Source organism: Nannospalax galili, unplaced genomic scaffold (genome assembly GCF_000622305.1).
Source record: "Nannospalax galili isolate Female #2095 unplaced genomic scaffold, S.galili_v1.0 scaffold543, whole genome shotgun sequence".
In the NCBI taxonomy this organism is placed as follows: Eukaryota; Metazoa; Chordata; class Mammalia; order Rodentia; family Spalacidae; genus Nannospalax; species Nannospalax galili.
The window spans coordinates 2582498-2651803 of NW_008352270.1; the positions used below are offsets into that span (position 1 = coordinate 2582498).

Genomic DNA, 69306 nt, shown 5'->3' on the forward strand with positions numbered 1-69306 from the left:
TGAGCCTGGACTACACATTGAGTTCTAGACTAGCCTGGGCTACAGTTTGAGATCTTGTTTCCAAAAAACAAAACAGAGAGAGAGAGAGAGAGAGAGAGAGAGAGAGAGAGAGAGAGAGAGAGAAAGAGAATGAAACTAAAGTTATCCTTTTAAAAGCATAGCACTGTGGCTGCTTCTCCTCCTCTTCTTCCTCCTCCTCCTCCTTCCCCTCCTCCTCCTCCCCCTCTTTTTTCTTTTGGTTTTTGGAGGCAGAACTGGCCTGGAACTCACTATGGAGACCAGGCTGACCTCAATCTCATAGTGATCTGCCTGCCTCTGCCTCTGGAGTACTGTGATGAAAGGTGTCCTCCCCCCTCCCCCCCCTTCTTCCTCCTCTTTCTACTACTAATTTACTTTTTTGAGACAGAACCTCACTATGTAACCCAGGCTGGCCTGGAACTTTCCACCACCTTGCCTCTGCCTTTGCAGTGGTGGGATTACAGGCATGAGCCCCCTACACCCAACTACCTTCATCTTTTAGTGTTCCTTTGTCTAGTATTTCTGTCCCAGCCCAGCCCATCTGCCCAGCAGAATTGTCTAAATTTACATCTTCTGTCAATGTCTTTCAGTTATCCCTGCCGCTGAGCCCATGGTCTTTCCCTCCCACTTTCAGACTCTAAAGGGAGCCTGAGGGGAAAAAGGAAAAATCAGAATATTAATTGTGTGTTTCTTTAACATTGTGACATCTAGTTCATTATTAATTTTGTTTGTCATTTGAAAAATTCAGCATTCAAATATTATTTTTCTTGACTCCTGAGTTTTTAGGCTTCCTGTTGAAATTTCCCCCAGAGACCCAGTGGTTCCCTGCCTCCCCTTCTCCTCTCTGTGGTTTCTTCCCCAAAAGGGCCTGCTGGAGACTCCATGCCGAGCGTGCCCTTAACCTCCACTTTCAGCACTGACCTTATGCCCATCTGTTGTCATGAGTCCTGTGGGGTCGATACTGCCACAGGAAAGCTCCGGTCTCTGCAGGTTTGTGGCCTTTCGTCCAGAACCAAGTCTTCCAGACTGTGCTCCTCAGGAGGACTGCTCTGTCCTCCAGCGAGTGGGTGCTCTGTAAAGATTTGAGATCATCCCAGAATGCAAGAACTGGACAAACCTAAACCTAAAAGAAAGTGGTAAGATCCAATAATAGGGTGCCAATATTAGAGACACAGAGAAACAAACAAAATATCCTCACACCATTGCACTCTTATAATTTGCTTTGGGTATAGTTGAAACTGTACTGGAGCTCAGTGGTAGAGTACTTACCAATCACAGGGAGGTCTCAAATTCCATCCTCAATACCACAAAATAAAGGGAAAAGTGAAAGAAGAGAAAGAAAATAATCTCTGAAAAGATTAGGCTTAGCTCCTCAAGGATCTAGGAAGTGCATTAATAGGAAAGTTCAAAGGGTACTGGACTGGGTAAGGTGGCTCAGAGGCAAGTCTGAGCAGCACCTGGGTTGTGCTGGACTGCTACCTTACAGCTGCTGTTCACAGCTGTGGAGGACCCTCTGGGTTCATACAGTCCGCTCTTTCACAACTCCTCCCTTAGACTGGAAACACACAGCTACAAGATAACAAGATTCAGGATTCCTGAAGCATGTGGCAGAATAAATTAGTTTCATCTCAGTAGAGGAAGGAAACAAGCTCCATTGGAAGAGGAGCAGATGTGAACCCTAAGGTGAGCCTTCAGGGTCTGAACAGGACCTGCTGATACCATCTGGAGAATGAGTGGGTCGAACATTTGGACCCTTGGACTTGAGGCTTCTGGAAGTTCCAGTCTTTGCTCCTCCTTGGCACTGGGCAGAGTTCTGATGTTCAGAGAGTGAGCATCTGGGAATCTGGGTCAAATCTGCTTCCTTTCTCCTCTCTGTGTCCTTATCTCTCTCCCTTCTCATGTACATCCCTTCCAACCTTTTCCTTTTCCTTTTCCACCCAAATCCCCTTCTTCATCTGAAAGTGAAACAGCCCCAAGAGCCCGGGAATAAACACCGAGGAATTTTGTAGCAATAAATTATCCTTCCGCGTGTTCATGTATCCCTTTTATGAAATACAAACACTTGTGCTTGGACCTCCTCTAATATGTGCTCCCACTACAATGTACTGTGTTGCTACAGGCCCAAAGCAACAGGGCCAAGAAACCAGGGACTGAAACTTGTGAAACCAGGATCCAAATTAAACCTTTCCTCCTTGTAAGTTGATTTTGTTAGGTTTTTTTGTTTTGTTTTATTTTGTTTGTTTGCCATAGGGATGGAAAGCTGACACACAGTTTCAAGAGGACAAGGATAGAAGTAATCATGTCTTTGTTGTTACTGGGACTGACACAACTACCCTCTTCTGATAGGGTTATTCAAAAGAGGTTTCAAGGGAATGGAGAATTGGCTCTGTGGCAGGAGGATCTCTGTGAGTTCGAGGCTAGCCTGGTCTCCATGGTGAATCCAGGACAGCTGGGGCTACAGGGAGACCCTGTCTCAAAAAAGACCAAAAAAAAAGTGCCTACTGTGCTTGCAGAGGATCTGAGTTTGGTCTCCAGCACCCACATCTGGGAGCTCACGACACCTGTAGCTTCAGTTCCACTGGATCCAATACCTCTGGCCTCTACAGGCACTAGCACTTATGCATGTATCCACACACAGACACATAGACACAGAGACATGCATACACATACACATAATTAAAAATCAGCATTTTTAAAGAAGTATCAAATCTATCTACATAAAATGCAGATGTAGGTGGGCTCTCTTAGGGCCACCCAGGGTGTTGGGTATAATGGAGGCTTCTCTGGACCACTGGTTGGCTCCATCTTCTCTCCAGAAGGTCTTTCCCTGAGCCATTAGCTTATTAAATCTATTGTCATCGATAGAGCTTCTAGCACAAACATTTGAATTTGCTGAACAAAAGCTCTCTTATGTTTAAAAAAATGTAAGAGGTAAGCATTTTTACACCATCAATATTTGAAAAACACAGAAGAAAGGGCATTATCTATTTGTCCAAACAATGTCTTGTATTTTTTGGCCTCTAAATGATAATGTTTAAAGAAATCAGAGTGAAACAGAGATAGCAGCTTGGGGAGCTCAGTTAATAGAAGAAGACATATGGAAATGTATTTTTTAGAAACACAAATAACATGTATGTAAGAGGGAAAAAAATGAAGAGTGAATGTCCACCCCCAAAATATTACAAAGTATTCTCAGAAATATGAAGAAAATGCCAGGGGACACATTAGTTACCTGTGGTTGTTGTAACAAATTGCCACAGATTTAATGGCTTAAAGCTGCAGAAAAGTATCTGCTCACAGGTCTGAGGCAGTAAATGAGACTCAGGATCCCCAGGATGAAACCAATGTGTGGGCAGCTGTCCACTTCCTCCACAGGTTCAAGAGCATCTCTCCCTTCTCTATCACTCACTAGTAGCCAGATCACTCCAGCCTGCCTCCGGAGTCACGCAGCCTCACCCTCTTCCGTCTGTGTCAGATCTCCCTCTACCTCCTTACAAGGACATGTTGATTACATTTGGAACCATACCAGGATAACCTTGACAACTCAATATCCTTAATCCCATTTTCAAATCCCCCTTTCTCATTTTTGTCAGTTGTGTGGTATGCACAGTTTCCAGGGATTAAGACTCAATACTTCCATGAACCTTATTCAGCCACTATAGGAGTTGAGACTCAGCATAAGCTTGTGACCACACAGAGGATGACAGCCTTGGTTACTGGACCACATTTAGAGACAACCACAATGAAGAAAGCAGAATTAAGCTTATGTCTTACAGGTGAGGAAGAAAATGAACCAAATGACTTCTAATTGCTTCCAACTTCCCCAAGAGAGAGAATTACCTTCGTATTTAAAGTGGTAACCACATTCCATTAACAGATAATTAAAGATAGAATTGAGTGAGGAACTACTTTCTGTGCATTTAGCCATATGGGTTTAGCTATGTGTGTATTGTCTAACCTAAATCTGTATGCTGGGCTCTCAAAGAAGTGGTAAGTGTAATCTCAGGATTCCATCTTTAAAAAAAAATCCTCATTCACTGTATAAACCTTCACTCTTTGGACTGTGGCTTTAATCTCACTTCTGCAAAGAATAGATACTGATCTCCCTGAGATTTATCTTCCCCTCTCTTCCTCCCCTCCAACCCCGACCCCAACATCCCTGGCAAATTTCATAGGTCAAGAAATTTTCCTTTTGGTCACCAAAATATACCCAGCACCTGTCACAGTCCTTAGCACATAAAAAATGCTTAATTAGTATTTGTCAAATGGGTAATAATAGTTAATTTTTTGAACACTTAATTGTGCCAAGTGCTCTTTTGAGTTCTTTATATTTATTAGCCTTCTTGGGGAAACTGGGAGGTAGGAAAAGAGGGAGGGAAACAGAGATGAAAGAAAATGAGAGAGAGAGGTATGAGGAGACAGGTGAGCAAATGTCTACATTTTCAGAAGGGAAATGGCAAGATTAGAAAAGATGAAAAGTTAATAACCCTGATGTTTATTCCATATGAAAATTGTAATGAACTATTAAATAGAAGTGGGAAGTGAGTCATGTCCAATCACTTCAAGCCTGGTGTGGGTCTTGAATTTAGGGTCCTCTATATCTGTCCTACGAGCACAGGATGAACAGAACTGAATGAAATAGAGAGTGAGAATCTCATGCCCTGAGCGACCACAGGTTTAATATGAGTTGCATTATGCTCCGCTGGGGGAAATGTCACCATTTCATGCCCTTGTTGTGAAAACAGCGTATACCAATTGTGAGAATAATAGCAATCCTAGGAAACAGGACACAGTGGGAAGAACACAAGTCCACTTGACATCAATGACATGAGCCAGTGACTTGAAATATCTAAGGTTTTGTTTTTTTGAAACTTGCCCACCTAACACATGCTTAACCCTCAGAGTTATTATAGTATTGAAACAAAGGAAGATTGAAGGGCTTGACCCTTGTTACATTTTTATGTGAATTTGCTTCTCCCTTTCTCCTCTTTTCCTTTTTATCATACTTCGCATGGGGTCAATAACAGGTGAGTGCTGAATTTAATTTAATTTAATGCTGGACAGTGTACTTTAAGGAACACAAGTTCAAACTGTAGAAACAACCTAAGGAAGAGTACTAATTTCAGTGGACTAGTGAGAAGCTATGTCTTATTATAGCAATACTGTCCTTTTTGTTGTTTTTATATACTTTTTTTCTTTTTTACTAATTCTTTGAGAAGCCTATACATGCATACAATATATTTTGATCATATCCACTCCCCACACCTCCCCTTATTTCTCTTAGATCTAACCTCGCACTCCACTTCCTTATCTTATTGTATAACAACTGGCAATTTTTAGAGGGTTTAATTTGCTAAAACAATCCTACCAGAGAAGTAGATAAATGTATTAGCATTCCATCTTATACATGAACCTATAAATGACTAGGGCAGTCAAGGGACCCACTGAAGGTCATGATGCTCATAAACAGTTGAGGTGAGGTTCAAGTGAAAACTTACTGCAGATTCACTCTTAAAGCTTCTTCATTTTTTAGCAGAAGCCTCCTTTACAAGCAATAGTAGAAAGAACTGGGAAATCCTATTCTGGAGATGCCTAAAGAAAGACATAACTATCTTAAAATATTCACAGGATAGTCCTGGACTAAAGAGAAAAGACTACTTCCTCTAGGTAGGACCAGGAGTACTGGGTAAAAGTTACAGGCAGACCAACTTTAGGTCAAGTAGGGGCAGCGTTGGAGTACTTTGGAACCCTTGGAGGTGAGCTGCAATAAAGGTTGACCAGTGTGGTATTCAGGAATAAGAAGCAATGTCTGGTTGGGTGTGGTGGCTCACACCTTTAATCCCAGAATTTAGGAGGCAGAGATAGGCAGATCTCTGTGAGTTCAAAGCCAACCTGGTCTCCTTAGTGAGTTCCAGGCCAGCTGGGGCTACAGGAAGACCCTGTCCCAAAAAAACAAAACAGCAACAACAAAAGTGTCTGGACATCCATTAAACTAGATTCATTCATTTATTGCAAGTTTGAACATAATATTGAGCCAAATGCTGTATGCTAGGTACTGAGAGAGATAGACAGATCATTAAGATGTTGTCTCGGCTTTGTGAATCACCTCACATGCCCTCCACAACTTCAGAAATCATGAGTGTTTGACATTCTTATTTAAACAGATTTTTAAGACATTTGGGAAAACACAAACAGCACCAACAGTGGAGGCTTTAACAACTGACAGAGCAACGCTTATACCCACCTAAATGTTGCTTCATCTCGCAATGCTAATGGACATATGAAAAGTAAGCCAGGCTCTGAGAGCCTTGTGTTCATCATCCCAAACTTAAACAGACAGTGTGACAGGGTGATGGGTGTTTTCTCTCTCTCCAGCCTCCTTCTGAGAGCAGTCATTGCATGAACAAATGCAACAAATTCTATGATCTAGAATGTGAACTGAAATGTTTAGAGAGGCCAGGTCAGTTTAATTCTTCAGGCCTTTGAAATTTCAGAAAGGTAACCACGTGCTTGGTCCAAGGCATTTCTGTATTTGCATTTCTAATCCCTATAAATTATAAGCATTTGTTTTATGAAACTTGGAAGGATTACTGTTTGTCTCAAATTATACCAGTACTGCCGGCATCCCACCAGAACACAGAAGGGTGGGACATCTGAGATAGAAAGCTGACGCTCAGTTCTCTGCGATGTGTTAAACAGAGGGGGGAAAATGTACTGCTGTATAAAAACTGGATAATCAGCCTCGGCTGCAAATTTAAGATTAAATCAGAAAAAAACAAAACAAAAACAAAAACCCACAATTGCACTCAAAATAGAACCTCTGAAGAGAGTTCAGGAGCATGAAGAAGGGAGTGGGGAACACAGAAACAAACGCAAATGCTCTTAACCTGCTGTTGAATTGATTTGTTTTAATTTTTACAATTACGGTTACTTGCATATTCATTTATTTATTTTTGCAGTAATGGGGATCAAATCTAAGGCCTTGTACAGGTTAGGCAAGTGCTTTACCACTGAGTCATACCCAAGCTATTGAATTTAATATCTAAATTCAAAGTGGATTTTATGCAGATCCATAATCTGATCCAGATCTCATGACTAATTTTCTTAATATGCTGAAATATGTTTGGGATATTGTTGGATAATTGTTTTTATTGTTGATTATTTTAAAAAACAATTTTTACATCTCTGGCACATAGAATAATAGTATTTTTTTTATTAAAAGTAAAGAAAAAAAGAAAATGATCATCCATTCCAATAAATTAGTTTTCAAAGCTATACCTACTAGTCCCCAAGAGTTTTTCAGGCTGTTCCCTATTTATAAGCATCAAAATAATGATGCATCTGGTAGCAGTAAGCCACAAGAGCTTAACAAACCACCAAACAGAAGATAATTCTACAGATCAGAGTTCTAGTTTCTATCAAATTTTCACTTCATATAGACCATACACAGACCTTATTTTAACCTGACCTGTCAGATGATCTCCCCTAAACTTCCATGTCTCTCCAAAGAACCCAGACACAGTGAATGACTAACTAAAGTGGACTGTGATTCTTTTAAATTTTTATGTGTTTGAGTGTTTTGCCTGCATGTATGCAAGTGCATCATATGCATGCAACACCCAAGGAGCACAGAAGAGGGCATCCACCCATTGGAATTGGAGTTACAGATGGTTATGAGCTGCCATGTGGGTGCTGGGAACCAAACCCAAATCTTCTGCAAGAGAAGCCAGTGCTCTTAACCACTGAGCCACCCCTCCAGCTCCTGAATCTTGAATTCATGAAGTAACTGCTGTACTTACAGAGATTTTTCTTGAATAGTCAACTTTAAGATGCAAAAATTAAAAACCTCTTTATTTCCAAAACTTATTTTTTGAGCGTTCAGTATAGAAGTTAGCTACAAATCTAAGGGCCCAGGAGTAATTAGAGAATTTAATGTGAGCTAGTGGAATGGCTCAGGGTGTAGAGGAGCTTACCAAGAAGCCAGACAACCTGAGTTCAAACATTGAGACCCACATGATATAAGGCAAGAATTAGCTCCAGGACATTTGTCCTCTGACCTCCACATGCACTTTCTCTCTCTCTCTCTCTCTCTCTCTCTCTCTCTCTCTCTCTCTCTCTCTCTCACACACACACACACACACACACACACGCACACACATACACACACATCAATCAATCAATCAATCAATCATAAAAAATTTAAATCCCCTTCAGATGCAAGCTGAAGATAATTTTTTTCCAGTGGTTTTACAAGATGCAGCCTTGTACTTTGAGAATAGGAAAGAGACTTAACTGTGTTCACTTAATAGATAGATGAAGCCCAGAGAAAATCCTCTTGCTTGGTTCACACCCTTCCCTGTCAGTGATTCATTTCTAAATGTATCCTTCTGGTTGAGAATAATGAAATCTCATCCACTGTGACTCACAGAGGTCTGTAGGGATGTGGCTCCCATGATCTCAGATGACCTATTCCTACAAAAACATAATGCAGGGAGAATTTATCACAGAATCCATGGGGAAAAGGGTCCTGGACCTCTCCTGTGGACCTGCCCTATTTCCCTTCAAAGGGAACTCTGTCCTCTGTTTTAAAGGGCTGCTGCAAAACAGATCTTGTTCTTTCTGTGAAGAAACATTACTGCATCTCATAGCTCTGTGTGGCAAAGTACTTTATATATTCAACCAAAATCCTTTCTATAAAGAACCCCCCTCTTTGGGACAGTTCATGAGTAGCATGTTACCATCCTCTGTGTGAGTGCACTGTATCCATGGAGAGCAGACTCAGATAGCCCTCAGCCCTGTCCCTCACATCATTTCCTCTTCCTTCACTGTCCTTCCAAATGCTCCCATTACAGATAATTTGCATCCAAGTTCATATGCCAGGATGAACTACAGTAAAAATCTGAGTTTAGGGGCTAGGGAGATGGCTCTGGGGGTAATAGTGCTTGCTGTGCATGCATGAGGACCTGAGTTCAAATCTACAGCACCCACGTTAAAAGTGGAGCATGGCCTGATGTGCCTGTAACCCCAGCGCTGTAGGGGCAGAGACAGGAAGATTTCTGGGGTTGCTAGCTACCAGCCTGGCTTCAGGTTCAATAGAGAGACCCTGTCTCAAGGGACTAACACAAAGAGTGACAGAGCAAGACACCTAACATCCATCCTCTTGCTTCCTGTGCCTGCTTGAAGATGTGAGAGCTTAGCTTCCATACCTCCAGCCACCTCTGTCACCATGCCTCCTCGCCATGATGGACTCATGCCCCTTTGGAACTGTAAGCTAAATAAATTCCTCCTTTTATAAGTTCCTTTGGTCATGGTGTTTCTATCACAACAACAGAAAAGTGACTAAGGCCCTGATAGGCCATTGCATGAAGCTCTGAAGATAAAGCCTGGTTGGCAATGGAGACTCCAAGAAGACGTTCGAGATACCAGAGCTGTGAAGCATCTGCCAAGAAGACCTACATACAGGGAGTGGTACCAGTCCAAAAGAGAGATGTATGTTTCACACAGCAAAGCTGGAGAGACTGGGCCACCTAAGTCCTTTGGAAGTAAAGTCCCAGAAGTCAGACATGGAGCTACTGGATTTGGTGTTTGTCCTGTGGGTTTTCGGTCTTGTTTTGGTCCAGTATTTCCTCACTATGCCTCCATTCCTCCCTTTTGGAATGGTAATGTGTATCCAGTTCCACTGTATATTGGGAGTATGTAGGCTATATTTTTATTTTTACAGGGGCTTACAGTTAGGAGATTTCCCTGAATCTCAGAATAGACTATAGATTGTGGACTTGTAAACAGTTTTGAGACTGGTAAAGATTATGGGGACTTTTAAAGATAGACTAAATACATTTTGCATTTTATATGATCATGAACCTATGGGGGCCAGGATATGGAATGTGATTGTTTGAATGAGAATGTCCTCCATAGGCTTCAAGTATTTGGACATTTTGTCCCCAGTTGGTGGCGCCGTTTTGGGAGGTCTTAGAAGGTATGGCTATGCTGGAGGAAACACATCACTGGGGGCAGGCTTAGAGGGTTCTTAAGCCTTGCCAGATCTTGAGCCACTCTCTTGTTCCCTGTGCCTACTTGAAGATGTGAGAGCTTAGCTTCTGCTCCTCCTCCAGCCACCTCTGCAATCATGTCTCCCCGCCATGATGGACTCTTGCCCCTTGGAACCAAATAAACTCTTCCTTTTATAAAAAAGGCACCTAACATCCTCCTCTGGCCTCCACACACACATATACTACACACACACATACCATATACACACATCTACACAATATGAGCAGCAATAATAATAATTTTTAGACAGGTTTTCCCTACATGACCCTGATTAGCCTGGAACTTGATATGTAGCCCATACTGGTCTGGAGCTCACAGAGATCCACCTGCCTCTGCCTCCAGAATACTGGGGTTAAAGGCATGCATCACCACACCAAGCATAAATAATTTTTTAAAAAATCTGATTTCAATATTGCCACATCTCACATGGTGATCAGAGGTCCTGTTTTATGTGTCATTTCTTTCTTCTCTAATCATGACATTTTTGGACATATGATTAGGGCTGCTGTTTCCTAAGGTGGCGCTCATAATATCTCCCTCAGAAATCTGTTAAGAAAACTCACTGTGGTGGAACACAGATGTAATCCCAGCACTCAGGAGGTAGATGCAGGAGGAACCTGAATTTGAGGTCAGCCTGAGCTATGTACTAAAGTCTTATTTAGAAAAAAATTTTGTTGCAAAAATTCAGTGTGATAATGCACACAAAAAAAATTCAGTGCCTATGCGTAGTAAACCCAGGATAAGTGTTAGTTTATATCAATTCAGTAGTTCACTCACTTGATTATCAAATTCACAGATTTAGACATTGGGCCGTGATCAATTTGGGGGATTTTCATGGATGGTCCAGACAGTTGATCTTTATGTATCCTCAAAGCCAGGTAATAGCTAAGGTGTGATTTGATACTGGTCCACATGAAGCCTGATTGCTTTTGGTGTCTGAGTCATCTCCTGACAGTGTACAATCACTGATCATGCCCTAGTGCATTGGCAAGGTATAGTGGACAGAGGTAGAAATGACCCCAGAGGTGGTCCATCTGTGATGACAGTTCTAAGGAAGGCCAGTGTTTTGCAAATACTTTACTCACTGAAAGTCTTCAATTCATCCAGGGAAGGACAAGGTGAATTAGGGGTTTCCTAATTTTATTTTAAAACAGTATTGTGCATGTATAGAAAGCAAGAATTTTAAGTTCATCTAACTATAGCTGCAGAATCAGAATCAGATAAGACGTTGCTGACCAAATGGAGTCGGGGAAAGGTGAGCAGGGCTTTGGGAGAAGCGCTTCCTTAGGATGCAGCTCTGCATGCAAGAGAGCCTTTTGTTTCCACTTCCCTAGAGCTAGGATTACAAGCATACACTGTCATGCCCTGCTGCCGTGACTGGAGCCTGGCTGCCATGAGGTGGGATCAAGGCAGAACGTGAGATTGATGTGTGGCAATCAGTCTGATATAGAGTTGGTCTCGATGTGAGAGTATACTCCAAAACGTGGGCTGATTAATGGAGGCAAGAAGAGGCAGTCTCAGGAGCACACTCACGGCCAGCGCCCTGTGCTGAGGAGAGCTTGTTGCACACCCCCATTTCAGAAGGCTTTGTGGTGTGCTAAGTTGTAGAGCAGGAGGCAGGGAACACATGTGCCTGTTACTCTTCTGTTTTCCAATGCACAAAGGATCTGAGGATATTTTTAAAGGACTTTCTAGGTTACATCACAGAACAGGGGCACAAAATTCTCAGTGTGTTAGGAAAGTACCCAGTTTCCCGTATGGAAGTTTCTACATGATCCAACTTTAGTAACTGTGATGATGGCCCACACACAAGGACTATGAGTTTGCTCACATGTGTACACATGTGCTAAGAGCTACCAGCCATGCATTTTTGGTTCTCCTTACTTTCCCCCTCCCTCCCTCCCTCTCTCTTTTTTCTCTCCTTGCGCAAAACACCTTGCAGTTTTCTTGTTCTTTTATTCCAAATCCTCTACAGTTTTTAAAGCATATTTGAAATACACCCCAAGAATGAAGATCTATCCACACAGATATGAAACAAAATAAAAAGGAGTTTCCTCATCTTATTTTTTAACTAGTATAATATATGTGTATATGTGAGTGCACAGATAAATAGGAAGCAATCATTGTAGGTTGCTCTAATTGTAACTGTAGAATCAGAAAAGTGTGGCTTTCATAAGTTCTTTCTGAGACTGGGGAGATTGCATAACTGGTAAAGTGCTTGCTGTACAAGCATGAGGACCTGAGTTCAGATCCCCAGCAACCACATAAGAAGCAGGACATAGCTGTGTGTACCTGTAATCCCAATGCTAGGGAAGTGGAAGTAGATGGATCCTGAGGGCTTGGTGGCCAGCCAATGTAGCTGAATCTATGAGCTCCAGGTTCAGGGAGAGATTCTGCCTCAAAAATAAGGTGGAGAGAGAGAGAGGAGGCAACAGTACTGATCTCTGACCTCAGTATGCATGTACACATGCAGGGGCATGCATACCCCACATACATGTGCACACACAAGAACACATGCACATATAACACACACATATACACACATGCACACATGAGTTCTCAGAATACGCCTGCACTAATCAAATAGGCACAATTACGAGGCTGACCATTTTCTGTTCTCTCTTGCTTTATTCTCACTGCATAAGCATTACCATAAAAGGAAGAATATTGATTTCAAACTCAAAAGCACCAATTTCTTAAGGGAAATTATATTCTAAATGATCCTTAGATGTCCTTCCTTGAGAAACATTGGCACAGGGGGCCAAATTACTGTGATTTCAGGCAAAAATACCCAGAAGGCAGAACCTGGGCTGTTGGCTCGGCACCATCAAATCCTGGGTTCCTTTGAAAGGCTGGGAGCCCCATTTCCCAGGCTCCCAGAGTGTCAGAGCTTGGAGGAGCTTGGTGCTCACTGGGAGCATCCTGGTCCTCTGGTTTTATGCTGGGGACTTGAGACACTTGAGGGCGTTACCTGACTTGTAGGAGATCCCCAGTTATTAATTAGCAAAGCCAGCAAGGGACATCTCTTGAGTTCCAGTTCAAAGCTTTTTTCCTCTACAATGTCACACCTTCTCTTGATAGAAGTGGAACCTGCATCAAAAATCTCCTGAGAGGTGCCATGGGTTTTTTTTTTTAATGCATGATGCATTTTTATTCTACTTTGAGAAAAATGCTGCCAAACTGTTCTCTAGGGAACAGAGCCTCTATGAGGAGAGGAGGGCTCTTGTGCTTGGAGATCGCAATGAATAATCATTCTTTTAACACCTAGACTGCATCCCAAAGGCCATGGCCACCCTGGGGAAGATGATCACACAGAGGGCATGCAGGCTGATTAAGGAGAAAAAGCCCCTGAGACAGGCAGAGGAACAGAGCAGTCAAGGGACGTTGGGGAAAAGATTAAAAAAAAAACAAGGACAACTAGCCAGCAGGAAGAAGCTGGCTTCTCTACAGCACATGTCAATATTATATTATTTTCATACATATGAAATATCTTTTCTTTATAGTCATGGAGAGGCCAATAAAGAACTAGATACATGCCTTTGACTAGGCTAGGGGTTTGGGTTTCCAGCATCTTTCTGTGTGTATGTGTGTGTGTGTGTGTGTGTGTGTGTGTGTGTGTGTATGTGTATGTGCACATGCATGTGATGGGGACAGAGTTCAATATCTGGTATCTTACTCAAGTATTCTCTACCATATTTTTTGAACCTGGAGTTTGCCAGTATGTCTGTGTGTCTGTGTGTGTGCTTTTTAAATTCACTAAGCAACTGGGAAGAAGAGGACAGTGTAGGAGAATAAAAAGTCTAGACAGATTCAGGCAAAATTAAAGCATGCACAGAGGAATGGACTTGAAACACCATGGACAGTGGGACAGGCACCAGTGGCTCTGTGCACAATTTGGTAGGGGAAAGGTGATGGCTTCCTTAAGATGGGTACATGCTAAGCCCCCTGAGTTTCATTTCTTTTTCAAAAACATTTAAAACAATAATTTATTTAATACTTAATTATTTACTGAGACAATATGTTGTCACTATTTTGCCTGGGCTGATCTCCATGCCTGGGCTTGAATCTTCCTGCCTCAGCCTCCCCTTAACTGGGACTGCAGGTGCATGCTGCCACACCTAGCTCTTTGTTCTGGAATTTGTTTTCATCATTATTATTACTATCATCATCATCATCATCATCACCACCAAAGTCTAGATATTCTTGGTATACCAAAGTCCCTAATAAGATTTTGAAAATTATTTTATTTTCCAGATGTCAGTGGATAATACAAAATGTAGTGTATTTCTTCACCTACAGTAGGTGTTGGGGTGATGTTGGCTTGGCCATCCAACTGCTTGCAAATGGTCTTAATGCAGTATCCGTGTGATACCGAGGGACTGGCATGAACATGATCAGGAGGCATCTTGTTTGGTTTTCTTTTCTAAACACAGTCTCAGAGCATGGGAAACCTCACCAGATCTCACACCTAATTGATCGCATTTTTCTTCCTTTTTCACCCACATTGAAAAAGGATCTTTTGGGATTTTCTTAAAAATAAAGCAGTTTAACACATCTTAATTTTTTCTCTCTACTACCTGAGCTCCAAAGCAGTACAACAACAAAGAACACATTCGTCCTTTGAGCTATGTGAACACTGACTCCCAGAATGGAACTTCAAGGGTCTGCATGGATCCTGATTGGGAATCCAAGGCAAGGAACAAGGAAATAAAAGCCAGGTAACTGAGTCAGAGTCTCACATCCTCTTCTCTGAATGCCAACTATTGTCTGCTGCTTGCTATGACACATACAGCGCTCTACCACAAGTGCCTGCTTGTGCCCCCAGCTTCCAGAGAGTTCCAGATATGGACCCAGAGAGCAACGTTTGTCCTTGAAAAGCAGTCCCAAGTTCTAACCAAATTTTCACTTGCAATTTCTCATGAAGAACACTTGAAAAAAAAAAAGAAAAGAAAAAGAAAAATCAAATCCATTTCTACTTTATATGAAAAGAAGCATTCAACAGAAAAAAATGTGTCTGTGTATGTGTGTGTGTACGTGTGTGTGTGTGTGAGAGAGAGAGAGAGAGAGAGAGAGAGAGAGAGAGAATGTATGTGTGCATTTCCATCTAAGTTTTAAATTTGCATTATACCTTTCGACAAATCCATTAACACCATAAGTGGCTTGTGTGGACAGATGCACCAGACGACAGAAGCAATCTCCTGAAATTTATAGTGACCACACACTCTTAAAATAAGGATTGTTTTTTCTTGGAAAAATCCACAAAAAAGAGGATTCTAGACACAAAATTTTTTGTCACGTAAAACTCACTTAGGATCTTTATTTTTTTCCTAAGATATAGTTTTGAATAGAAAATTTATCATTTTTAAACAGTCTTTTCAAGTTCTAATAGTTCTTATCAAATTGTGATGGCTGTTGTTGTTGTTATTATTATTATTTTAAATCCAAGGCACTGTGCTTCCATGTTGTTTACTCAGTAGCTTAAATGTGGACCACCCTTGGAAACCATTGCCACATTTCATCATTCATCTGAAATAAAATGCTCAGAATTCAGTACCAACAAGCACTGAGTGACCTTTTTAAATACACCTAATTTACTGAGTCCATTAGGTTTATGGTAATAAATCAAAACTCTGCAATGGTTCATAATAACAATAATGCCTTTCAAACAATTCTGTACTTGATAGTCAATTTCAGAGCATTAAACATTGTTAACAATCAATTTACTGGATATCATTTTGCTTCCGTTTATAAATACCAAATTATAAAGGTCACGGTGTTACTTTTGCAGCCTATTTGCAGAATTTATATCAAACGTTCTGTAGAATAATTGCTAGACATTTGATCACAGTGACTCTTTTAGAAAAGAGAAAAACCTGACTCTCCCCAAGTCCCCAGGCTCTCGAACAGATACTTTCTCTACCCCCCCCCCCAAGGATCAGGTAATTAAAAGGGTATTGATGCAGAGGGAAGCAGGACACCACATGGCTTGGCAAAGTGTCTCCGTAAAGTTCTGTCCTGTAGCTGTGGATACAAACTCAAGCTGGTCATGTGCAGAATTCCAGCATGTCGAGCCCACTACCCCTCGGCACAGCCAAATGTTTCAGCAGCTGCCCTTTTGTCCTGTTTCTTAAATAAACAAAGAACAGATACAAATTAATGACCTAAATTTATGGCAAAACACACTGCCTTCCCAGAGCAAATAGCCTTAAAAGAACAGATGTTAAACATTTCTTACCCACAGACCCCCAGAAAAGATCATTCCAGGAGCATACTCTTATTCTATAGGAGTGAAACTAATCATTCGTAGAAATGTAATGGTTTTGTGCAATGTCACGTTTATACACCAATTTCACAAGCTTCCGTGTATTGGGCAGAGAGACACCCATGGTTTGTTCCATGATCTGTTGTCCTTTTCGGCTCCAAAGCGCTCAATAGCTTTATTTTCCTTTTTGCATTTTATTTGACTTTTTTTTTTTTCCTAAGAAAGATCAAAAGGTCATTTTTCTAGTATTCCAAATAATATCTAAAATGGCTGGAATTTGGTTAACACCACCACTGTGATTTCTAAAGAGCGTCAGGAATGGCAGGAAACACTTGTTTTACCATTTTCACCATCAGATAAGGTTTTATGAAGATGGGGGTGTTTCTATCAAACTCAGTTCAGATTCATTTTCTATATTTTTCCTTGCTTCTGTTTTACCCAACGCCAGCCACACATCACAAACCCCACAGAAACAATGGAAAACCTCTCTGCTAACTTCGCATCCAGGGACTTAGTGGTGGTGTCTTGATTTTCGGCCAAGAGGGGTGGGGAGTGGGTGGAACTAGGTGGCCTCTAAGCAGACATTAAATGAAAAGGTGCAGTGTGTTCATTGGCCACGTGTCGCAGATTCTCTATCCCACACTGTACAATATTTCCAATCTTATTCAATAATTTAATATACATTTTCTTGTCAAGCTTCTTGGCAGCCCGATATGCAGCTTGCAAGATGGACTGAGAATGCCACAGGTGGGCTGATTAGCGGGTGGCATTTCTGAATTCGAACAAGCTGTTAGCATTATGTCTGTTTGCTTTAGGTACAGATGTGAAATGATTTGACAGTAGATTTCAAAAGTGTGTGAGTACATTTTTTTGTATGTCAAACTATGGAAATCTGTTTCTTTAAAATTTCACACATTGATAGTATGTATTGTATTTATTAATTTCAGAAAGTATAGGCCACTGGCACGGCATAAAAATTAAAAAGCATTATCCATAATGTATAAAATGAACAGATTGAATAAACATCCCACCCCCAGTTAATCAGAAAGTCTTATCTCGTGCTTCAGAAAAAGTCAGAGGTTGGAATATCGTAGCCAGGAAATGAGAGTCTTTGTAAAGTTTATTTTAATTGGTTTTATAGGGTGATGGTGATTTTTTTTTTTTAAGGGAAGAAAAAAAAAGAAGCGAAAGGAATAACAACAACCACACAACAAATGGCGTGTGGAACATTTGCCAGTCACATTAAGTGACATCTGCCCTTGTCTAAAATTTCAAAGGTGATTTCAGGATTTATAAGGGAAAGTCTGCTTGACATACAAAAAGGAAAGTTGAAATAAATCTTAGAATTTTAAATTTTGATGCCTGCACGGGCTACAGTGTGAAAACCCGAGATGCTTGCACTAGCAAACAGCCTGGGTGGCTTGTAAGGCAATTCCAGGTGACTCGGGGAGACAGACTTTCTCCTGCGGGGTCGGTGACAGCACAGGAGGCGTTCAAAGGGGAAATATTCATGATCAAGCGTAGTGGACACAACTCTGCCTTTAGGCTATGGCAGAGAGCTAGGATGCTTTGCTGTTCACCCGTGTGTCTCCTTCCCTGCTCCTCAGAGAATCCATTGTTACCATATCTCGCCCCACCTCTACCTATGGAAGGATTCTATAGAAGCTGTAGATGGCAGAATGTCCCCATCCTTCTCAGAAGTCTGCCAGTCCCATTCCAGTGCATCTGAGGAAGACCTGAGCCCAGCATTCTGATCCATTGTACATACAAGCATGTGTACATGGGAACACAGGAAGCCAAAAAGCCCCCAGAGAGACACAAGTTAGAACCCTAACTCCTACAGGCAGAAGATGGGGAGACTTCTGGGTGGAGCTGCCACTTAGCCCCTCATCTCTCCTCACAGCCAGGCAACAGGAGAGAGGCTCCCATCCTGTCTCTACCATTACAATGGATGTTAAGAGCACTGGGCAACTTAAAGAATGGCTACCATGAGTCCAGTTTTACAGATGACGACCCATGGTAGCTTAGAGAGGGAACGTGTCAAGGCATCTTACAGACAGGCTTTGTTCATCCCAGTAGAGTTTTGTGGCAGGCTGAGAAAGCCTGCTTCCCCAGGGATAAACTAGATGTCAGGGGGGCCAGTTGCTCATGGCCACACAGGTAGACTCCCAGCCTCCAAGTCTATTTCGGCACAGTAGCTTACAATGTGTTTTGCATCATCAGAGCCATTCACCAGTATTTACAGGACACTAACTTTATGAGAATGACTAACAAAAGAGGAGAGTATCTTTGTTGACGGGAGCTTACCTTCTGATGGGAGAGGCCAAAATGATCAAGACCATACCTTGTGTGGTGGCAAGAAAATGAAAAGGCTACGGAGGAAGGAGGTGACTAAAGGTGATACTTGGGTGGGGGAAGAAGTGTCCAGTGAAAATTTCCTTGAAAGAAGAGAGGCAACCACCTCAATATGAATCAGGGACCCACAACAAAGGCATGAGAACCCAATGCAAAGTCCTGAGGTGGGAACAGCCTGGTGAGTCAACTTGGCATGAGCTAGGAGAAAGAGGTCAAAAGGCTAGTTGTGTGAGGTGTGGGTAGGCGTTGGAGCTCTGAGGCCATGTTAGAGAGGAAGAATGCATTTTTTTTTTTGAGACAGGGTCCTCCTGTAGCCCCAGCTGGCCTGGAACTCACTATGTAGACTAGGCTGGCCTTGAACTCACAGAAATCTGCCTGCCTCTGCCTCCCAAGTGCTGGGATTAAAGGCGTGCACCACCAGGCCCAGTGATAAATTCGTTTTTGAGTATTAAGGTGGAAATTCTACTGTGAATACTCCTCACATTCTTGAGACAGAGCTTTCCAAATTCCACAGGCCAAATTTCCAAATCAGCTTTTAGAGCCCAGTTCATTGAAGACTGGACTCAGTTATGCATGCCACAGTCCAGACCAAAGGGTTCAGACCCTTCGCATACAATACCAGAATACTGTCTTATGCAGAATGACTCCTTTAACCCTTGCCCTGGTTTTTCTAGGTACTGTGTCTCCACTTCTTAACCCTGTAGGGTGTTTGCCCATCATTTCCATCCATTTTGATAACTAGCAATTTGAAAAAAATCATCATCTTAACACCTAGACCTTGGATAATATTATATTTTCCTGTCTTATTAGTTTTTCTTATAATAGGCTTTTGGTCTGTAATTACTTGCAAGCTTATATATTCTGAAGTAATAATCAGAGTAAATAGTCATAAGACAAAGGGCATGTGATATGTGGTCTACATGGAAACCCTCAAGGACCAAATCCACATGAAGCTCTGCATTATCACCCTTCTCAGTATATAGCATATTGTAAGTGCCTCAGCAAAAATCTGATGCTACTAAAAGGCATTTTCAATGGAAAGAGGAAGTAGACAGTCAAGGAACCTTCTTTCAAATTTTGCTTTCTTGATGAAATTAGAATGTGGGGTCTTTTCTCCTCCACCACAACCTACTTCTAAGATGAGTACATGTTAGAAGGCGGTGACCCCATCCTCTGCACATGGACCTAAAATGGTCTCCTGGGCCAGCACCTTGAGAGGAGAGGAGGAGTTATACACAGAAACTGCCCTGGATGTCATTCCTGGGTACAGGACTCTGATGGACCCTACCATCCAGGAACCCATAGGAAGAAGTCAGAGTCCACAAACACTCCCTGACCTCTTGCATTTGTCCAGCTGCTGCCGGTGTGTCAGCCTCCCCACTGGAGCCCAGCTGCTTCGTGCTGTATGTGCCTGACATCCCTCACCTGCACCATCAGTCCTTAGAACTCTGAAAGAATTCCCTAAGCTTGACATTTAGCCTTCCCCATCCCGTGTCCCATAAATGCCACCTGTGCTCACACAGACATATTACCTTCAAAAACTCTAAGTCATGAAGTAGATATCAGTTTACATTTATTTTCAGGACAAGGAAAAGTCTCCTTTAAAAACCAACACCAAGTGTTTAAATAACACTTCATTGCCACGTACGCATCTCTGCTAGAAAGAGGACACTGCTGGCTTGTCACACCAAGGGCCAGCGCTTGAGTGATGCATGCAGGGAGATGATGGATTTGTACTGAGCCATCTTCACTCCCAGGTTGCTCGGTCCCCCCTGTGACCAATGGCAAGCATTTGTGAGACAGCTGGCAGGGTGAGGGGTGGAGGCGAGGCTGTGCTTCTCGCACACAGGCCTCTGCACGGATCAAAAGCTCATTAGCATTTCACTCTCACCAAATCAACTTATTGGCTCAGATGATCTGTACCATTTTAAACCTTTACATAGCTGTAAAATTTGTCAATTAGATAGGGTTAGGATTTGATTTTTGACACTTCCCATACAAAGACAAAACAATAGACAATCTCAAAACTACATGTACTACATATGTGGTAATTCCAGATGTTTTGTTTTTTTGTTTTTTTTTTTTTAAGCAAGGACAAGCTGGGTGTGGTGGTGCACACTTTTGATCCCAGCACTGGGGAGGCAGAGGCAGGCAGATCTCTATGAGTTCAAGGCCAGCCTGGTCTATATAGTGAGTTCCAGGCCAGCTGGGGCTACAGAGAGACCCTGTCTCAAAAAGACCACAAAAAAAAGAAAAAAAAAAAAGCAAGGACAAATAAACAATTTCCCAAAGTGCCAGAATGTTAAGTTTGGACTATAAATGTGATGACTAGGCAAGATGAAAGTGGAGATAAGATCTCACCCAGCACATCTGGTGGCAAACTACTCAAAATGTGACTTTATGATTTACATTGTACTCAAAACTGTGGAAAGATTTCTAAGATTGGGGGATTTCCAGGGTGGCAAGGCATGCTTGTGTTTCCCAGTCTGTTCAATGTTATTGTCCATCGGGCTCAATGACCAAAGTGGAGAACTCAGAAGGCGTTGGCTTCCAATTCCCAATTCAATTTTTCTAATTCATTCATTTATTTGTGAATCTATGTGTTTATTGATTGATTTATGTTGGTTACGGGGTCTCACTGTGTTGCCCAAGCTGGCCTTGAGCGCCTGTGCTCAAGCAACCCTCCTGCTTCAGCATCCTGTGTATCAGAGATAGATCTGTGTCACTATTTGATTTCCAATTCATTTCCTTTCCCTGACTGCATGTGTATCAGGAAGTAACTGTACTCCTGTGTCTCCAAAATTTACCAGACAGAAAATGAGTTACCATAATCAGTTATGTGCCTTTTAGATAAACTATGAGATTTTTCTTTTTTTAAACTCGTTTTTACCAAAGATAAAGGTTTAGTTATAACCACAAGACTCACTTTTCCCTAAGGGAAACTGTGCCTCAAAAGTGGGGCATGTTCCATTTTGGCTCTGTTCTCTGGCAGGTCTGATGGTTCTCTGTGTACAGTGTCCAGTCTTTTGAAACTGCAAGGGCATGAACATCTTTGCTGTGCATTCTCCTTTTAGGAACTCTCTGCTTCCCTTTTTGGAGTGACCTGGAAGGGCAGGAAGGCAACAGCCTGTTTTCCAGCAGGAAGCCCGATGTCCGTGTGGTTCCAGGTACTGGAAGCATGGGAGAGACACGGGTTTTGTGGTTCCCATCTTCCAGCAAGGCCCTCGCGTGATACTGACCACAGAGCTGGCACCACGGTAAGAGCTGAGAGGGCTGTGGCCGCCCGCCTTTGGTGACTCATCTCTACCAGTTCACTGAGGTGTTAACCCTGGGACACCCAGAGGCTTAGATCGGTGGTGTCAAATGTAGGAATAGGAAGGAAGGGAAAAGAACGATTATTTAGTTAGAGCCCAAAAGAAATCATGAAAACTATATAAACATCTTTTTTAAGGCTTAAAAAAAACATCTCATGGAGCGAAAGCAAGAAACAGCTGTTGAGAGGAAGGTATAATGGATGGTGGGTCTGGTGAACAGCTCAGAGGAGATGGCTCTATGGCCTTGGGTAGGGGTGAGGATGCTCCTGGCAGGGAGACTGGACGGCGTGAGGATAATCAATCAAGTCAGGAATGCCAACCATTGGGTCTGCAGTGAGGCTTTGCTTCTCAGTGGGTTACATTTTCTCAGTCATAATTCTCTTCAGTGGAAAAGAGAGTGAAACTTCAGGACCTTGTATATATATATCAGTAAAACGATGCCCATTTTATAGTCGAAGGAAGGACTTTCCCGCTGTTTCTCTTTGCTAAGCATGTAATCAGGCACATGCATTCCTAATCACACTATCTCTGGATGCATGGGTCTACATTTATTTATATGATTTAAAATTGACTTTGAAATTGAAGGTGCCAAGAAGCCAGCCTGGTGGTACACCTGTGATTCCAGCTACTCAGAAAGCTGAGGCAGGAGGATTGCTTGAATCCAGGATTTGGGGCAGGCCCAGACAACGCAGCAAGACTCCATCTCTCTGAAGAAAAATGAGAGCGTTGGAGGATTAGTGTAGCAGGACAAGTGCTCTAGAACAGGAGCCCAGTGCTCATACTGCTCCTCATTCAAAGGAGACACTCACTCTGTGAACATTTCAGTGTTTTTGGAGTCCTGGTGTTTCAGACTCTCTGTCCTGCAGGCTTTTTCTTTTTCTATAGCGACCCCTCATATAGTATTTAATGCAAATTAGATAGTATTCCTTCAGGCATGCTCACATTTTTAATTGTTTAAAATCTTTCACTGGAGTAGCTATAAAGGAGCTACTGGTATTTATTCAAACAAGGTTAAATTGTTCTTTAATAAGCCAGTTCATACTTAAATGATATTAACGGAATGTGTCACGGATTTTAGTTAACAACATGCCTTCATATCCAGATTGAGCATATTGTTAGCATTGGGTAGGTTTTTTCTTTTTTTTAATCCTATGCATTTTACTAAAAATAGCTTACCAAAAGAAAATCTGCTTTAATTGTGCTTTAAAAAATCCATCATCTGCCAGGAATTAGTTGCATTAACATTAGAATTTGAAACTACAATCACAAAAGAAAAACCTCAGATAAAAGAAATTTCACAAGGGCCGAAGGTATATCTGGAAGGGAGAGTTGTGTGTTTAGCCTGCAACAAGGCCCAGGATTTCATTCCTAGCACCAAAAAAGGGGTGGGGGTGGGGGTGCGGGGATGCAGAAATACTTGCATTTCACCTTCATTTCCTGTGCTGAGGATTTCACAGTTAACGGGGGAAAGAAAAGATTTGGAGACAGCCTGGAGTGCTGCTAGGTAGGGTGGAAGTCTTTGCCTGGCGCCTGGGATGACCACATCCTCTTGACGCTGATCCAGAGAGAAGGATCCTTGCTGTGCCAGGGCCGTCGCAGCAGGAGCAGCAGCCACCTCCACAGGCGCATGCTGCTTGAGTTGGTGCCTGAGACAACGAATCAGAGCCAGGGAAAGACTGAAGCCCTTCACTGGCAGGGACACTCCTCTGGGAGGTGAGCAGCCCTCACCTGCCAAAGTTCCGTGAATAATGAACTCCGCCCAGAAAATGCATGGACCCCACAGTTTTCAGCCACCCTACAGCCTTTTTCTAACCCATCAGCAATTGCTGATGTGTGCTTTTTTTCTTTCTTTCTTTCTTTTTTTGACTACCCCCATGGCCATGCTGAATCGGAAGCTCAGTAAACACTGCAGCCTCACTTTCCTCAGTGAGAGGAGATGGTAAAATGTTTAGGAGAGGAAACGGGAAAGGGAGTAAGGAGAGCAAGCTCCTTTACCTCTTAAGCCATCTTGTCAGAATGAACTTGGCCGACAGAGCTGTCTTCCTAGCCCTTGAATGTTTTTCTTATAGACCTCCAACTCTCTTGAACATCAATTCTTCCTTGTTGATAGAAACCCTTTCTCTAGTTGAAGGCAGTGCTAAAGAACAGAGTGTGGGCTCTGGGAATCATAGTCTTGGTGCAAGCTTTGCTCTTTGAACAGGATGCTTAAAGCTTACCTATACAGAGGGACAACAGTAATAGTGACTTAGTCCTGGGGTAGCTATGAGGAGAGAAAGAAGTAGCAATGTAAGTCACTTAGCAGAGCATCTGGCACAAAGCAACTGTTCAACCAGTCTTAGTTGTGTCATTATTATTATTATCATCATTATTTCCATATGTACGGAGAGATAGTAAGCAAACATCTGTAAGTCTGAGCCCATTTACCATGTCACTTATGGCTTGCTTTCTTGGGCTCAACTGTCTCTGCCTTTAGTATAGAATGTATTAGGACACAGGATTATATGGGTCAGATGTGAGGGGACTTTGACCAATTGAGGATCCCAGAGAGATCGAATGAGGCTCATTATTTCATTGATATTTCTGCTATGATTATTATGTATCTAAGCTCAAAGTCTCATTTGTAAATTCCCTGTTGTCCTTATCATGAACCAGAAGTCCATTGATACCTTCTGTGTCCCTGCCTCCCAGCATTGGGGCTGTCATTCTTTAAAATAATCTACATGCAAACAATTAGCCCACTTGGCACATACAATTTTCAAATCATTTTTTCTTTAAAAAATTATTTTCATGTTACATATAATTTTTATTATTAACATTCACCAGAAAGCCACTATATATCACAATAAGGGAATGTTTGAGACATGAGAGGAAATGGGGGGGCACAATACATGACACCTATATGCATAGGTACATACATACTATACATGCATGTAAAGGTTATGAAACCATACTATACATGCATGTAAAGGTTACGAAACCTGTAATACATGACACCCATACGCATATGTATATACATACTATACATGCATGTAAAGGTTATGAAACCTGTAATTCTGTACATGAACATAACCTAATCAACTGTTTTTCATGTGCACTTCATTTTATTATGTTAATAATATTTTTATTGATTCTTTGAGAATTTTATACAATGATTTTGATCATATTCAGACCCCCTTCCCCATCTCCTCTCAGATCCACCCTCACCTCCCCACCCCCTCTACAAGTCCTCTATTTTATTTAAGGTCTATCAAATCCAATTTGTGTCCCTCAAATACTCTTGGGTGTGGGGCCCATCCCTTGTAGCATAGGGTCAACCTACCCAGCATCACACCCTTAAAGAAAACTGAGTCTCCCTTTCCCAGCAGCTGTCCATTGCCAACATTGTCAAATAGCCCTTCAGCTAGGACTGGGGCTTCTTGCTCACCTCCCCTTCTGTGCTGGAATTTTATCTGGCTTGGGCTTTCACAGGTCTTATGTAGTTGTCACAAGAGTTGTGGGTTTACACGCAACTGCTTGGGTCCAAAAAAGGTTCCTTGTATCCATTCACTATGTCTGACTCTTACAATCTTTCCACCTCCTCTTCCCCAATGTTCCCTGAGCCTTTGGGGGAGGGGTGTCATATAGATGTTCCATTTAGGGCTGAGCACTGTGTGTGTATGTGTGTGTGTGTGTGTGTGTACAATGTATGTGTGGGGGGTTAGAGGAACTTGTGGAGGTTGATTCTCTCCTTCCACCATGTGGATCCTGGGGGTCAAACTCAGGTCAACAGATGTGGTAGTAAGTGCCTTTACACACTGTGCCATCTCACTGGCCCCTTCAAATCATTTTTAAAACATTGTTTAGGCTTAAATTACTTTCTAAATCTATTGTAAAACTTTGAAGAGGGGGCTGGGATGACTCCAGACAAATTAGCTTCACAAGGACCCTGGAGTTCTTGAAAAGGAAACACATGTGTACTTACAAAGACCACAAAATCCCAAGTCACAGGGCAGACAGTGGCTTTAAATTCTAATGAGATCTGAGACTTAGGTATACTCTGTATAAATATGTGTGAACAGGAGGAACCTAACTTCCCAGCTCTTACAGGATCTTGGGAAAATCTGCTGCTGGATGAATCTTTGAAAACAGAGATACTTTTAGATTTTGTTTAATGTGTCCTTTAGAATGTGGAGTTTACCAGCTCAGGGTCTGCTCACATGATGCAGAAGATGCTCCTGCCAAGTCCCTCAGGTGCATCTTTCTTCCTAAGAAGTGACCCTCCTTAGCACTGACGAGATGACAGAAATCACAGCCGGAGATGGGATGACAGCAGGCATCTTGATTAATAGCAGTTATCACAGCAGATGGAAACCTGTAGACAAAAGTTTCCATAGAAGAGTCTACCACAGAAATGCTTGATGAGACAGAAGGATGGCTAAGAATTATTCCTTACTTAACTGAATAAGATTGCTGAATTTTTACTCACTCCTTTGGATAATTTTCACAGATCTCCAGTGACTTGCGTTTGAAATTCAGACCCCTCCTTCCTGTGTGAAAGGCACTGCTCTCTACGGGGGCCTGTGACACTTTCTAGCACAATAAATGGTGGGTGGCCTTCTCTTTAAGTGTTTGTGTGTGCATGTCTCTGAACAAGCGACCTCATAGGTATCCTTCTACTGCCCACTTGGACTTGCGCTGCTGTCAGAAATCTCGTTTTACACCCACCACCAGAATGTTTTTTGATCATTTGAGTTGTTTTGCTTCATCTCTGCTTTTTGTTGTTTAATTTCGTTTACAGTGCAAATAGCCCCAGCAGACGCTAACCATTAATTCTGGAAAACAGAGCCAGCATTTCTTTCTAGTCCCTCCCTCCCCAGAAGACCAGCTCTGCATGGAATAGGAAGGGCCTCACTTGCTCTCCTCTTTCCACTATTGCTGGAAGAGGAAAGAGCCCTGTGTCCCCTCACATCTGCTATAGGACAGAGAGCCCACGGGGGCCTCAGTACACTGGCTGTGAGACAGAGGGAAGTGGCCAGAGCCAAGGCTGCGAGAAGCAAGGAAAGTCTCCCTTTATCAGATCCAAAGAGCCTTCCAGTGCTGGATAAAGATGCCAGTCAGTACCGGAGCCTTCAAAGAATGCTCTGCTCTCCCTTCCCTATACCAAGGGAGCCCCCTCCAGCAACTTTACTTAATTAACCTGTTCTGAGAAGCAAGAAAATCCCTTCAGCTGAGTAGCCCACAAATTGAGCCTGAACTGGCAGCAGATTCCTGTCATGTATACCATTCAGAGTATTAATTATACTACTGAACCCTCTCCGTACTGCCCTACTGTTAAAGAACCGGAATCAAAAGGAACATGCGTTTGCTAAAGCAAACCTGGGCACCGGAGCTGTGTCAGTGAGAGAGGCTTTGGGTAGGGGAGCCAATGCACGTCTTATACTCATGCTTTTTTTTTCAATGTATATTTTTATTGTTTTTGTGCATTTCATATATCTTATTCATGTTTAGACCTCTTCCATCCGCACTCCTTGTAGTGCCCCCTCCACCAGATTTCATGCATTCTGTCATACATGGTAAGGCTACCGAGTCAAGTTTGCGTAGTTGGATGTCCCTTGGTGCAGGTTAATCCACTGGCGCAGTCTAGTCAGCCTATCTAGAGTCACTCCCTTAACGAAGATCAGCTCTCCCTCACCTAGCAGTAATCAGTCGCTAATAGTTCCTCAGCTACAGGTGTGGCCTCCTTCCCATTTCTTCAGTTCTATGCTGGGTTTTTGTCTGATAGAGTTTGCTTGGGCCTTATGCATGCTGTCGCCATTGTTCTAAGTTTATATGAGAAAGTTCCCAGAGGCCTGGAAGACTGTTTCCTTATAATCATAAACCCACACTGGCTCTTACAATCTTTCCACTCCCTCTTCCACAATGGTCCCTGAGTTCTGGGTGGGTGAGGTTTAATATAGGAGTCCTGTCCAGGGACATACACTCTGCAGTCTCCTATTCACGCAGGCACAGGAAGCAAGAGACTGACCAGAGATCTGGCAAGGCTTAAGAATTCTCTAAGCCCACCCCCAGGGACATGTTTCCTCCAGGATAGCCACACCTTCTAAAACCTCCCAAAACAGTGCCATCATCTGGGGACAAAATGTCCAAACACTTGGAGCCTATGGGGGACATTTTCATTCAAACCACCACAGGTGACAAGTATACTTGTCTGTAAATATAAGGATCCATATTTAGCATACATTAAGAAATTACATCTGTCTAATAATTTTTGCAACCAAAAAGTTAATCTTAGCTTACTCATAAGGTAAACAAGCACTCTGAGTGTTGTGCTCCTCTTGTGACCTGGGCATATGGCCTTAATTTCTTATGACCCTTCTTTGCCCATGACCCACTACAATATATGAATATGTGTATGTATATTTTACATATCAAAGCCCTGCAAACAGCACTTATCTCATTAAAAGCAATGATAGAAATTGATACAATTTGTTTATGGGTTTGTATCTCTGTGTGAGGGAAAAATTCTTTATAAGGGTCTGTTGTGCCAACCCCCCTGCCCCAAACTTGGGAGACCCAGTCATGCTCTCTGGAATCCCAGGGCCAGGCGGTCCTAATGCAGACTGACAAAATTGACACAATACATTCTATTTGGGTTTTTATCTAGTTTATGCCATCTGGGAAAGGGTTACTTACAAAGGCATTATTGACTGTGGGCTCTGTTTTTACATCTCGGAGAAGCTTTGAGATCCGTGCCACCCACACACCATAAGATGGTGACTTTCCCATGCTTCCCAGCTTTTTCAGCACTTCAACGTCTGTCCTTAGCCCCCGCCCTCCATACAATTAAAGCTGACTGATTGGGTGGGAGGAGTGACTGTCTCAGAGGACATGCCTATCCAATAGGGTCTGACTTTTACTTCCCCATTTCATGCGGTGTATATTGTTTCAATAAAACAAGTGAGCCCTTGTTTGGAAGCACAGATCTGAGAGGGGAAAAAAAAAGAAATTACATTTGTCTAGGGATGTGACAGAGGTAGTGTTTTCTAGGATCTATGACCTCTCCAGCCAAGTGCATTTGGTTACGTGTACAGTGTCATACATGAGTTCCTTCCCATTGAGAGGGCTTTAAGTCCAATTAGATCACTGTTGATTACCTTATAGATAAAAGTGTCACTGCTGCACTGATACATTTACTGTGCTGGTCACTGCTGTGATCATTAGTCTTTAAAGCTGGAGTTGGACTATTGATTGATTTTTCTCTCATATTAGCTTGCATAGAATCCTCTGAAATTAATGAGATCAAGTCTTCATGGAGGAGGCTTACAGGTCAGTTCCAGCTCCACACCACGTCCTGTGTCTGAAGTATGTCCTGTCTTCAGAAATAGGGTCTTACTTTCAAGTTCTGGGAGGTAATCAAGGGCTATGGCAATAGCCTGTGTTATTTGGGGAGACTCTTGGGCTACCTTGACCAACAACTCAAAGGGGGGTTTCTCCTGCCTGGCTCTGTGTTGTTATATAGACCGGCTATATACATGGATTCATGTAGAGATACTGCATGTGTAATTGTTCAGTAGGATTTTGAACTAATACATTTCCCTCTGGTTTTTTATACCACATAAGCTTAACTCCCCCCTCTCACTGTCTATGCCTGTCATATGCCTATTTTTCATTTGTCATTATTAACCTTGCCTGCTAGTGACACCTAGTATCCTAGGAGGAAGTATGTCCTGTCTTCAGAAATAGGGTCTTACTTTCAAGTTCTGGGAGGTAATCAAGGGCTATGGCAATAGCCTGTGTTATTTGGGTAGTCTCTTGGACTCCCCTGACCAGCAACTCAAAAGGAGGGGTCTCCTGTCTGGCACTGTGTTTCTGGTTACATAGCCTTCAGGTATATGCTGTATGCTCCAGTTTTAACCTGAGGGTTGGGCTTGGGAGATGGCTCAGCAGCAAGGATGCAAGCACAACCACCTGAGTTCAAATCCCCAACACCTATGTAAAACAAAACAAAACAAAACTGGGTGTAGCTGCACACATCTGTAAGCTAATCACTGTGGAGAGACAGGACATCTGGGAGGCTTGCTGAATGTCAGCCTAGCTCCTGGTTCAGTAAGGACTCTGTCTCTTCAGAAGTAAGGTAGAGACTAATTGATCAGGATACATGATTATCTTTACATAAGTATATGTACCTGTCCACATTTTTATACCCACAAACACAAGCTATATACACTAAACAAGCACACACGTACACACACGTACACACACACACACACACACATACACACACACACACAAAATAAAAATCCTATGGGAAAGCCTAGTTTATCAATTAGACACAAAAAGATTAATCATAAATAGAACAATTATAACAAGTGCCATAATAAAAGTTATATTTATGAGAATGTACTGTCTGCTATTCCCAAATACGGTATCACACCATGCTCATTCTTTCTTGTGATGTGAGATGATACAGTGGAATGACATAGGTATTGTGACATGGCGGTTTTACTACTACAGGGTTACTTAATGACTACGTTACTGTGAGAGTTGACTTGATAACCAAGATGACTTCTAAGTGACAAAAAGATGGGCAATATGCTCAGTGTGGCTACACTGGACCAAGGGAAGGTTCACATTGAGAGATTTCATCATGTTACTCAGAATGTCATACAATTTCAAATTTATGAATTGTTTATTTTTGGAACTTCCCATTTAATATTTTTGGACTGTGGTTGTCTGTGGGTAACTGAAACCACAGAAAGTGAAACTGTAGAGAATGGATAGCTACTGGATTCACCATCAAATAGTCCTAGGGGATGACTGAAGGGTCAGACCAAAGAAACACTGAACTGTGGTTTGAAGGTCTGGGGTTCTAATTCCAGCCTTCAGTGGTCACTCCCGTATCTTTTCTGGACCTGCCACTCATCCTCCCTCACAATGAGTTCCCCAGAGGTAAAATTCCAGGGAAGAATTCCTGAGGCTATTGTAAGGACCTATGGAATAAAATAATACACATGAGGCTCCAGGCTGAGTCAGGAATGCGCCTGTGATTTCCTCATGAACCAATGGGATAGAGGAGCAGGCAAGGGAAGGAGGCCTCTTCTCTAGCTCAGGCCATTCCATCTCAGTCCCATGAGGCATGTGTGCATCTGCTAACTGGGTCCCATCAGTAGTGAGACTACCAAGGTTGTCTCCTTGGGTAAGTCAGGCAGTGTGGATTTCATACTAAATAGAGAAGCATGGACCGATTCAGGATTAAATTAAATGAGAGCTTAGGAGTCAGGTACAGAACTTTTCTTTGGCCTTTGCTGTCCAAGACTGGACAAGTTACCACCCTCAAACTTCATTTCCTTCACTATAAAATGGGATGACAATGGCATTGCCTTGCATAGGGCTGCTGTCATGATCAAATGTGAGAATATGAAGCCTCTGTCCCAGTGCCTGGCATATGGCCAGGCCAACAAATATGACACAACCTCTGTATTCTGGATAACACACACCCAGACTCTACCAGGCCTTGTGTGAATCTGTAGTGTTCAGCTGTCATTGGAGCTATATTTTCAAGCCATCTGAGACTCCATTCAAATGCTACAACCTCTATAAAGACATTTGCTTTCACCCTGGGTTGTACTAATCTAAGTGTTGGGGTTGGAACTGACTTGTGGGGGCATAGAAATGTTCAGTCATGGGGCTGGAGAGATGGCTCAGTGGTTAAGAGCACTGACTGTTCTTGCAGAGGACCTGGGTTTGATTCCCAGCACCCACATGGTGGCTAACAATCATCCATAACTCCAGTTCCAGGGGATCTGTTGCCTTCTTCTGACCTCCGTGGGCATTGCACAGGTACACTTACACACATGCAGGCCATACACTCATACACGAAAAATAAAAAGTAAAATATAAAAAAAAAGAAATATTCAGTCATAAAGGACCCAACCTCACAGAGGCCCCTCACTTAGATGCATGCTTGGCTATTGTCTGTATGTTGTGTGTCCGTCATTCCAATTTGCACTGGGCTCTTCAAGTTAGGTTTCAATATATTGTTTTTGCCTTAATTTTGTCTTATCCATCTTACAATTTATTGAGAACCTGCCTTTTAAAACAGTTTTATCTTCATCCTTATGAATGCCATCATTTTGGATTTGCTTATGCTGGAGATTTTTGCAAACTAGGAGTCATCCTTACTATGTTTCATGGTCAACCATAGACACAGAGTGTGGTGAAAAAGTTGAATCACTCAATATGCATCCCTGTTTCCAGCTGGGGTAGAGCAAATTGACACCCCTGCCTATTGCCTCAGCTCTCACACTGTAGACAAGGGTCCTGTTTTCATATCTTGTGCTTTGTGTTGATGATTTTGATGATCAAAATGAAGCCCAAGGGTAGTACTACAGCACTGGCTAATGTTGCTAAATGCAACAAGGCTGGCTGTTCCTCACAGAGTAAACACTTTCTGCTTTGCATGTTTCAATCAAATGAATTACAGTGCTGTTGGCCATGAGCTTAAATAACAAATCAGTAATATATAAATTAATATACCTATATACAGCAGCACAAATTAAACAGGGGAATGTATTCTAATTTAATTTCTGTTGCTGTCATACAATACCCTGACAACAAGCAACTTAGAGGAGAAAGTTGTTTTAGTTCACAATTCCAGGTTGCAGTGTAGTACTGTGAAGAAGTCATGGCCGCAGGAGCTTGAGACAGCTGGTCATATCACACCCAAAGTCAAGCACAGAGAGAAATGAATACATACATCTTACTTGTTTTTCACCCAGCTTGATTTCTCCACTCCTATACATTTCAGGACCCCCTGCCTAGGGAATGGAGCCACCCACAGTGGGCTGGGTCTTCCCATATTAATCAACTTAATTAAGACAGTTCCCCACAGACATGCCCAGAGGACAACCCAATGCAGGCAATCCGTCATTTATACACTCTTCCCAGGAGATTCTAGGTTGTGTCAAGTTAACAATGAACACTAACCATCACAATATGTATTGTTCATTCAACAAAAATGAGAGCAGAAATACAAAGGAGCCTAACCTGACATTTCTTGTGAGGAGGAATAATTCACCCTTCACTTAACATAGTGTTCATAGCCAGTTACTAAAATGTAACTATCATTTGTCACAGTAATAACCTGGAACTCCTTTTGAACAAGGTTCACAAAGCCTGGCTTTATTTCTCATTTTCCCATTTTCACCTTTCCTTGGTTGACCGCTGTGAACATACTGGTGTTCACAAACAGTTGGATGACACGTTAAGAGTGTTTCTGTGAAGAAGCATGAGCAGTCACTTTGGGTTCTGAGACTCTGCTGCTTGTTCTGAGCTTTGTTTCCTATGAAATCAAAGTCCCCTTGTGGTACTGTAATGATACAAGACTGTTCTATTCTACAAGAGTTGTAGGCTACTCCATTTTTTTTCTCAGTAAAATGAAAAAGTACAATAGTAAATGGCCATAGGCTAGTGAACCAAAATTCTTTCTAGTCCTCTGGAAAAATCTTAAAGACCTAGACTTGAAATTTGTTAGGGAAAATGTCATAGTACACTAAAGGGGTTGTTAGCCAAATAAAAGTACTGTCCTTCACAGAGCTTAGATATGGGAGAGATTTGATTCTGAGTCCCTAATAACTGAAGCATTTCTCAGATGTTATCTGGAATAAACAGCTTGTTGAGAAATGACACTCAACACTTGGGAGAGGACTGACAAACTTCTGGGTAGACTTTTGCTTCTGTGTTTAATGCAACTAGAATTGCTCGCTCCTAGGCTAGGTGCACCCTTGAGTCTGCACAGTATAGAAAGGGATGAAGTGTTTTTCTTAGTTACCAAGAGGCTGATGGCAAAGCCCATTCTTCTCTGAGTGCAACTGAGTGTATTTTTTTTTAATTATTTATTTAATAACCACACAATCAGAAGAAGCATTTCATTACAACAGCACTGATGTATTCAATAACAATTTTCAGAGCCAAGATGCATCTCCTTCAAAATTGGCTGTAAATTTTTAGGTTTACAGTTGAATTAATACAATTATACAATATTGTACTCAGTATAAACCCTATAAGACATAAAATTAAATGAGGTTTTAAACTTTGAAAAAGATCTCTATTTCATTATTAAAATACACAGTTTCATACAGAAAAATTCATTTTGGCATCTGAGCATGGATATAAAGTCATCAGGTATATTTCAATGGTAATGTTTTTCACATTAAGGAGCAAATTTTTATGCCTTTAAGAATTATTATTATTATTATTATTATTTATATACCCACTTCCCAGGTAGCACCCTCCCATAGTCTCCCTCCCCCAACTGGAGCCCTTATACTCCGATATCCCTGCTACTGTCTGCTGTGGTCTTGGCACCCCCAGCCATTCCCTATTACTTGCCCTTCTGGTGAATCTAGTCAGCCTATCTAGAGGTCTTTGTTTTAGGAGCGTCAGCTGTTCCTCATCTAGCAGTAATCAGTTGTCAATATTCCTTTGGATAAGATTGGGGTCTGCTGTTTCCCAGTTCTATGCTGGGTTACTATCTGGGAGTCCCTTTGGTCACCCTGGCCAACAACTCAAAAGAAATTATCTCCTATCTGGCATTGTTGCTTGTTGTGTAGCCTTTAGCTATGTATGTGGACTTTTAAGAAATTATATTGACCCCTTTAATCTTTGGTTATAACTTCCTTTTGGATGTTTAAGGCCATACAGTTGGACCAGATAACCCTATTTATTTTTACTCTTAAGGTCATTTGAGGATCTGTTCCTCAGGGGTCACATGGGCTTTGGAGGAGCCCCTGGCTCCTTTCTTTTACCAGTTCCGCCTATATGAAGATAAGTCAAAGGTCCTGCTCGACCATGGTTGGCTTCACTTGGAAGCATGGAGGAAATGATTCCTCTGTGTTGACCCTCCTCTTTATAGACTGGACACTGGTTCAAGTCTATCTGGTGGGGTCTCCTCGGCCTCCTTGATCAAGAGGACAGGTGACCCACCACCATTATAGGACATTTTGAGAGATGCTCAAAGTCCTCTGGAACTAGTTGACCTAGGAGGGCTAGGAGCAAAAAGTATCCTTTATGTCCCTCTGACCAAATTATTATAGGCCTCAAAGTATGTCTGTTAAACACCCAAGAAGGTTAGTTCTACCAGTCTGGTATTTTTAATTATTGTGTGTCATATAGATAAATCTTGGGCAAAGACCAGTTGTTCTCAGATAAACTTTACCTAGACATATATTTCTTGATCTGCTATGTATAATTTGTCAGTAGGGTACAGGAGTAATATGGTTCCCTCTGGTTTTCAAAACTAGTTAGGCATTGTTTATCTCTGGCATTGTGTCACCCCTCCATCATGGTTTTCTCACTTAAGGTGCCCCCATTTTCCCCCCTTTCTCCCTTACTAATACCCTTCTCCTATGGTCCTACCTCTCTGATAAATAAGTATACAACCAGACATAACTACAGGAACCAGGATAATGGACAGGAAACAGGGAAGCAAAGGAAAAGAAATAACCTGAAAGAACAGTTGGAAACAGGCTTTAATGAGGGAGATATGGATAAAAATTGGGTTAATTTAATGGAGGGGGGAGGGAAGGGTATACAAGGAACCTAGGGGATAAAGGAAAGAAGGAGCTCAAGAGTGTATTTTTTTTTTAATTAAGTGTATCTTTCTTTTTTAAAAAAAGATTTAATTATTACTACTTTTATTTTATTTATGAGCATATTGCCTGCATGGATGTAAGTGCACCCATGTCATGCACTGCCCAAGGAGGTCAAAAGAAGGTGAGAGATTCCTTTGAACTGGAGTTACAGTTACCTGTCGTGTGGGTGCTGGGAATCAAACCTTGGTCCTCTGCAAGAGCAGCTTCTTCAAGAACAGACAGTGCTTTTAGCCTCTGGGCCATCTCTCCAGCCCCCTGAGTATATTCTTCTAAATAAAATATCATTCATTCTCTATCGACTGAGTCTAAAATCTTTTGAGGGCCCCCCCCAAACCCCCATGATGCTCTTTGAAAGGAGAGTAATTTGACACAGCTGCCTTAATCAAGGTATTTGAAGAACAGCGGCTATGGGACTGAGAAAATGGCTCAACAGGTTTAACACTTGCTGAGCAAGCATGAAGGCTTGGGTTCAGGTCCCAGAAACCACATGAAACCAGATATGGCAGCATGCATCTGTGATGTCAGTGCACCCCTATGGTGAGATGGAAGTGGAAAGAGGAAAATCCCTGGAATCTTGTGGGTCAGCTAGCCTGGCACACACAGTGGGAAAAAACTCAGCAAGAGACCCTGTCTCAAACAAAGCAGAAGGTGAAGGCAAATACCCAAGGCTGATCTCCGACCTTCACATTTGCGCTACAGCACATGCATACCCATGTTCACACACACATTTAAAAAAACAAAACAAAACAAAAACAATTACAGGTATATCTAAACCAGTCAAAGGGAGAGACATCCGGCACCTGAACACAATGCCCACCCCCAACTTCCCACCATTTACTCCCACACTCTTGGCCCTCCTTCTGCAAAAGCATGCCCATGGTCTAATAGGATTTTTCAAAAGGGACGTAGCACAGGCTGTTAAATAAACAAATAAGACCAAGGCAGACCTATTCCTAAGAAGGCAGTTTAGATCTAATACACAGCCTATTAATGAAGCAGATGTGAGAGCACAGTAAGTAATACAGAAACTATTGGTGTGTCCTGACAACCATTGAGTATAATGTTTTAGACATTGTATCTTTGGACAAGGATCCTCTTGGCCCTTGCTGACATAGTTCTCTGAGTTTGCCTAACAAACAGCAATAATCTTATATGAATCGAAAAACTTGTGAAAGAAGAGGTTCTAGGAGAAGGGAACAGAAGTCTGCAGGGACCAGGAGAGGGGGAAGAGAAAGTCGTGTAGAGATGTAAAGAAAACCTGTGGGGCAGAATGCAGAATGTGGAGTTGAATGTGGAAGGGGAGGAGAAGACAACGCCCAAACTGCTCAGTGGAGTCATCTGATAAAAGCCCGGTGAACTGAATGGAGAAGAGTATCCATTCCAGCAGGTGACTGGGAGCCACCAGACATCTCCCAGCAAGAGATCACAGTACTTAGGACTTCAGTGAGGAAAAATAAAAGCAACAGAGCTACAGAGGTGATCAGAAAAAGGTAGGAACAAGCAGGGGCTAGACCATGAGGAACGGGACCATGACAGACAACAGGGCAGAAGAAGTGGGCACCTGGGAACATGATCAGGAAAGCCGGGTCTGTGGTCCTAGAAACTGAGAAGCTGGGGTGAGGGCTCATGGAAGAGATTCAAAGACAGGGTTTGGAGTGCAGTGGCTGGAAGGCAGAGGTGTGTGGTGAGCGAGGTGGATAGGAGGGTTTGGTGTGTAGTGTTTAAGATGCTGGAAGCAATTGCAAATTGGCAGAGTCTCCATATGACTTCATCTGAATTGCATTTCAGATATTAACTCACCAAATGTTCCGACTTTGTTTCTTTGTTACCTACCAGTATTTCCCAAAAAGAGTATGTCCAGGCCTGATTTCTCAGACCAGGACTTTTCAAGTGGAGTTTAGTCTAGCGCTGACAAACTGACACTTGTCAGAAAAGGTGTTTCTTTCAAAGGGTTGAATGAATATTGCATCGTTAGACTCCAGGCTGCTTATGTATCAGTAAAATCCTTATCCTTTATGCTCCAACCCTCCTTCAACCTCAGTTCCAAATATACATGAGTACACAGACTCAGACTCACAGATACACAGACACACTCACACATACACACAGACACAGACACACAAAGACACACACACACACACACACACTCACTTTCTATTATTCCAAGCCCAGTGCTGTCAACTGTAAAGGTTGTACAGGTGAATAAGCATTGTACTAGCTTCGAAAGAGCTTACAGGTCTGGTGACTTCTGTGATTGACTGTATTTATGACCCCTGGGCACCCAGGATGCCCAAAACAGTGAGTTAGGCACTAAGAGGCAAAGCATGGATTTAGAAGCTGATGTGTAGATTCTGGAGCCATAAAGTTAACTTTTCTTAAAAGGGGTGGGGGACGTGCTAGAGAGATGGCTCAGTGGTTAAGAGCACTGGCTGCTCTTGAAGAGGACTCGGGTTCAATTCCTAGCAACCACACTGCAACTGACAACCATCTGCACCTCCAGTTCCAGGGGATTTGATACCCTCTTCTGACCTCCAGGGGTATTGCATGACACAGGTGTACTTACATAGATGCAGGCAATACATTCATACACATGAATAATAAAAACAAATAAATATTTTAAAGATTTATTTTTTTTTAAATTATGTGTATGTTGGGGAGGTGGTATGTGCATTTGAGTACAGGTGTCTGCAGAGGACAGAAGAGGGTGTCAGGTCTCCTAGAACTGGAGTTACAGGTGGTTGGGAACCAAATGTGGGTCCTCTGCAAGAGTAGTATGCACTCTTAACTGCTGTTTCATTTCCCCAGCCCAAATACTTGTCAGAAAAAACATAAGGAAGGAAAAAGTTATTTTGGCTCATGGTTTCAGAGAGTTCAGTCTATGGTTGCTTGGTCCTGCTCTCTGGAGTAGATATCAGCACAGCGGTACTGTATTGTGGAGGAGAGTCTTCATTTCATAGAGGACAGGAAGCACAGAAAGAGAAACAGGAAGGGTCTAGAGACAAGATACCCCCACTAAGGATCTATCTCTAGTGAGTTACTTCTTCAACTTAAAACTTACCTTCTAAACTTTCCAGAATATTCCCCAAATAGCATCAATAGTAACATGCCAGACAGACTCAAACTTTTGCTTTACTGCTTATTAATATTGAGAACCTCTATTAATTTTTTGAGACGTGGTCTTACTATATAGCCCTGGTAAGTCCTGGAACTCACTATGTAGACCAGGCTGGCCTGGAACTCACAGAAATCTGCCTGCCTCTGCCTCCCAGAGTTCTGGAATTAATGAACTACCAAGTCCTGAGCCACCAAGCTCTGCTACAAACTTCTATTAAATTATTGAAGTTCCTAGTGTCTCAATCTTCTACTTTTTAAAAAGGAAGTAAAAAAAATTGTTCCATACAGTTTTACAAAAGTTACACAATAAATATGACCTTCCGTATAATGTGGTAGGAACACACACGTGCTCCCAGCATGTGTCAAGCACTTGATAGGTCTTGACTTTTATCACTTAGCAGTACCTTAAAATACACGATATCAGGGCTGGAGGGATGGCTCAGCAGTTAAGAACACTGACTGTTCTGGCAGAAGACCTGGGTTCGAATCCAAGCACCCACATGGCAGCTAGCAACTGTCCATAACTCTAGTCCCAGGGGATCCGACAGCCTCTTCTGACCTCTGAATCCAAGCACCCACATGGCAGCTAGCAACTGTCCATAACTCTAGTCCTAGGGGATCCGACAGCCTCTTCTGACCTCTGTGGGCACTGCACAACATGGGTGCACTTACCTACATGCAGGCAATACACACATACATGTAACATAAAAATAACAAAATGTTTTTAAAAATACTGTATCATTTAATCCTTGTAGCGGTTCTGTGAAACCAGTTTTATTTTCCCCATTCATAAATGAGGACCCAGAGAAAAAGGTCAGTCTGCCCCAAGTGGCCAATAGTGCCATACATCTTGTTTTGGGGCACAGTGAATTAAGGAGGGATGTTATGAATGACAGTCTTACTCATAACCTCAAAACTGGAGGCAATTTAACACTGACTGATCATAACACCTGGCACGGTGGTGTAGTCCTTTAATTACAGCAGTTGAAAGGCAGAGACAGGTGGAGCTCTTTGAGATCAAGAACAGCCTGGTCTATCTAGAAAGTTCTGGGCCAGCTGGGGCTACAGGGAGACCCTGTCTCAAAAAAAAATCCCAAACCAAAACAAAAACAAGCACAAAAACCCCATGGCTGATCATGAAATAATCAGTAACAATTAGATTTGCTGCTGCCATTCTCTAATTCAAGCTTATCCCAGAGATAGCGAGTTAGCATCATCTGATTGTGATAATAAATTAGATTGACCAGGTATTTTCCTCTTTGATTTTGTGAATTATCCCTGGAGATGAGGCTTATTGAAAAATTAGCTTCTAATTTCCTGTGACTAAAACTAGTTTGCTATAATTAATAAGTGAATTGGTGGATTTTTAGACAGTATCAACTGATTGTCAAAAGGCTCTGTGCAAATATCAACGAGAAGTCTGTATACACGGAGATGCGCAAGGGCAGCTATGAAACTCCCAAAGGGAGCTCTGGGCTGCAAAGAAATGAATTGCATCCTAGAGACTAACTACTTCCCACCCACTAAGCCCCTGCGAAGGTGTCCGCTCCAGACTGGCTTTCCTTTTGTTCCAACTACTACACTTTCTCATTCCTCCTAGAGGATTCTTTTTAATCTCTACCTTCTCTGTCATCTAGACAACCTCTCAAGATACATTTTGAGCCAAGTTCCCTCTCAAGATAAGTCAGGTAAATTGTTTACCTAGAGTGGCCCCAAAGTCACAGGATCAACCCTGGCTTAAAATGAAAGCCACAGGTCAATATAGAAAGAGTTGTATCAGGCGCCACGACAGAGAGGTGAAAGTAAGATGGGATGAAAAGTGGAGATACATTTGAAGTAAACAAGATGTAGATGGGGCCTGGGAAAATGGCTCAGTAGGTAAAGTGCCTGCTGTGCAAGTGTGATTGCCTGAGTCTGGATCCCCAGGACCCACATACAAAGCCAAGTATGACTGCAGAGGTCTGTATCATCAGCTCTGGTGGGGCAGACAGGCAGATCCCTGGAGCTAATTGGTCAGCCAGCCTAGCTGAATGGATGAGTTCCAGGTTCAGTGGGAGACCTTTCCTCAAAAACAAGGTGGAGAGTAATGAGAAAGATACCCATATCAACCCCTGGCCTCAATACACATGCACACACACCCACACAAACATGTACATATAACACACAAATGCACACACCCACACAGATTCAGATGGTCTAAGAGGGCTATGCATGTCATGGCCAAAACGTTCCTCATGGACAGGAGCATCGTAGGCCCGTTCCTGTTAGCTGCTTACTGGCTCTGAACAGGTTTATTAATCTGTATGCCCTCTCTACACTAAACTGAAGCCTTTGAGAAGATTCAGTGTGTACCTTGTCACTTTGTGCACACCACAGAGTCTGACGTATGGCAGACACCTAGTAAATATCTTTCAAATGAACGAAAGAATGATGAATATTTTTGAGGATGTTACTGCTTGTACTTCTCTAACCTCACCCTTGAGTGAACATCTATCACTTATGAGATGTTTACTATGTGCCCAGAATTGTGCTAAGCATAAGAGATAGATTGTGTGTGTGTGTGTGTGTGTGTGTGTGTTAACTAATCCTCACAAAACAATCTTATAAGGCAGATGCTCTTCTGAGCTCCTTTTTTTGTGTATGAATAAACTAAGACTCAGAGGAATTGTCTTCCAAAAACTACATTACTAACAAGTGCCAGAAATAGCAAATCTGTCCATTCCTCAGTCCACGAATTTGACCACTCGATTAATTGTACTGTTTTAGAAATACAATTTTGTTTGAACCTAAATTGGATTCCAAAAATTGTATGAGAGACTTCCCTGTCCTTTCCATCAATCCTCAATCAAACTGAGTTCATTACCGTTTTGGTGAGGGGGTGGGGCTTGGAGGTAGAGGTGGAACATGGGGATAGGGGATCAAAGGGCAGGGAGGGATTGAGACAGGGTCTCATGTAGCCCTGGCTGGCCTTGAACTTGCTATATAACTAAGGATGACCTTGAACTCCTGATCCTCCTACCTCTACCTCCCAAGCACTGGGACTACAGGCTTGTGCCACTGCACCCAGCCTCTCCCTCCTGTATACTCTTTGGGCATGTCTCCACCAGCAAACTCAGTACATTGTCAAATAATTAATTATCCGGTTAGCTGAGCATCTTGACAGCAGGGACTCTTGTTCACTTATGTTCTCCCATTGTGAATAGCATAATGTCTGGAATACTGTAAGTGCTAAATAAATGTTTGTGGAGTTGATTAATTATCGAACTCTGAATAAACAATGGTTATTTAGAAGACCATGTTGGCTGGAGTCTGTTTTGACTTTGATCCAGGGATTCCTTCATACAAGGCCTGAATAGTCCAGGTGATAAGATAACAGAGTGGTTAAAGCATCTCTCAGCAGCTCCTGTGGGGCCAGATTTATTGCCCTCTGGAGTACAGTGCTGGCCTTCAATTCTGTGGCTTGGTCAAGTGGTGACTTTAGGTGTGGGACTGTTGACTATGGAAGCCAAAAGTTCTGCCTGGTGCTGGAACAAGGGATTGATTATGAGGTGTTAACAGGATCTCTGGGTCCCCATGGAGGGTGAGCATGTGTGAAAGAGGCTGGGGGAACATGCTGCTCTAATTTAAACATTAAAATGGCAAAAAAAGGATGATAGTTTAAACTATAAAGCATGAAAGCATTTATCAAAAGACAAAATACAACATTTAGGAGTAGTGGGAAGCAGCCCAGGCTTTGGAGTTAAGCAAATTCATTTCAGTTCTGATCTTGAACTTTCTTACTACCTCTGTTACACAGGGAGAGTCACCATCTATTTTCTTGTCTGTAAAATGGTCCTGATAATGTTTATTGAAAAGTATGTATTTGTTTTTCATTACTTTAACAAATACCTGAAATGAATCCATTTTATTTTAAATTTTTATTTATTTTTATTTTTTATGTGTATGAATGTTATGCCTGCATGTGTGTAAGTGCACCTGTGTTGTGCAGTGCCCACAGAGGACAGAAGAAGGTGTTGGATCACCTGGAACTAGAGTTACTGACAGTTGTTAGCTACCATGTGGGTGCTGTGATTTAAACTCCGGGGTTCTGCAAGAACAGCCAGTGCTCTTAACTGCTGAGCCATCTCTCCAACCTCAGAATCCATTTTATTAGAGAAAAGGTTTATTACCACTCACAGTTTTGAAGGTTTTGCTCTATGTCTGGTTGGCTCTGTTGTTTTGGGCTTACCTTAAGCCAACACCTCATGGTTGGGGTGCAAAAGAGAAAGAGGAAGAAACTTCTCTCCCACAAGCCCCTTCAGGACACACCCTTAATGACCTATGCCCTCCTATGAAGTGCCACTTCTTAAAGGTTCCACCACCTCCCAATAGCATCATATTGGGGACCCAACCTTTAATACATGGCCACTGGGGGTACATTTCAGTTCCAAATTGCAACAAGCAGCAAGCATTAGCTATTGCTTGTGAAGTCATTAAAGCTGTACCAATTGTGCAGTATAAAGACTCCATTGAAGATGCTTCTATTCAAACAGTTAAGGATATAGTTGGGCCTGGAGAGATGGCTCAGCACTTAGGAGCTCATACTATTCTTGCAGAGGACCCGAGTTTAGTTCCCAGTACCCATGTCAGGCGGCTCTTAACTGCCAGTAACTGCAGCTTCAAAGGGATCTAACATCCTCTTCTGGACTCCCAGGGCACCTGCACTCACATAATTAAAAAATAATAATAAAATAAATCTTTTTAAAATTAAAAATAAATAAAAGGATATAGTTTGTTTATTTAAATATTTATTCGACATGTACTACATGCCAGGCACTGTGATTTCCCCTTCTCCATAGAATGACAAGCAAGCATATACAGCTTCTTTGCCCTCACTGAGCTTGTAAAAGGATCCATGGGCTCTTCTCTCCATATCCACATCCTTGCATGATCTGCCAGTGCCTTCCCACTTGACCCTGAACTCAGTCAGGATGCTGGCTCTGACCAACACAGTACACACAGAAGCTTGAAGCAAGTTGCATGCTGTTCTGTCTGACTGCTCACAGAGCCTCTGACACCAACACCATGTGGAAAAACCAAGCTAGCCTCCAAGGTGAAGAGAACAGTCTCATTGAAGGAAGCCAGGGTAGGATCCTGCTCAAGGCAAGGACCCAGAGGCAGGAACTGAAGCAGAGGCCATGAAGGAACGCTGCTTACTGTTTTGCTCCCTCTGACTTTCTCAACTACCTTTTTAATACTGCTTAGGTTCACCTGCCCAGGGAAGGCACACAGTGGGCTAGGCCCTCCCACATCAACTAACAACTGAGAAAAGGCCTCACAGACATGGCCACAGGCCAATTTGATCTGGAAAGTTCTTCTGTTGAGGTTCCTTCTTCCTAGGTCACTCTAGTTTATGTCAAGTTGACAGAAACTAACCAGCACAATTGGTTTGTCAACTTGACACACAAAGACATCACTATACGCAGACCCTTTTCATTTCTTGTCCTCATGATCTCATGTTAATGTCAGAATATAAAACATTATCCAACTTTTGAAGACCCAAAGTTTAAAAAAAAAATTCAACACTTTAAAGGTTCAATGTCTCTTTAAAATATCCAAAGTCTCTTAATTGTGGCTTGTGGGTGCCTATAAAATAAAAATTAATAAGATTATATATACACACACACACACACACACACACACACACACACACACACACACTCTTATTCCAAGAAGAAAGAGCTAGGGCATAATTAATTTTAGGTCAAAGCAAAATCAACCATCTAGAAGTATAAAAAGCTCAGTTTCCAACATCTGGGACTCACTCATGATCTTTTGAGTTCCAAAGGGCTTGGGCAGCTCCATTTATCCAGCTTTGCCAACTGGAGCACACGGCTTGTCTCAGACTTAAGCCACCTCCACCCCACACTTACCACTATCCTTGGTGGTCAATCCATGGCCTGGCATCTCCAATATGCATCACTGTACTGCTGAATCTGCACCTTCACCAATGGCCTCTTCTAGCCTCTCACAGTGCCAAGCCTCACCTCTTTTCTATAACTTCTTCATGACTTCAAACCCAATACCACATGGGAGACTTTTAAACATTGCTAAGTTCGACTTCTGGCTTGAGATGCAGCCTCAGTCCCCTCTGGACCTCAGCTTCTGTGTGCTGACCCTGAGAAAACACTCCCAAGAAGATTTTGCTTTATTGATGCTGGTCTCATTTATTACAACTGGTTTTTCAGCCTCAGCTAACCAACATCAATTGTCTCAGTAAAGTGAAGGTTTTATTTCAGTGGTTCTGGTCTCTTGTTCATCACAGCTAATTCTTCAGCCCCAGATGACCAGAAACCACAGAATATCAAAATACCATAAGGATGACCCCAATAGAGTCTTTGAGGGCCTTCAAACTTCCCTCTGAAATTTCACAACTTAGCCACCGTTGTCTTTATTCCTCTCAGAATTTCCATCTTCCAAACTACCATAGAACGATCCATTAAACTCTGAGCACTCAATTAATTTTTCCAGTCCAAAGTTCCAAGCACTTCCACAATCCTCCCTTAAACCAACATGGTCAGGTTCATCACAGCAAAACCCCACTTTTCTTATACCAATTTCTGTTTTGGTTTGCTTTCTGTTGCTGTGATAAAACACTGACCAAACCCAACTTGTGTGAGAAAAGGGTTTATTTCAGGTTATAGATTACAGTCCATCATCAGGGGAAGCCAGGCCAGAAGCTCAAGGAAATTCCTCCATTGAGGCTCCCTTTTCCCAGGTAACTCCAGTTTGTGTCAAGTTGACAAAAACTAATCAGCATAACAAAAAATGTGAGGCAGGCTATTTTAACTAAGATTATTGCCTCCAATTGACCCCCCTGTTGACCACAGACAAATCCATCAGGAACTGGGTGATCAGGCCCAGGTCAAAATAAGAAATCTAATCATCTTATAGAATTATGAGCTCCAAAATTGGTGATTGTTTTAGAAAGTTATATATAGGGGGAGTTTCTTATACAGCCAAAGCTAACTGATACAAGCTTTTAGCCTAGACAGAGACTGAAAAGCTTGTTCTGTGAAGGGCCAGATGGTGACTATTTTGACTTTGTAAACCATAAGTCCTTTTGTTGAAACTACTTGGGTCTTCTGCTGTCACCCACAAGGAGCTGAGGACAACATGGAAAAGAGGAGTCATGGCTGAATTTGGCTAAAAGACTGATGACCCATGTTCTAACCCCACAAAAAGACATTACTCAAATAATCATACAAGAAAATATGTACAAGCAAACTGCCATTGCATCTGAGCAGTGAAGACCTGTATGCTATTAGAAAGAATTCATCACAGAGCCTGCCCCAGACTGGCAACTTGGATGAGGGGAAGTATTTCAATCCCTTCTGGAAACAAACCCAAGGATAAGGAGTGTAAACTGCCTCTGTGAGAGGAGAGCTCAGTTGTGTGGTAAGAGAGTGGAGATGCTAGATAGAGAAGAAAATCAATATGGAGTCAGTTAATGAGCAGGGTAGCATAGGCAAGCAAGGTCTGGTCCATCTCCAGGAGATGACTGAGGCTGTGGGAAGGGCAAGAATGGTGGGCTACACATCCATGAAAGACATGTAACTCTAGGAAGTTGGAGGACATGGGCATTCTGGCCTGATCCCAACCTAACTACTGCAGCCAGAGAAAGCTCTGGAACAGAGAAGAATAGCATGCTGTAAGAAGCTGACCTGGGGCGGGGTGGGCAGGCATGGACAATAGGGAGAGGGAACAGACATCATCTGCTACAGAAGGCTTCCCTATGGGGAAGGTCTGAATGGAGGTAGGTAAGATGGGATTTACAGATGAAACTACCAGGGTAGAGGAGGCTGCCTAGGGAAGGTATGCAAAGAAACAACACAAGTCTAGAGCTGAGTGCTATGGTTTGACTGTGAAATGGCCCCTGCAGGCTCATGTGCAGAAACCTTATTCCCCATTTAGTGGTGCTATTTGGGGAGGTGCTGGAAAATTTGGATAACAGGGCCTAGTCGGATACAGGTTACTGGAGGCAGTTGCTTGCTCACTCTCTCTCTCTCCGTCCCTCCCTCCCTCCCTCCCTTTCTCCCTCCCTCCCTCCCGCCCTCTCTCTCCTTCCTGATCATCATAAAATGAAACAAGCAGCCCTGCTCCACGATTCCATGATGCTCTTCCTTCCTCCATGATGCTCTCTTTCACCACTGCCCAGAAACAGCAGCACTAAACTTAGCCCTCTGAAACTTCAAGCCGAAATGAATCTTTCCTCCCACGGAGACGAAAAACTTGTGCATGCACCAAGGTCTCTGAAAATCCACACCTAATGTCAGGTGGTCTTAGCAGGAGACTACACCCATTTCCACAGCTACTGTAATGAACTGTCACAAACCTGGTGGCTTAACAAAAACGTATTCTCCCCACAGTTAACAGAGACAAGACGTCTAGAATCAAGATGGAAGTAGGGTATGCTTTCCCTAAAGGCTCTGAACAGGACCTTCCTTTGCCTCTGCCTGGCTTCTGGTGGCTCCTGACCACCTGGTATTCCCTGTCTTGTGGGTCCCTCACTCTAGCCACTTCCTCCATCATCACTTTCCCCAAAATGTCCCATTGGATTGTCCCTAACCCAGTGCAACCACATTTTAACCGAGTTAGAATGTAATACAATGAGAAGGTACAGCCACAGGAAGAAGACGAAGAGACCATGTTGCCTCAAGTATCCCAAGGACATACTCATGGAAACGTTTTGAAGAGGAGCTCATAAATAAGAGGAGGGAGGCTGGAGAGATGGCTCAGCAGTTAAGAGCACTGGCTGCTCTTGCAGAGGGCCTAGGTTCTATTCCCAGAACCCACGTGGCAGCTCACAACTGTCTGTAACTCTAGTTCCAGGGGGTCTGACACCCTCTTTTAATCTCTGAGGGCATTGCACACTAACAAGTGCCCTTCCATGCATACAGGCAAAACATTCATACACATAAAATAAAAATAAATACATCAAAAAATAAATAAGAGAAGGATGGGGAAGTGCTGGTGGAATTTAGAAATGTGGACCTCACAGCTCTTCTTACAAGAGCTGAGTCTGTAGGAAATCGGGGATAGCAGTGACAAATACAGGGACGGGCAAGGAGGGCAGGAAGGAGGACATGGAGACAGTTCAGATGTAGCCCCATTACATGCTGGGTGGTGAGCAGGGAGAACAGGCAGAGGTGTGACCTCATAAGGTTAAGGAGAGATTTTTTTCCTGCTTTGTTTTACTTTGCCTTGTTTTGTTTAAGATGACAAGGCCAAGCACATCAGTGAAAAGGACACAGTTTTGAGGGAGATGTTGTATGTGAAGGTGACTTGCTTAGAGCCAGGTCCTGTGACATGACCATAGAAAAGAAAATGGGTTCCCATGATCTGGTTTTTCTAGAAGAGGAAGGAAGGAGGAGCCTGTGAGCCAAGGTTCTGGGATCCTCGCTCAGTGTTTTTATGCCCCTGTTAGCGACACCAATGATCCCAGTTGCTGCCATTACAATAATCTTTGCGACGCCCGCAACCCATCTGCCCCCAGAGGCTGCTGCTGCTATATGTTTTCCTAGTGTCGTCCTTTCTTTTGTGGGCCTTTACCAATATTTATCAATAAGTGCCTTTTGTGTCTACCATAGTCCCGGGTCTACCATAGTTCCTGTCTAAAAGCATCAAACTGGGAGGAAGGAGCATGGGGCTGCAGGGTTGAGTAGGTACAGACCATATCCTGTTGATCTCGACAGCATCCCAGTAAGATAAGCGAACAGGATGATTATCTTCATATTACAAAAAGAAAATCAAGACTCTAAAGAGCCAAGCACTTCAGGTAAGATTACATGGATCAAAACCCACATTCTTGGAAATCTGGTTGGGGCTTTTTCCGCCACCTAAAACTGTTTCCCTCTGGAGTTTTAGAAGTTCCCTCAAAATAGGAATTTTCTTGTTTTCAATGAAACTGGAGGGTCGTTCTTCAAGATTTCTAGAGTAATAAGGAATAGGTATGGTGTTGCTGTCCTGGAATGACTAGAGATTGGTTAATGGCTTAGGAACTAACTTTACCCCCTTTAGAAGGCCATGAAACTGAAGAACACAGAGAAAAGATAGAACGGGTTCCCGTCATATGAGAGCACTCTGTTCAGCAAACTTGAGCTCCTGCTGTATACCAGGAATTGTTCTTAGGGCTGCAGGATGAAAATAAGGCAAAGGTTCTTTCTGTTCCTAAGGATCTCAGTGCCAGTTTCCACCTAGAACCTTCTCCAAAGGCCAGAGTGTTAAAGGTGTGTTCCCTAGTGAGACACCACTGAGTGGTAGAAACTTTAAGAAGTGGAATCTGGTGGGAGGAAGAGATTGAAGGATCCCTCTTTCTTCCTCTTGCAGCAAGGGGAACGAGCTTCCTTGACCACACACTCCCACCATAATGTACTTCCTTTCCACAGACCCAAAAGCAATGAGCCTAGCTGATGAGGGACTGAAGCTTCATGAGTCAAAAGAAACTTTTCCTTCTTTTAAGCTATCAGTGGTATTTTGATACAGCAACAGAAAGATGACAAATATACCTAGGATCTGAGGAAGAGGCAGATACAATGTGGTTCAGATAACCTTGATCATATGATCACTGGGACTAAGCAACATACATGCTTGAAGAGTGATGATGCTTCAGGTAAACTGATGGGAAACAGAGTCTATAAGAAGAACAGGGAGGGAGAAGAGGGTGTCCCCAAAGAGAAGGAAGAAGAGGGAGTTCAAAATGACAACAATGGTAATAACATACAATCTTTATGGGGAAATTATGGTTTACAAAGCATTTTTAAGCACTTTTACATAATTTTTTTCATTTAATCTTCATAACAGCCCATTGAGAAGCAAACAGAAAGCACTCTCCTCTCGCCCCTAAGAGTAGACCTGGGGGCTGGAGAGATGGCTCAGCGGTTAAGAACATTGGTTGTTCTTGCAGAAGACCTGGGTTCGAATCCCAGCACCCACATGGAAGCTAATAACTGTCTGTAACTCCAGTCCCAGGGGATACAACAGCCTCTTCTGACCTCAGTGGGCATTGCACAACATGGGTGCACTTACCTACATGCAGGCAATACACACACATAAAATAAAAATTTTAAAAAAAGAGCAGATCTGGGAAATGAGTGATCCTTACACTGCAATATATTCAAAAAGAATCAAGTGAGAACTCTGCCCTTAGTATATGACACATTCATTAGACTTATCTTCCTGAATTGCATTTGAGCTTTTGCCTGGTTTGGGCACATGCTAATTTATCATAGTTAAGCCAAGCACTGCTCCCTCGGTCACTTTGCCTTCAAGTTTCCCACCAGCCTAGCTGATCTCTGCTTCCTGTCAGTCATCACACAGCTGCAGTCCTTCCTGTCTTAGGGAACTGATTGCCACCAACGGAGGACCAAGAATGAACAAGCCCCACTGGAAAACTCATTTAGGTGAGTCCCAAGAAGTCTCCCAAGGATGAAGTTCCTTCTTAATGAAGTGGCTCATTCGTCTACACTTGCATTCAGCAAATGTATCAAATATGCACTGTATCTAAGACACACAGAAAGACTTTGTAAAGGACTCAAAAATAACAAGATGTGTCCACGATATCTGGACTCTAGTAGGACAGATAGGCATATAAAATAACTAATGTGTGTATACCAACATGATAGGGGAGAAATCAAGCTAGGCTCACACATCCTTGCATTTCTTCAGCACTCATGGGGAAAAGACTAAATAAAGCAGGACATACACATATGTGCCTTGCTTAAGCCTCACAATATGGTGCTAGAAGCCCGTTTCTCTATTTCATAGATGGGGACATCAGGACTCTTCTGTTGCTCTCCTGGTCGGAGAGGCCTCATGAAAGGAGCTTTTGGCTCGTTTGTGTTAAGCATTTTCCTTTGTTTCATTTTACTTAGTGGCGGTAATCAAGTTGCACATTGGAAAGGATTTTAACACCAGGAGACAATGTGATCTGAAGCTTGTGATGCTTAACCTTCAAGTCTCCAAGGTGACACGGGTTCTTTCCAACAGCCTGGAAAGACCCCAAAGATGTGCTTGCACCCTCAAAAGATTTCGCCAAGTTTTTCCAACTAATATATTTGTGCATTCTTTTGCTCAAAGAGGCTGTGCTAAACCATGTAACATTCAGATCCCATGCAACATGGATTTGCCTCTGCATTTAAAGGTGGGAGGAAGGGAACATAAGAAAGGTGCTGTGTAAGCTGCGAAATGTGAAGTGTTGACACACGTGCAGAATCATATCGGCTTTCTGTCATTGTGACAAAACACCCAAGATAATCAGCTTATATGGAGGAAAGGTTTATTTCTGGCTCACAGATTTGGAGGCTCCAGTCCATAGCCCCATTACTTTTGGAGCATGTGGTGAAGCAGCACACCATGGCAAGAGGGCTTGAAGCAACTGGAGAGGAATGGAAGCAGCCAGGGTCCAACAATCCCCTTCAAGGTCACACCCCCCAGTGACCTAACTTCTTCCCACTGGGTCCCACATCCTAAGGGTTCTGCCATATTTCAACAGCACCATGAGCTGGTGGAGCAAGCCTGTTATGTATGTGGGCCTTTTCTGTCTTAGTTATCTTTCCTGTTGCTGTGGTAAAATACTATGATAAAGCAACTTAAGGAAGGGGAGGGTTTATTCTGGTTCATAGTTTGAGGGGTTATATTCCATCAAGGTGGAGAAGGAATGGTGGAAGGAGCAGGAGGCTGTCTGATCACATTGCATCAGCAGTCAGGAAGCCAAGAGAGAATAGGAAATGGGCTGGCTTATAAAATCAAAGGCAGGAGGATTGATATGAGTTCAAGGTCAGCCAGGGCTACATATCAATGCTGTCAAAAACAATAAACAAAAATGGAGGAACAGTAGACAGAGGGTGAGGGATTGAAACAGAGAGAGAGAGAGAGAGAGAGAGAGAGAGAGAGAGAGAGAGAGAGACGAGATCCTTACCCAGGGTTATATAAGGAATGAATGAAATGGCATGTAGCCAGTATACTGTTAATGATCATTAATACTATTTTCAGTTATGCAAAGCAGGCTCATTGAAAAGTATTTGAAATCTAAGAATCACAAAGGAAAACCACTCGCATCCCCTAGTGACCATGTAGTGTTGGTGACCATGACTCACCTTGATGCCAGGCAACAGGTACACCTAAGCAAGCAAAGCATAGTACCACCTTTGGAGCTACAGTCCATGGCTCTGTAGTGACCTTGGACATGTCACCTCATCCTTGAAATCCTAGTTCTTCTGCTTCACAGTTCATGGGAAACACCAGCTTCCTGAAGCTGATGTGAGTATTTAATCGAGTCACTGCCTAATGCCAGGCTCACGGGGGGCAGAGTAGGGGGACATGCCTCAATGTCTCAGTAGTCCTGGTGTGAGCACAGCTGCTAGGGTTAATGACTGAATGTCGTGGTGTGTAGGGATGATCATGCATAGGGTGCAGGGGAGGGCAGCAGGGATATCCAGAGTCAGAGATGCACAAGGGTGCCTCTGCAGGCTGGAGAAGGCTCAGACCTCCACACTCTGAGGCTTCTATCTCTTATGTTTCTCCCTTCCCTCTAGGCCCCTGGACTGGCAGGAAGCAGCCTGTGGGTGGTGCAGAGGGTGTGGAAGTGAGGAAAATAATACCAACAGTAGCAGTAGTAATAGCTGACACCTTCCTGGAGGATCGCTGTGTGCCAGGCATGGAGCCAAGCCCCTTCTCACCTCCCCCACAACTCCAAGAGAAGGGGACGGAGGGATGGTGGGAAGGTATCTATTATGACAGTCAGGCCTGTGACCTCCCTCCATGGTCTGGGAGCCTTTTCCCACCACCACACCTTCCCAGTCCCACTTCTTTAAGACCTTCAGAAGTGTGCACTTCTGGGAACAACCAAGTCAGTGGAAAATATAGCCTGACACTCAGTTCAGGGATACTCCAGCAAGGAAGAGGCTGTTTCCCTAGGGAATCAAAAAAATCTACTCCATGAACCTCAAACCCAGAGACCAAAGGAAGCAAGGGAACCCCAGCTCAGAATATACCAAAACTTCAATGAATTGTAAACTAATTGCTTAATGCACAGAGGAGATACAAGGGGCCTGAGGTTGCTGGCTGGGTTTTGTTCACGTGGCACCGGGGAAGTCTGGATGCTGGTAGAAGGCACAGGCAGTCCAGCTGTGGGTACCCCAGGGCACATGCACAATTAATCATTTTACTGCAGTTTTCTGTATCAAACAGGAGATGGATGTGAGTGCTCTTAGTATTTCCCTGGGCCACAGGTGATTTGGGCTGGAGCCTCCTCTTTTACCACCCTGAGTAGCACCAGGTAGCAGAAAGAACATGGAGAAAAATCAAGTCTCATCTCTCCACTTCTATCCTGCTGAGTGACCCTGGGCCCCTTCACCTCTGTCAGCCTCAACTTCCTCACCTGCTTATATAAAGAGAGATTCAGCTGAGAGAATTTACCCCCTCCCCCGACATCTTCTGGCATTAAAGTCCACTGCCACAGGGGGCATTCCCACGTGAACTTTGAGACCAGCAAATTTAGAGAAAAGAAACTGTTTCATGGCTTCTAGATTCAGCATCGAACCTCTTGATAAGGCTTCACACAATGGGCTGGGGCACTCCTGAGACTGTGGGTGAAAGTCGGCAAATTAAGAACTGTATCATGCAGGGGGCATTAAGCCAGTGTAGGGAGAAAAATATCCATTAGCGAGGAGAGTAGGCTGCACAGTGCAATGAGTCAACTGTGCCAGGTGAAAAACACTGTCCAGCTTGCAATTCCCAGAACTAGACGGCACTGGCCCCTCACAGTGTTTGCTGGGTAAGCGATGCATATACACCCGGTAAGAAATGAGAGTGTGAAGCTACTTCCATGACAGGGGGACAGGGACTAAGCTAAGCAAGCACTCTGGATCCAAGCACTCACACCACCCATCTCATTCATGGCCAGCTGTGCTGCTTACCAGAGAGACATTTTCTGAAGGTTCCAGGTCAGTGCAGAGGGTCCTCGAAGGGCAAGTCCCAGGAGAGAGAGGCTGGAGGTGGAATGGGGAGAAGTAAGCCACGGACACAGCTGAGCCATGGGGAAGTACTAGCAAGAAAGGGGCAGACCAAGCAAGAAGAAGGAGGGCCAGCTAGTGCCACAGGGTGCCAGACCCTGGAGCCGTACCTCCACATGTGTCATCATCTAATTGTGAAGAGATCTGTAAAGTCAATATTAAAATTTCCAATTTCTAGAGGAGAAACCACGGCTCAGGAAATATGAAGCATCATCAATATAAAAAATCTGGGATGTGGAAGGTCTGGGATTTGAACCCAGATTTTGCCAACATTCTTCCTCCTTGGGTAAAGCAATGTTGGGAAACAGGCCAGAATGTTATATAATGTCTACATCTCTTCTGCCTCCACCCTGCCAGCCACCCCATTACCCCAACACCCCAAGTCCTGTTTACTAAAATGACCTAAGGTCTGAACACTTCTGTCTACCCCTCTGATGAAACCTTAGCCAGCCCCCCAACCCTTTACCCCTGGACCTCAGTAGTGATCTCTTGGCAGTCTGGCTACCCTGTTGCCACCTCACTGTCCAGTTCCACAACATGACCAGTGCTTCCTCTGGAAATGCAGCCCCCCCCACCTACTCCAGAAGGAGCTCCAGAGATCCTAGGGCCTGGCCCTACCCATCAGCCCAGCATGCACTTGTTCATCCCTCCATTATGGATTGGATGGTGGCTCATCAAAAGATACTTACCCTGGCTTGGTCTCTCCTTCTAGGAGGCAGGGATATTTCTGGAATGAGGCAGGCAGCACACAGAAGGTTTATTCATAAGCAATGCAGCTTAGTAGCTAATACCCTCACTGGTGGGCAATGGGCATTCGGATTCTGGGGACTTCATCAACATTTACATCAACCGATATCAGCACTCTTAGCCCCTCCATGGGTGGAGAACACACATTTCTCACCTGTGCCAATGGAGAGCTCTTTGTGGGCATAAATCTCTCTTCTAGGCCCCAAACAATAGAAAAGAAGACAGGCCTTCTTTGTTTCCAGTTTCTATTGTCTCACTACCCAATGCCTCACTTACAGAGTACATGGATCATTACTCAACAAGCTGAGATGGATGTTCGCAGTTGAGTTCCATGGCCTAGTAGGATGAGCCGGATAAGGATGTCAGAAACATGTATGTGCTCCAAGATTATAGGCTGACAAGGGAGAGAATTGACATGAAAATTAATTTTTCACAGTACTTTAATAAACATACATTATTTCACTTAGCACTTGACCGTGGGTTAGAAATTAACTGCTGTTCCACCACAAGGGACAGCATAATATTCTCACTTCCAAATATCTTTTCATAGTTTCCCTTTAAACTCAGTCCAGAAACACGATGGGCCCCTATTGTTCTGTCAGCTCAGCGTTGACCGGCCTCCTTTCTGAGTACTGTGTCTTTGGCTCCTGGGAACTACTCCCTTGCCCCGGCCTCCTGAACATGCAGGCCCCTCAACATGCATATGGCACCACAGGAGTCTGCCTGTTGGCACAATGGGACTCTCACTTGGCATTAGCCATTGGTGGAGAGGAGGGCACCTGATCCAAGCTGGCCAATCAGAGCCCTCCCCCCAAGATTTGAGAACCGCAACTGACAAAAAGAAGTCAGTCTCTCTCTGGGTGTCTGAAAATGGGACATGTAAATGCAGAAGCATTTGGCAGCCCCGTTCCACCATGTGGACTGAGGAATAGAAAATGCCAATCAGCAGAAAGAGAAGCAGAGGCAAGGGAGGGAAAGCGAATCCAGACAGCCCTGAGCCGTGCGGTCTTGCTGCTCCCCAGGCCTCGCCATATTCCTCTTTTGGATTCCACTGAATCCAAGTAGCCTTATGACAAAAATACTTTCTTGGCTTCAACTAACTTAAGTTGGATTTCTCTTCCTTGCAACCCCAAGAGTTTAACTAATACGAGTTCATAGTCCTATTTCAGCCCTGCTTACACGCTTCTCTTGAATTCCTTGACCCTTTTACTTTGTGAATTCAGAATGGAAGAGGGGGGAGTGAAAATATTTGAGGTAGACTCCTGCACAAATTAATCTGCACTTATTCTCCTGGATAGTTTCTGCACCTTCGCAAGTGCAATGTGTTTTCTTTTGATGACCAACCTAACTCATGTGGCCTCTGACCTCTTGGCCTAGAGGCAATCCATTTGGCCACTCAAAGTCCCATGAACCACATCCACAGGGCAATGGGGTTTTTGGTGTGTGCTTTCCTATGGAAGCTGTTTAAGTACGGGGAATTAGCCTTTTTATAGGCTAAGCCCTGTGATGCAAGGTGGCTGGGAGCTGTCCAAACAAAAGCTCTGTGAAGAAACTGTGACAGAAAATCCCTTTGCCGAACTAACAGGACTGCTCAGCTGCACGAACTCCCTCTATGTCCCTTGCTAGTTAAAATAACCGATAGTGAAACTTAGAACATGGCTGATTTTGTCTCTATCCGTTTTCTTAAGAGTAGATGCTTAGGGTAAACAAAACAAACCATAAAACAAGGTGAAGTTCTTGCCTTATATTTATTTAGAATCCCTAGTGTTTCTCCTACTAAAAAATAAAAAATCCCAAACCCACTGGACCTGACCACAGACAAGGAAGCACATGCTTAGCACATAGCCAGCATATGTAGACATAAGTGCAGTTAGATATTAAAATCCCATTGGGCAGTAGAAATGCTTCTCAGCTCTACCCTTGCCCTCCCTTATCGAGTGAGCAAGCCTTTGATCACAGAAACCTCAGAAGCCCAGCAGTATATTAGTCACCATTTCTACCCTAGTTGGAAAATATTTCCCTGATCAATCAGCATTATCAGTTAAACAGGTAAAAGATACCCAAGAACCTAGAGCTGAAAAGAACCTCAGCATCATCTGTCTCAAAAGGTTCATTTTAAAGATGAAACAATAAAGCACTTGTTCAAGAAGACATAGCTTAGTTACCCGAGGACAAGATGGCAGAGTTCATGTCACCTCCCTTCCTCCCTCCAGGTTCCAGACTTTTAGAAGCAAGACCTTTCCAGAAAGCTCCCAAGTTCTTCCTCTTGAACCCCTGCCACTCCTGGATAGCTTGGCCTGAGATAAGAGTCTGGATGTTTCAGAAATCCAGGGTGGCCTCTATATTCCCCAGAGGGAAAGTTGCAGGGAACTGGGGGCCGGTGCTGCAGGGTTTTGAAAGGCCTGTGGCAGGAGCTCTGCTTCCAGGGACGCAGTCCAGCTGTCCTCACGTCCCCTTTGCACATGCAAGCCTCACAACCACCCCCCCCCCCCCCCCGCCTCCAATGCGACAGCAGAGCTGCATGAGGCTTCCGGGAGCTCTGGGGTATATGTTCAAAGGGCACCTAGAAAGGCAGAGCAGAGAGCATCCACCCCCACCGGAGAGAAAGAGAGCCCACCATAAGGCAGGGGAATGACCCTGTGCTCCTGACACCTGCCTGCTTCCTCCCCCCCATCTATTGGCCATGGTGGGGTAGGGGGAAACAACACAGGGACCAGGCCCAGAGAAGTCACACTGACACGTAGCATAGCTACGCTTGGAAGAGAGGGCCCAGTTGCTCGGCAGCTTGAGTCGGAATGTGAGAAAATCATGGGGATTTCACAGCGCAGGTGGAGTTCGGCGCAAACAACCCGGAGTGTCTTGCTAATCATTAGAGATGGCACCTCTGTTCAATGTCAAGAAGTGAGGCTTCAGGAGCATTTTCCCCCTCCTTGAAAAAGACACCATAAAGATAATACAAATTTGTTTAAGCTCAAGATGTGCAACAGATGGATGCCAGCTTCCCAGGTGAGGGGTGGCAGGATAATTTAACATCACCTGAGCTAAAGTGCACCTGAGTAGCATTAGGCTCCTCAGCATATCCCACTTTTATTCGTCTCAATTCACACACATGAGGAGACAGTTAGCCATCCTCTCTTCTCCAGTCTTTGGAACAATAGACATGCCCAGGATATGTGAGTTTTAGAGCTTCTGTCGGGGAGTGTGTGAAGGCTTTGCTTTCTCCATTTCTATTATTTCGCTGTCTGTGTATGGTTCTTTGCAACAGTTGTTAACCTGAGCAGAGAGGGCCATTCCATATAGGCTGGCCCAGAGGAGAAAACTCTTCTCACTCAGCTTCTATAAATTATCCATCTTCTCACTTTAATATCAAGTATGATATGTATTAGAGTGCATGCTTTGGGTTAGACTCAATTTGGAAGGCTGTCAAATAAAACACAAAATAGGAAAATAAATCCAAAGTAAAATTTATGACTTGATTTTTACTCCCATTGCACTGCACTTAACAAATGCATATGTTTTACAATATCTTTAATAATAATTATTAAACATAGTAAAATACTTCCAAACTTGGCTCATTGCATAATTGTACTTCGAGTGGGAAAAAAAAATTATCCGAGGCCTTGTCAATATGCCACTTCCTCCTCCCCCAGCTTTTAACAGAAGCAGCCTCCAGTGGGATAATCCAAGCTGTGTTCAAGAAGTTGGCAAGTAGGTCCAATTAAATGTGGTTTTACTGTATTCTGGCGTTTGCATATCTAGTTTGCCAAGAAGTAATCTTTCACAAAAAAAAAAAGAAGAAGAAGAAGAAAGAAAGACAGAAAAAAAAATCTGTACTGGCCCAGACTCAGCCTGGATGGTACAACATATCATATAACTTTACCCCATGACTAAGATAATCTTTTTTTTCTTCAATAGCTGTGGAAAATGTATCATCCATCCATCATATTCCTATATGAATCACAAAACACCATCCTGTATGGAGTGGCTTACATATACATGACAAAACTGGAATTCATCTCAATAGCTGTGTTTATTTTAATTATTAAACTCCAAGGGGTTAGCGCTTAGCTGCCTGAACTCGATGTATTTATTCAGGTGTACTCCAGAGGGATTACCTGAATGAGGTTAGAAACGATCCTATTGACTATTAAATACCCACTTCTCAAAGTGGGAGTCATGCACATTCATAAGCCTGGGTACCTGGAACTCAGAGAAATGCTTCTATGATTCGCAGACGGAATCCTGGGCAGTTCTTCACTGGTGTTTTACACTGCCCTGGGCCCTTATGGAGGAGCTGTCTCCAGCAGTCCCTTCCAGCTAGATCGGGCTCTACATGAACGGTCGGCTGTATCCAAAGTCCAGATGGAAAGCTGTCAACAAAGACACTCCTTCTGCTCTGCCTGCTGCATGATTCATCCCTGGCATGAAGACAGGCCCAGAGATAGCCCCACCACCTTGACTCCCGTAGGTGAGCCAGGCAAGGAGCACAGGTGCCCACTCTGCAGGTCAGCAGGGAGGGATCAGGTGGGAAAAAAGGCTGCAAACCCCACAACCTGGCCTTTGTTACAAACCATCATGAGCTCATTAAAAACACATGCAGAAATGGTTAAACAAAATCCTCTAAAACCGTTTACAAAATCGCCAGTCTATTAGGAAGGCAGAGCCCACAGAAAACTCGCCCTCCAATGTGTGCAACGAAGCAACTAATGTCCTTTGGACTCTTCTCTATGGTGCTAAGCAGAGGGAAGTTTGTTGTGGTGGTGGGTTTTTTTTTTTTTAACTTTTTAAAAACTAAATAATTAAATGTAGCAACCAAAAGAACTGTTTTTACCCAAGATGTATATTGTACTCATTTCCTTTTATAAAAACTTATAAAAGCTATAAGATTAAAAGATTTGTGTCATGATAACAAGGAGAAAAAAAAAAAAAAAAGAAACAGAAAAACAGATGACTATGGCCCAAATGTTTTTGTAAAGTGGCATCAAAGAGGAAAGCGGACAGGTTGAATGGCCACTCTGAGGCCATCCAGAACTTGGCCATGCTATACAAAAAAATTGGATCATAACTTTGATCCACACAATATTTACTCAAAGTGTCCAGATAAGCACAATGCACACAGTTGCATTCCACTGTTCTGTGGACTTTGCCCAGCTGCGTCTTCCCCCAAGTGGATGGATGCATACCCATTTGCATGGCACCACAGTGTGGTAGAAACAACATATAGGCCAGACATGGATGCTCTCAGCTCTGGCATGTGCCACCTTCTCCTGGCAACCTGGGAGTCGATCACATACACCTCTGGATAAATCACTGTGATATGTGGGCTCCCTGGAGACTTGTGCTGTGCTGTCATTCTATATGTTCATCATGTTAGTTTTTATACTGAAGGATACTCAAGTGGACGTCAACTAAAGCTTCTCTGTCTCGGTTTCTTTGGCATTAGGAGGGAGGGAAAAAAACCCTTTATCTATTGCAAGCTTGATATAGCACCCTTTTTCTGAGAAGTGATCAATGCTATGTGTTCATGTTTGCATGATCCCAGAGAAATGACATGCGTGTGGTATACTGAATTCATAGAATAGGCCTTGAGGGACTTGTCAGAAGGAACCAAAACTGTGACATCATGAGAGAAGGCTTGTACACCTACATGTGTCCATACCCATAAGCTCACCTGAGATTCTGGAAGATTTTCATTATTAGGACACTTTAATTTCACATAGCTTGTAGAAATTACTTTCTTTGGGGCATGCTTAAAACTGAAATAAAATTAAAACTGCTAGTGCTCGATGAATTTAAATTTTAAAAATCTATGTAAAAAATTCTACATTGGTAGGAAGGCTTTGTTACAGGGAAAAATCTTTTCATCTCTGTGTAAAAAAATTATTAGGCTGGACATGGTGGTATACGCCTTTAATCCCAGCACTCTGGAGGCAGAGACAGGTGGATCTCTGTGAGTTTGAGGTCAGCCTGGTCGATGTAGTGAGTTCCAGGCCAGTTAATGCTAAATAGTGAGATTCTGTCTCAACAAAATAATACTGCTAATAATAATACAATTATTTAAAAATAGTATTGTCCCCTCAAATTTGTGCAGCATCTTTCTGCTGAGAGCTTAATGCTGCTGCACAGTCGTGTTCCCGTTATTTCAGGGGATTGGCAGGGATATTGTTATTCTGTTCTTAGAAATAAAGGAAGGAACATGACAGGCTGGGATTCCTCCTGTGTGGCGTTGATAGTCCTCCCAACATTCCTTTGAGCTTTCTTTCCAGTAGATTCGGATGAGAGCAGGTGAGAAACATTGAGAACATTGCCAAGTTTCAGAGTAAGTGAAAGCACGTTGGAGTCTTCTACTTGGGCAGCAGGGGAGTCTGAGGCTCCCAAAGGCTGGCACCTCAGGACCCAGCCTTGCTGTACTTCTCCTCTGCCTCCTCGTGTCCAGCGGCTCTCAGACAGCCGGTGAATTCCCTGCCCGCTTTGAGCAAAGCCTTGTTGTGGTTGAACAAATAACACGTTTTGGAAACCCAAGCAACCCTTTCATAGCTGGGAGCATGGAGGGAGACCGTGAGTCCAGAGAATCCTGCCAGGTTTCAGCTCTTGATGAAGTGAAGAAGGGGCCAAAACAGCACTGACACCAGTGGAGAGTGGCCTGCTGCATAGATGTGCTAAAGAGTTGCTAGGGCCAACGGGGAGAAAAGGATGGCACTGGAATCTCAGATTCAAATCAAAAATATTTGTAGTAATATAAGTGTAATCACGATGAATACATATTAACACGAGTTTGCTCACAAAGGCATCACCAGGATAGTGATTTCAGATTCAGACTTCATCAAAGTTGTACCCAAACCAAGGAATTTGACCCTTGTGTGCCTCTAAGGAGAGGAGTCCATCTCTCAAACGATAGCTACCCAAGGTTTGAAGGATGTGAGAGTTTGCAGAGGGCCTGAATCCCCTTCTCTTTTCCACATCTGGGCCTGTTTCTTTCCCATCAGAATGAATGAGCTGGAAGTCACTTCCATTCCCGACAGCTCCAAGTGTTTGTGATTCTAGGTTAGTCTCTGTGGAAGAACTGTGTAGAAGTGACCTGTGAGGAGGAGCTGTCAGACAAACGCTACAGGTCTCGATGGAAAATTACCGAGCCATTGTAGCCCTTAAATTTTCATAATTTGAACAAAATTATTTTAAAGACAACCAGTCCAGACTGCAAATATTAAAATACAAGATACAGATGTGAGCTTTGACTTGTTTTTGCTTAAGAGGCCGAACTCTTATGTTATTTTGGGAGAGATTACAAAGATATATATGCATTAGTAAATAAAAATAACAATATGAAGGTTGATAGCCGTATTCTTCGAGGGTGTGATTGGACTGACTTTAAACAGAAACACTTCAATCATTTAAAACCCCTCCAAACTGGTCAAGCCTACAGACTGCCTGTCAGAATTTTGACTAAAGTATTATTTTTACTACAAGTACCTTTACACAGCAAACTGAATAGATGATGACAAAGCTCCCCTCCCTCTCCCTTTGCACAGAAGTGATTCTAGTACTGCTTTGAGGCATCCCTCAAGTAAAATAACATATAAATAGAACGTGAGAAATCACCACATTTTTCTAGACTTCACACTTACTATGAAAAGCAAAAGTTCTTTGTGCCCCAACATATCCCCTAATTTCTTTGCCTTTCACTGAAGGTTTTCATCCAGTTTGAGGCTGTTTATTGTAAGGAGCTCCAGATATGTCTCAGCTCCTTCTGCAGGCTCAGGCCCCCTGTGTGAGTATATTAATACATAGCTTGCTGGTACCCAGGGTGGTAAATAGGCTAATCTAAAATGGAGTTTTCATTTCAAATTTGTTTCCATTTTTTTTTCAAAATGGTAGAAAGACAGGAAAACAACTTGGCTAGAAAACTCAGTTGTGCCCTGGTGTTGAAATCACTCGATAGATAAAATGTATCTTGTGGTAAATAAAAAGGACACGGAGAGAAATAGAAGGCAGACTACAGACGAGGAATTTCAGTTTGAGTTTCAACAATAATTGAAACCTAAAGAAATAGCCATCTGCCAGACATTAGTTTCTTTTGGTTTAGTCAATTGCAAAATCTTCAGGATTCTGAGGAAATCTTAAATTTTACATGAACGGCTCCAATTCTGTGTCTGTGGTTGACTATAAACCTCTGTGGTTCCTCTCTCCTGTCACATGCTTAAGCATAAACCCTCTTTCTAAAGCCAGGTAGCCAAAGATGACTTTACAAATTTCATTTTCTTGGGATATGGTTTATGATCAAATTTCTTCTGTTTGATGAGGATTTTAAGATTAGAGGAATTGTTGTAAGTTAGAAAAATGGATTTTTTTCCCACTAAATATACATGGATAACACTAACTTCTATGGTAGCTGGAGCTCACTGGCTGTGCATATTTTCCTTCAGTGTTTTAATTATCATACTATTGTGCTTTTCCAAAAATTGTCCACACTGACCTGCTTGGGCAGCACTGCTATGTAGTAAACATGCAAATAGTGTTTCAATATTACCAAAGTACTCACAAATGTGATACAGTTCTTTATAAAGGCACATGTATATTTTCAATCTCTTTGTAAAGAACTGTAAGAGATTCAGATGAAAAGCCTAAATGCCTTTACTTTGATCAAAGATCATTTTAAAGTATCAGACATATAAAATGTTAGAGCCTTTAATAATCTCAAAAGGAAGGTGTCCTGCATTAAGCATAATTTTAAAAATGAAATGGACAGGGCTGGAGAGATGGCTCAGCAGTTAAGAGCACTGACTGTTCTTACAGAGGACCCGGGTTCGATTCCCAGAACCTACATGGCGGCTGCGAACCATCCTTAACTCCAGTTCCAGGGGAATCTGAAGCCCTCTTCTGACCTCTGCGGCACTGCACAACACGGGTGCACTCACATACATGCAGACAATACACTCATACACATAAAATAAAAATAATAAAAATTTTTAAAAAAATGTTTAAAAAAACAAAATGAAATGGACATATTCTTTTATAGATTTCAATAAATACATTCATAAATCATACATGATTGATACATCCTCTTAAGTTCTATCACATAGCAAATATTAGCTCTGGTCTGGCATACCATGTAAATAAAGCTATGCTATTCTTTCAAGTTCAGTGCTATCATATATGTTTTCTATATTAAAACAACAGACTTAATCTATCCTGCATACATATTTACCAATGTTCAAAAATGTTCTTTCATGCTTCACTACATATGAACTAAAAAGATACTGTTTACAAACTTGAATCTTTAGAACGTTGACTTTCAAAAATTCCTATAGTCATATTAAGCATGCATATTGACCCTTAACAAAAGCCACCTGATTTAATGATTAACTACAGAGATCATAGCAAGCTGTATATCGGTCATTTCCGTGAATGGATTCTCTGAGTGTCACACAGCCTCCCAAAGCCACTCTAAATATCCTCACTGAAAGTGTTCCTGACCGAACGTGCCACATTTTAAAGCCAAATGGGTTTTTGCTCCTCTCCTGCTAAACAGAAAGAATGCTTCCTATGGTGCATCTCAAGCCTAAAGATTTAAGATGGAGACCCCTTATTTGGGGAATAAATAACCACAAACTTGAGACAATCTTTGTTTTTGAAAATATGTCTAAAGCTATCCCTCAGCCAAAGAAAAGTGTCATGTTTATATAAAGTGAGAGACTGTGATGAACTGTGAATTAGTAAATCTCAGAATAGAATCAGCAAAGGTAACTGGGTACTCCCTTTGACAGTCCCCCACCAAAAAAGCACCAAAAAAACAAAAAAGAAAAGCTGATTTCTTTCAAGGGTTTGCTGTTTTAGGGGAAAGATAAAACTGTTCTGTGTGCCTGAATTACCAGTTTTAATCCAACAACTTATTTAACATAAAGCAGATACATTATAAGGTGTTTGAATTTAAAACAAAAAAAAATCTGATCAAACTGACGCCACTGGTCGATTCATTTCTCCTTATGTTGCGTTACATTTGGAATTTCAGCTTCTTCCATAAGAAAGCACAAAAGTCTGTTGGTGAGGATTTCTTTTCAAGGTGTTGGTTTGCAAAAATGTAAGTATTAATTTCTGTAAGGGTCTCTTAAAATGGGTATTTCTGAAAAAAAATCTCAAGCATCATTGATATGCTGTGACTGGTCTATCATTTTATAAGGCTGAGAAAATCTGAGCAGGGTGGTAAGAGCTAGAAACATAAAATGTTTCTTTTGATGGAACTAAGTTGACATGAAGTCAAAACATAAGTAGCCCTGCATCTCAGACCAAACGATCAAGGATATTCAACCGAGATTCGGCAGGTAGAAAAAATTCTAACATAAGGGACAAAATCCTGTCAGTGTAATAAAGTTGGACTGTAGCCAAAATGTAATTCCTAAAAGCCATTTGCCTAAAAAAAAATAAATAAAGCCACAGCTTTATTTTTAATGATATCATCTCTAGCATTTGAATGATAGTTTAAGGAAAAGGATACAGCTTTTCTGTCTTGAATGTCAAAATTACTCAATCCACTGTACCTTATCAGCAATTCAAACATCGCAACAAATAATTAAAATTTTGAATCAATATCTACAACGAAAATTTTAAATTGACTGACTTTCCTACCCATAGGCATGTGCAAATTTCCTTCATTATGTTAGAAATCATTGAACATTTTAAACTTCGTAAGAATAAAACAGTCACACAGTGCAGGAAATTTTGAAATCTTATGATCTTAAAATAGTATGATTTTTTAAAAATGGGGTTTCTTAAGCTCTTTATGTATTTTGTGTTTTATCTATAAAACTAGGAAGTTCAACATTTTTTAAGTAGAGTTACTTCTTAGGCTAAAAATCCCCAGTTGTTCCTTTGATGATACTTCAAAAGATTTTCTTGGGAAAATGGGTATTTTTAATATTCATATTTAAAGTGAGGTCTAATATAATTTTAATGTTCATCTTTCTCCAACCTTCCAAAAACCGGTTTATAGATATTCATGAGACGTTTGTTAAGGATAAGCGCTACATGATTCACCTATTAACCTGATAGCAGTTAACTAGGAAGGAAACCCCCAACAGGCATCCTTAAGGTTTCTGCTTCATGACTATTCCCCAGGGTACCCCTAGCACACAATGCTGGGCCCACCGGAATCCAGGGCATAATTATCAGAAAGAAACAGATTTTCAAAAGTGAAACTATATTTTTAGCATATACTTAGGGATCAGCCAGGTGTCAAAGGAGAGAAGCTTCCAACATGATTACATGACAAATTTCTTTCTTCAATGTAGCAAATAAACAACTGATTCTTGAATCTCACTTATCAAATGTGGTGATTTGTATAATTAACATTCTGTTCCAGTTCTGTGAGGTTTTATTTCCAAATCACATGTCAAAAGATTGTTGATGAGTACATCCAGCAAAGCTTGCTAAGGTAGTGCTCAGTTAAAATGAGACATCCAAAGGCTGGATGATATAGTGAACTCTCAACATCTTTGGGAAGCTTTCAACAGTAACTTAGAGGAAAGTAGAGGTTTTTGTTGTTTTTTTTCTCCGTAAACTTGCTAACTGCTCAAGAGGCCAAATCAACGTTTTCCCCCTTCACGTGAAACGTTTGGTTGGTTAAAATCAATCATGAGTTGCATGTTAGACATTGTTTCCTTTTTTCAGGTAAGGTAATGTACCATTCCAAACTGCATTTTCAGTTGTGCTTTATGATTAAAAATCCTTGTGGATTCCTATCTAAAGCCATCAGGAGCTTATAAATGATGTATTTCAAACTCTGGGTCTCTTGCACAGTATTAACTGTAACAGGTCCTTTGGTGTAAATTATTTTTGACAGTAGTAAATGAAAACTATTATTTCCATGTTTGTCTTTAGGATTGGGAGTTATGGGCAGTTCAAGTTTTCAGTATTTACAAAACCTCACAGCCTGGCTCCACCTGCAATCTAGGGCCACTTGCGACAATTTGGAGGCAAAGTCCCATGTAGATATGTGTGTTCTGTCAGTTCCCCAGGTCAACCAGCCTATACCAGACATGTACCCAACAAGACAGGAATGAAATCGGGACAAGGAAATCACAAAGAGTAGGAAACAGTTCGTTGTAATGGCACGTTACCTAAATACATTTAAAAATTAAAACTTGAGAACTAAACCCAAAGATCCTTAGTTCTCCAGTAAGAAAAATAAGGATGTACACAGCTAATCTTGAACAATTGAATGCCTGCTAATTCAATTGCCTAGACTTCCACTCATTAGCCAAGCAGTCTTCCAAATTAAGACATCCGGTCTCCCTCAATTTTCCACTTAAACCAGAACACAGGAGAATAGATTTGACCAATCAACTTAGGATAAAATTATGTATGAAAAGTGACTTATGTGGTATATGAATTCGTTATAGGGCTTATCATGAAAAACCCATGCTGCCCTTGAAGTTTTATGGATGCCTAAGTTTCGAGGGGGTTACTTCCACAGACTTAATCTACACTATAGAAAATGGGTCATATTTTTTTAAACGTGCATTCAGTATCTTCTTAAGTGATGAGAATGTTTGCACATTTCTATTTGGGTGACCCTGAAGCATCCTAATAGTTCCATGAACTCTGAATAAGTCTGATATTAAAATAAACATGACACAAACTTCAAAAATCTACATATGCAATCACACTACAAAAAACACACAGGAAAATTCTCGGTTCATATAATTTATTGCAGTTAGCACACAGTTTAAAAATTCACCAACACACCAATAGTACAAAACTAAACAGCATTATAAGTTATTCCCCCCTCAGGAAAATAAAACATACTATGATTGTCAAAGCTAGATGTCAGTCTAAATTTTAGAACAAAGGAAGAATGTGAAACTAAGAAAAAGCAATCACTCACAATGACCACAAAAAAGAAAATCCAAAAAAGTCCGTTTTCTCACAGACATTGATTGTCTTCTCTAAATTAATAAAAATTATTTTAACATAAACTATATTTTAAAAAAAACTAGAAACTCTTCAAGTAACTAAAGATAATGCTCCAAGGCCATTTTCACAGCTTTTTTGTTTGTTTGTTTGCTTTAAATGCCATTACAGCCAAATTAACACACATTTGACCAAATATTTCCAAAACAGTCCCAGCAACACACAATGGAGTTTTCCATTCAGTATCTTAAGCACAAAAATAGGCTATGTTTACAGTAGTTAAGGCGATCAAATTTTAAACAAAAGCAATTAAAAAAAAAAAAAAAAAAGGGAAAAACAACAAACGTTTTCCATGCTACGCCCATAGACCTTATTTGTAAGTGCAAGACAGGAAAACAAACACTGTGCAAAATGCTTTTGCCCTGTGCTGGTTATTAAAACCACACGTGGGGCTGCAGCCTCTGCTGCCCATACACATAGTCTACTGACCCCCTTCCCCATGTCAATCAAGGCAGTCCAGTCCTTTCAGCCTGGGGCTTTTTCAGTCCATAGAATCTTTTCATGAGTTGGGGGGGGGGTAAGGAAATAGGGGAGAAAAAGAAAAAGGGAGCCAGAGAGAGAGAGAGAGAGAGACAGAGAGAGAGAGAGAGACAGAGAGAGAGAGACAGAGAGAGAATGACCTATTGTCAATTTGTGCAGTAGTTATTCTAAAAATGCTCAACTGGGTAAATGTGTACACCTAAACTTTGAGCTGGCATGGGTTCTGTGCAATTACAAGAGTGTTATAAATGCACACTGCACATGCAAATCTTTAAGCCGTTTGTAAACATTTATATGCTCCTTGTTATGTAGCGAAGTTATCAATTTGCAGCTTAAGTTTTTATTCAGCTTAACAGTTTCAACTTAAAGACAGTGGGAAAGTCAATTTAAATTATATAAAATAAAAATAAAAACAGTGCATTTACGTTCTTCATAACACCAGTTTTTTCCCCAAATGGTGCTATTTTTTTCTAAGGAAATTAAATAATCTTAAACTCACTCGTTAAAGTTATACAATGCAAACAAAGACAAAAAATATATTGAAACTCATGCATTTCTGTAGCGTTAATATTTACTTTTCAAGACTCAACTAAGAGCATCAACACAACCTGTCAAGTTCTTTGACACCCCCCCCAAGCCCGTGTAATCAATTACAGTATACAAGAACAGTAATTCACATTTCTAAACACACAGTTCAACACTGCTGAAGCTGCAATATCCTTTTTCATCTCGAGCAAACCTTCACAACGACAGTCCCAGTGATCCCAGTGTACTGTCAGAATTTCTCTCACTGGGAACTGTCAGAAAACCAGAAGTTGCCACAGAAAGTTTTAAGTCAACTGCTTGTTTAAAAATAGATAATCCAGCATTTCAGAAATTTTCCATTTGGGTCTAAAAGCATTCAGGTTTCCAACAGCCAGAAAAAATTCATGCAATTTGAGACATAGAAAGAGGCTAATAAAACTGGAGGGAATTTCTTTCTACTTTCAAAAACAAAAAAATAAAACAATGTGGGGCACAAGAAAAGAGCTCAAGACAATGCAGTGTTTACAAAATTAAGCCCTATGAAAGCCTTTGTGACTGAACGATTTGTTGAGAAGCTTCTTATTGGCTAACTCGGCCTGTCCCTCGAAGGAAAGACACCTCTCTATTCTCTGACTTGCTCTAGTTTCTTTTACCAGAATGCTAAATTAGTGAGAGTCTCATGCTATTATTCTAAAGTGCAAAAACAAGTTAAGATCCCAACTTTTTAGTTCCAGGAAACAAGACTGCTTTTAGACCGTACCACAACTATATAGAGATCTATGTATATATAT

At 42.3% G+C, this 69306-nt stretch overlaps 1 long non-coding RNA gene across 1 annotated transcript; it reads right to left on the bottom strand.

The window, feature by feature from the left end:
• Positions 1-25808: 25808 nt before the first annotated feature.
• LOC103746879 lies at positions 25809-58833 on the bottom strand. The gene is made up of 4 exons (XR_607817.2): positions 58745-58833; positions 54487-54938; positions 53702-53773; positions 25809-26350 (listed from the first exon to the last, which is right to left on the bottom strand). It is a non-coding gene; the product is annotated as an uncharacterized LOC103746879 (long non-coding RNA).
• Positions 58834-69306: the final 10473 nt, after the last annotated feature.